The sequence below is a fragment of the Esox lucius genome, chromosome 9 (genome assembly GCF_011004845.1).
Source record: "Esox lucius isolate fEsoLuc1 chromosome 9, fEsoLuc1.pri, whole genome shotgun sequence".
In the NCBI taxonomy this organism is placed as follows: domain Eukaryota; kingdom Metazoa; phylum Chordata; class Actinopteri; order Esociformes; family Esocidae; genus Esox; species Esox lucius.
Window position 1 is genome coordinate 5,745,204 of NC_047577.1, and position 71,035 is coordinate 5,816,238.

General features: G+C 42.3%; 5 protein-coding genes and 2 long non-coding RNA genes across 15 annotated transcripts in view; 2 read left to right on the forward strand and 5 right to left on the reverse strand.

Annotated features, from left to right (window-relative positions):
- Positions 1-11,987: 11,987 nt before the first annotated feature.
- LOC117594917 (golgin subfamily A member 6-like protein 7) lies at positions 11,988-12,368 on the reverse strand (the record flags this gene model as incomplete). Its single annotated transcript, XM_034294466.1, has 2 exons — positions 12,120-12,368; positions 11,988-12,038 (listed from the first exon to the last, which is right to left on the reverse strand). Coding segments are annotated over exons 1-2 (300 nt in total), but the record flags the coding sequence as incomplete, so codon positions are not given.
- Positions 12,369-15,762: 3,394 nt separating this feature from the next.
- LOC117594865 lies at positions 15,763-16,238 on the reverse strand. The gene is made up of 3 exons (XR_004576124.1): positions 16,202-16,238; positions 15,961-16,065; positions 15,763-15,849 (listed from the first exon to the last, which is right to left on the reverse strand). It is a non-coding gene; the product is annotated as an uncharacterized LOC117594865 (long non-coding RNA).
- Positions 16,239-26,020: 9,782 nt separating this feature from the next.
- On the forward strand, positions 26,021-33,280 carry LOC105009426 (GTPase IMAP family member 7). Of its 3 annotated transcripts, XM_029122604.2 has the most exons (5): positions 26,021-26,116; positions 29,994-30,119; positions 30,969-31,007; positions 31,647-31,700; positions 31,868-33,280. In XM_029122604.2, the coding sequence occupies exons 2-5, from the start codon at positions 30,104-30,106 to the stop codon at positions 32,971-32,973; spliced, it is 1,215 nt and encodes a 404-aa protein (XP_028978437.2). In that variant the 5' UTR covers positions 26,021-26,116; positions 29,994-30,103; the 3' UTR covers positions 32,974-33,280. The 3 variants fall into 3 exon arrangements, with proteins under 3 accessions (XP_028978437.2, XP_034150091.1, XP_034150092.1); XM_034294200.1 differs by having other exon boundaries at positions 30,969-31,700; XM_034294201.1 differs by lacking the exon at positions 26,021-26,116 and adding an exon at positions 27,247-27,867 and having other exon boundaries at positions 30,969-31,700.
- A 3,573-nt stretch (positions 33,281-36,853) lies between these two features.
- LOC105010036 (GTPase IMAP family member 7-like) lies at positions 36,854-48,979 on the reverse strand. Of its 2 annotated transcripts, XM_034294202.1 has the most exons (4): positions 47,320-48,977; positions 40,742-41,450; positions 40,280-40,383; positions 36,854-39,499 (listed from the first exon to the last, which is right to left on the reverse strand). In XM_034294202.1, the coding sequence occupies exons 3-4, from the start codon at positions 40,329-40,331 to the stop codon at positions 38,214-38,216; spliced, it is 1,338 nt and encodes a 445-aa protein (XP_034150093.1). In that variant the 5' UTR covers positions 40,332-40,383; positions 40,742-41,450; positions 47,320-48,977; the 3' UTR covers positions 36,854-38,213. The 2 variants fall into 2 exon arrangements, with proteins under 2 accessions (XP_034150093.1, XP_034150094.1); XM_034294203.1 differs by lacking the exons at positions 40,280-40,383; positions 40,742-41,450 and having other exon boundaries at positions 47,320-48,979.
- A 721-nt stretch (positions 48,980-49,700) lies between these two features.
- On the reverse strand, positions 49,701-54,315 carry LOC106023983. Of its 5 annotated transcripts, XM_034294205.1 has the most exons (4): positions 54,015-54,315; positions 53,503-53,662; positions 52,348-53,049; positions 49,701-51,699 (listed from the first exon to the last, which is right to left on the reverse strand). In XM_034294205.1, exons 3-4 carry the CDS (start codon positions 53,027-53,029, stop codon positions 51,569-51,571), a joined length of 813 nt encoding a protein of 270 aa, XP_034150096.1. In that variant the 5' UTR covers positions 53,030-53,049; positions 53,503-53,662; positions 54,015-54,315; the 3' UTR covers positions 49,701-51,568. The 5 variants fall into 5 exon arrangements, 4 of the variants coding, with proteins under 4 accessions (XP_034150096.1, XP_034150097.1, XP_034150095.1 ...); XM_034294206.1 differs by lacking the exon at positions 53,503-53,662 and having other exon boundaries at positions 54,144-54,315; XM_034294204.1 differs by lacking the exon at positions 53,503-53,662.
- A 4,968-nt stretch (positions 54,316-59,283) lies between these two features.
- On the reverse strand, positions 59,284-61,784 carry si:dkey-27j5.5 (GTP-binding protein Rhes). The gene is made up of 2 exons (XM_010868441.4): positions 61,013-61,784; positions 59,284-60,018 (listed from the first exon to the last, which is right to left on the reverse strand). The coding sequence occupies exons 1-2, from the start codon at positions 61,674-61,676 to the stop codon at positions 59,480-59,482; spliced, it is 1,203 nt and encodes a 400-aa protein (XP_010866743.4). The 5' UTR covers positions 61,677-61,784; the 3' UTR covers positions 59,284-59,479.
- A 647-nt stretch (positions 61,785-62,431) lies between these two features.
- The window catches only part of mycbpap, a 19,068-nt gene continuing 10,464 nt past the window's right edge, over positions 62,432-71,035 (forward strand). For both annotated transcript variants that reach the window (XR_003782234.2, XR_003782235.2), the window contains exons 1-10: positions 62,432-62,695; positions 65,207-65,331; positions 65,445-65,607; positions 66,085-66,191; positions 66,312-66,495; positions 66,999-67,114; positions 67,249-67,399; positions 67,649-67,767; positions 70,045-70,169; positions 70,481-70,589. This is a non-coding gene — a long non-coding RNA (mycbp associated protein). The remainder of the gene's footprint in view (positions 62,696-65,206; positions 65,332-65,444; positions 65,608-66,084; positions 66,192-66,311; positions 66,496-66,998; positions 67,115-67,248; positions 67,400-67,648; positions 67,768-70,044; positions 70,170-70,480; positions 70,590-71,035) is intronic.

Here is a 71,035-nt window from a genome sequence, read left to right on the forward strand (position 1 = left end):
TATGCAACCAAGGCCAAATTATGACAAACAAAAGATTAATTCATTACATTAGTAACTTATTCGTCATAGATCTTAGTGAAACTGAATATAGAGATTACTTTCTTACCTTTCCTTGTGGTTCTTAAAATAACGAATGAAATTTGACGTTGTTGCATATTTTGCATCTGGCAAATCTTTTTTTATTCACATGGTCCAGTTCAAAGTCCTTGTATCCAAACGATACTATTTGTGGAGCTCGACTAACGTTACTGTCTGCCATGTTTGGCGCGGTTTGAATTGTGCAGCGTTAAAGGCACATACGCTGATTAGAAGTGCTGATGTCACAACATATACAATAATTTTATTGCTGTTTGTTTATTATAAGTTCAAGTTATTGTCGAGTCTTCCACTTCAAGTCAAGTCAAGTCTCAAGTAACTTGTTCTCAAGTCAAAGTCAAGTCAAGTCATTTTCATACTTTAATCAAGCAAGTCACAAGTCCTGAAAATCATGTGACTTGAGTCCCCCACCTCTGGTATTCGACATATATTCATCATATATTCTACATACATTTTGCATTGCAAAAATATATTTATTTTCCATACGGTAAAGATAATATTAATGAATACCAGCTCAGTCGGTGAAATGATCGTACAATCATTTTGAGATAAATTTTGATCGTCACGTTTCATGAGGGCCACTGTGTAAACCTTATTAACCTTTTTAATAAAACCTGTATGCAAATATACGTGTTTTTACTCACCCCGGTCATTTGGTTATTCTATTTGTATTTTGTCGACCAACGTTTATCCGATTAAAAATGTTAACTCTTAATATCTAATTAAATAGAACATTTAAAAAATGGGTTGCATTCCAATTTTCAATTATTTTTTTGTCGAAACAATTGAAAATTGGGTTTACGTAATTATTTTTAGAAATTTTTGGTTTATGGAATCAAAACTGTAAATTGGATTATTGGTCTCGGAGGCAAAACTGAATTATGTTCGTATTAACAGCTCAGACGGGCCAAGGCATCGGACTTCGCCCACTTGATCTGGAAAGACGATACTGTTTAACTTGCAAGTATCGGGATTTGGCAAACCCCTAAGCGAATGCGGACGAGGTCCGTTTATGCCCCCACAGACGTTGTTGCGGAACCATGTTAAACCCTATAGCAATGACTGTAAATTCAAAAAATGCAATTGCTGTCTTTTTAGCAGGTTTCGTAGATGAGGTATTGAACATTAAAGTCCAATTCTTAAATAGAAAGCTAACTTCGCAGGTCCAATTGTTGCGAGAGTAGGCTGAGAAGGTGCCAGTCGCAGAATTATAAAGAAGAAAAGCGTTTTATTTACTCAATTAAAAACGCGGGTAAACTGGCACTGCTCAAAATGCACTCATTAGAACATAAAGTACTGTCAACCGGCAAAGACTGGGTACAGATCTACAGCTAACTGCGGATCTGAAGTCGAACATCTAAAACAACATGAGACAATAAAGCACAATGGCAAGGGGATCGAGCACAGAGGTAACTGATATACATGATGATGGAATGGGGAACAGGAGGGTCCAGGTATCGTTCGTTTACTTTGGACAACGAAATAATGAGCAAACGACTCATTTTTTCATTTCTTTGTTTATTCAGAAAAACAAACATTTGTAAGTAATTTTTTGGTTTCCTTGTTCCTGCACAACAGTCAGAAAAACCTGATGTAACTGTCGTGTCTGTTACTCCCAAACACAAACCGTATGTTTAAAAGACTGGGCCAATTGCCAAAGCACTTTGATGGCATTATGGTGCACTGCTCCATTACGGACCTGGGATCAAGTGTGGTTTTATACGTCTGTTTTGTAACTGTATTGTGTTTTTGCTGAAATGAATTCCCCTTCTATGTTAGATGTTTTAAGCCTATCATCAAATCAGGTTTTTACCTGCATTTTCTCTTTTACTTTTGAACTTGTTTGTCATCATTCCATTTGATAAGGAAGACATGTTCATGGCTTCAAAACGAAGCTAAATTCAACAATAAGATTACGATCTAACGTCTGAAAGAATCGAAAAATGTCAATTCTGTCTTAATTTACATATTCTATAATTCTTCAGAATTTAGTATAGCTATTTAGAATTGTGTCCCCATGGTCCTTTACTTGCCTATACTCTGTGTGTCTGGTCACGTTATTTTATCAGAATGTTTATGTTACAAATGTTTATCTCTGGTCTGACTACAGAATCTAGGGTCATGCCTATGCTGAACCCACCAGTAGATCAGTCTGTTTTACAACCTGGTGTCAGGAGGCATAGATTGGAATGTGTCCCTAGATGATAACGGGGTCTATACTGCAGGACTAGTCTTGGTATCTTCATGTAGTAAACCAACCCCCACAACCTTTGTTTGGGGATATAAACCAGAGCAGGGTTTGGGGAAGCTCTCTCGCATTTCCTGAATTCTGCATGCTTCTCTGCTCCTGCAAACACCTCATATCTCTGGAGTACGTTAATCTTTGATACTAGTGCTGTATTTGTAATACTCTCTTTATATATTAAATTCATTTGTTACATTAATTAATTGACAATTTGGAATTAATCAAAAACGGGTCTGAATCCAGTTCCTTGAAGACGGATGACTGAAAGACACCGGCACATGTGGGATTGATCCAAAATGGCGCCCTATTTCTTTCATAGTAACTACTTCTGATCATTGTGATGGAAATTCCAATGAATCGACACTCGGAGTAAGGAACACAGAGACAAAGTTCTCTTTGTACATTCGAACAGTTTTATTAACTATTATGCACATATGAGAGACGCTTCAACAGCTTACACACACATAATCGTCTGAGGAGTCTCTAACTTAATACATGAACAGTTCGTATTTATATTGTAGAAAGGGGTGTGTTAAGATGCTGCCATCTGTTTACCCCAAAGGGCGGGCTGTCCCCCCACCTTATCCTTCTCAACTCCTGAGGAGACACAATATCTGGATAATCAACAGAGACACTAAAGGGTTATACAGATTTACGAGTACCCCTCTAATCCACCCGTGCCGGTCAAGGATGTCTCCTATTCAAACACCAGACCCCTCTCTGCATCTTCAACTAGTAACTCATTCATACATGTATAGGATGACAAAGAATACATCTTTCTTCCAGGCAGGAGGACATGGCCCAAATACCTGTTAATCCTCTGATATTATACAGACATGTGTGTCACAATCAAAGTACAGATTTACATATCAGCCAATGGAAAGACAGACATTTCTCAAATGCACCTTAGTTCAAAATTTCCATAACACTCCATCCTCTTGATACCATGTCAAACCTTGGTATCAATCCTTAAACAGTTCACTCATTAGGATGTAGAATGCAACAAAACAGTACTCTTTAACAACATGACCCAGTCAATATTATTACCCTTAATGATTAGAGAACGGAACAAATCTGAAATGTCTGGATCCTCATTTACATTCTTCTAGATCTTTACCTTCGTATTAACTCCAAGATCACACGTTTTCATTATACAGAATCATAATATAGTACAACAAAACCTTTTATGTTAAAATCATAGGTCAAGGGAAATGATTTCAGGTGACATATTGACAGTATGGGATATGCAGCATCGACACGTGAGAGTGTAAACACATATTACTGAATGCATCCTTCAATTTATCACTCTTACAAAGTCCTCTCATGCCAATTAGAAGTACTTTCTAAGTCATCACAGATGTTCTGCTCCTGGACCATTACCTGTTCTGATTCTATTCTCCTTAGTGTGACAGTCTGTCTGCACCAGAGTCATTTGTATCTTTACCATTAAGCCACCTTTTCCTATTTGCTCAGTGTAGGTTAACCTGAATAATGTGGATATGTTTATCCCCATAGGACGACGGTGGTTATTAAATTCTATTATCACCATATAGACCAAATCCATGTTAGCCCCGCTCTGCCTGTCAGGAATGGCTGACGGGGAATAACAGTCCTTATCTGGCGGCATCATTTGTGCTGCCACATCCGCCCAACAATATACCTGCCAGTCTGCTACTGAAAATGGGATAGGGGTTAACATAGGAGAACGTGAAGATGTTGTTATGTGTTGGCAGATCCAACAATTAGTCATGTTCTTGTGTTTTGCATAGTCAACCATTATCCTAAGGGCTATGTTGTCTGGCTCTAACAGTGCTCTCCTTACTCTACCTGGTTCAGAACGACGTGGTGCAGGAGTAGGAGCTACAGTAGTACGTGCAACTGTTAAGGGACATATCATAGCGGGTCTACCTTTAGGGAAGTCGGGTGATCTGCAAGTGGTGGTACCCCCATTGGTACCGAAACATCAGTAATCCTGGATTACTCCTAGTGGTTTGGAAATGTTAACAGTACAATAAACATCATCATAACATCTCCATTTATTCACATGGTTGGGAAAATGGTGTGAGGGGAACATAGAGTTCCCTCCTGTATTCAGGTGAGTCCAATACCACTCATTATCCTTCAATACTGGGCTTGTCAGTACATAGCAATCCCCATCCGGGGGGCAGTTCATCATGTCACAAGAGATTAACAAAGTCTGTTCGAAATCAGACCCTGTCTGTATCTGTGTTTCGGACCTCTTCTCATGGTGTACAAATGTCTCTTTCCTTGCTTCATCAGATGTCATATTTACAATCTGTCCATGATCATCACAGTGCGGTTTAGAAATCCACACTATCAGTATGACGATGATAATACTTAAAAATCAGCAGGCACCCAATGGTGCATCTCATTCCTCCAGACCTCCTGAAGGAGTTCCATGGTTCTTGTCTCTCTGGCTCCATGGTCGCAGGCTGTGTTGGAGTTGATAGTTACTAGCACCACAACCCACGCCACCCTTAGGTAACTTCAATTTACCTATTCTTTCGCCGTATCTTCTAATCATGGAGCCTTCTTACAGTGTGTGGTGTTCAGCAACTTTGACCGCAGACTGAGTGACCAGTTGAACTTGGTATGGACCCAACCAGCGTGGCTTGCTCCAGTGCTTTCTCTTGCAGTCCTTGATGACTACCCAGTCTCCAGGCTTGATGTCGTACAGCGGGCCTTCAATGGGAGTCGGTAGAGCAGCTTTCACACAATTTTGATAATGTCACCAATAAGTCTGTTTCTCTTCTAAAAGAGTTAAAACAAGTTAAAAACCTATCTCAAACAGCCCCCCCCCACCCAACACACTGGTTTTTTCATCAGTGAGTTGAGCGCTCCAGGGGGTCTGTGCCTCTATATACAATTTAGACTATGTAAGACTTCTCCACTTGGTTTTCTAGAACCTAACCTGATGCAGAATTACTTCCTCAGTATCAATTAAAAAATGGCAAAATTTAGTAAACATGTAAGGAATAACAAAATGTGCTTACCCACTTATTCCATAATGCATGAGATTAATATGATTTCTTCTAATCAAATATTAAACAAACTAAACAGTAACACTCCCATCAAATTAGTTATTTCTAAGCTAAACCATTTCAAAATGGTAAGATGTATTCCACTCAATCATAACCATGTTAGATTTTGTATAAAACAAACTTCTCAAAAAACCTAATTAGACAAACACTGTAAAGGGATGTTGATTTTAACAGATGCCAATTTTCTGCTATAACTTTTGGAAACAGAAAAACAAAAATTCTTCATGTAACTCTCTAAATACCTATTTAATTCACTTTGAACTCTATGTTCAACTCTTTATCATCATAGATAATCATTTCATACAATCCCCCCTTGCTTTCACGACAGAGTCAATGGAAAATTACTCCAAGTGAAAGCAAAACCATTACAGGACTGACATGAAAAACATAGATAGATGGGAGGAATCTAACATTCATCCAGTAAAACATCACAAACTGAATATGCAACCAAAACAAACGTTAAAAGGATAAAAACTCCCACAAATAAAGATAAAAAGAAACATCCATAAAGGAAATAAAAACAACGGTACCACACAGTCGCCCGTGTGAAGTAAGCATATTGAAACTCCCAAATTAGCATATCAAAATTAGCATTTCCACAGGCAATGGCCAAACTAAGTTGAGACCAAACAAACAGCATGACTCAACTTTAGATGTATGTCTATGGTACTCAAAATAGTGGCTGACAGCCAAAATCGCTACTTCCATGTATAAGTCATGCAAAGACGTCAAATTTGTTCTAGCAAATAACAATGTTGGATGACTTAAGGTATCCACCCTTACTACAATCCGTCTCAAAACCATACATGTCAACATTAAGGCTATGGAGAGGAAAATGCATGTAGCTTCCACGTAATGTTTGATTATCCCCAAAACTAAACATACTCATGTAGGGGAAATTACCACGGGTGAGGACAGGCAGAAAACTCGAACGGAAAACTTAGAGCAAAGGCCAACCCAGGGGGTGTGCCCCCCTTCCTGGAGCCAAAAACGTGACATGGTCTTCAGACTGCCTGGAGTAAAAGACGTCATGCCTACAATTTAGCTGATAACCTACATTAACTAAAAGTGCAGAGTCATAGCTCCACCCATCTAATATCGTTGCTGTTTGCCCAAAAAATCGCTTATCTCATCAACACAGCAACAGTAGGGGGGAAAAACTCTCAAAATGAAAACAAGTCAACAGAAAACAGACGCATGAAGTTTCCATGGAAAACAGCAAGCTATCTTAAAATTAAAATTTTTTCGCTATGGTCTGCATCCCACTCCATACAAGGAGAGAAAACACTATTTTAACCCCTCATTAAGAATCCACAAGACCATAGTTTACCAAATCAGAGAAGCATCATTATACCAATTTCCAATCTATCCCTCTAATTAAATTTAGGACATTATTTCCATATACAAAACGAAGTTATCAGTCTAACACTCCCACGTGTGCCAGCCATCAGCACAACACTAGAAGGCAAATTCTATTTCGCAATTTCAGCACAAAGGCAAAAGCCGAAAGAGTAGGCCTCGCATAATAACCATATTAACAACGCAGTGTAAGCGTTCACCCAAACGCACACCAAACTATGCAAAACCTTGCGATTTCAAAACTTCCAAGTTATCACCAACCTTGAACACATACACATTATCCCACCAAGGAACACACAATGCAGCCAATCGGAACCCCCGTGCACAGGGATTACCAAAATGGACAAATGCATTTACTAGATGATGACCACAAACAGATAATGACAAATGCCCGGGACTCTGGCCATAACCACACACAGAAGTGGCACACGCATTCACAACTTCTGTAGCATAACCACTGATCCAAACCATAAGCTGACCAACAATTGCGGCAATTTACAGGAGCAATCCCTACTCCCTTCTACTTCTACTGAAAGTATGAGATCCAATCTCAAATGCATATTTAAGTCCAACCTAAATTGCTTATAATTCAGCACTAATCGCAACGCAAAAAGGTTAGCTGCATAGGAATGGGTGTCAGGACACAGAACAAAAACGACATGTTTCTAACTACATTCGCTATTAAACAAAACACCTCAAAAAAAACGCGTAGACATGCTCAACACTTCCAAAGCGGAGCAGAAACGGCCTCCAGACGGCCCACAGCATTTCTTCGCTCACAACGAGAAGGTCCACAGAGCTTGGCCACATCGACTGTAAGACTCCAACGATGCAGTCGCCGGGCAGGATGGGACCATGTATCGGTCCGGCTGAGTGGGGTGACGGGCGATCAGAGGAGAACGAGCCATCTAACCTGAGCAAAAAAACTACAACACAGATCAATATACTCCACACAAACTTTCCCAAAGCTTCCATCACTCTACACCGTCTACACACCGTAGCCTACGCCTTCCAAACAACTTCACATCATGCCTCCTGCAACTTCCATACGTTACCACTTCCATCTCCCTCCAATCAGCGTAGCAGGCCGCGCATCCATCACCGAACGAAAACCCCAGTCGCCGGAAAACCTAATAATACTCCAAGAAACATCCATTCACATGTACATGTACCATAAACATAAACACCGTCGCCAAAAACTTACCACAAAGCTTACCCAACATCAAACGCAGCAAAAAACAAACGCAGCGAAACAAACCCTATTTTATTAACAAATCTCATAACCACCCAAACCCAATGTGCCCCAAAACATATACCAGCGCCCTAACGCTTTCATCTCAATCAACGTGCCCTTAACATCGTCGATAGACCCGTCGGCCCGTAAGTGAGATGTTCAAGGCCCTAACCCTGTCTGCAGAATTCAAATGTGCCCTAACACGTCCTAACGCAAAAAGGAGTCCTAACCCCCGTATAAATGCGCCCAAAACGCAAACTAAAGTGCCCTTAACTCCCGAGTTCGAAATTTAAGCCCAGGTATACCTGTACTGATCAGGCACGAGTCCCAGCTCCAGTCAGGCACTCTTTCTCAGCCCGTCAAAGGATAAGCCTCTTCTGGACGATACTAGAATTCCAGAGCTATCTCTGGCCGTGCACGGTTAAACAGATTTACGAGTACCCCTCTAATCCGCTGGTGCCGGTCAAGGATTCCTCCTATTCAAACACCAGACCCCTCTCGGCATCTTTAACTAGTAACTCATTCATACATGTATATGACGACAAAGAATACATCCTTCTTCTAGGCAGGAGGACATGGCCCAAATACCTAATAATCCTCTGATATTATACAGACGTGTGTCACAATCAAAGTAATGATTTACATATCAGCCAATGGAAAGACAGACATTTCTCAAATGCACCTTAGTTCAAAATTTCCATAACATCATGTGTCTGGTGCCATGAAGTGAGCAGGGAGCCATTTGGAGCCCTCCACATGCATCTCCCACAGTAGGAACTTTCCTCTTGAGGAGCGATCAGATGTTAACTTCACCTGATGCCCTGATCCAGGTCTGGGAGGAGATCCCCCAAGACACCATCCACTGTCTCATCAGGAGCATGGTTGGTGATTTTGGTTTCCATTGACCATTGTTACGTCAGTTTGTTCTCAATGCAATGTAGAGAATAAGATTTAGATTTTGAGGTTTAATATATTTCGTTCATCAAGACCTGATGTGTGATTTAGGTGTTCCCTTAATTTTTGAGCAGTGTATATATCGATTTTCTAAGCCTTAACTATATTCAGTTAAGCCCAAAAGTATTCATTCCCATGCCATGTTTAGATCTATAGTGAATTTCTATTTGACCAATAGGTTTCTTCTGGCTGGAAATGACATAAACAAGTAACAAAACGCGGTAAGACATTGTGCTGGAGATACAAATGAATAACGTTTGTATCAGCAGCAGGAAAAGAGAGGTAAGGTCTGATTTTGGCAATGTTGCAGAGATGGAAGAATGAAGATTTTACAGTCTGTTTAATGTGCTGATCAAAGGAGAGTGTAGAGTCCAGAATGACGCCAAATGTATGTGTGTGGGAGGATGCAGAAACAACGGTTTGGTTCCAATTAATTCTGTTTTGTCACTGTTCAGTTTGAGGACGTTTTCCTTCATCCATGCTTTTATTGCAGTCAGGCAGAATTCAATATGGGTCAGAGGTGGGTCAGTGAGAGATTTGGTGGCTAGATATATTTGTGTATCATCAGCATAGCAGTGGAAATTAAGGCAGAAGTGATGGAGCATTTGACCAAGGGGAAAGATGTAGATGATGAAGAGTAGGGGACCAAGTACTGAGCCCTGGGGGACACCTTGAGTGACTGTGGCTGAGTTTGAGTTTAGGCCTTTGAGTGAAATGTAATGGGTTTGTTTAGTGAGATAGGAGTTCAGCCAGGAGAGTGCAGTTCCCTCAGCACCCAGCACCTCAAGCCTGGTGAGCAGAATCTGGTGGTTAACGGTGTCAAAGGTAGCACTCAGGTCGAGGAGAATCAGGATGTTGAGGGAACCGGCATCAGCAGAGAGGAGAAGGTCATTGACAACTTTGAGGAGTGCAGTTTCTGTAGTGTGGTTTGGCTGGAAACCGGACTGAAGAGGCTCATACAGATTGTTTTTGAAGAGGTAGGTTTGGATCTGTGAGGCAACAATTCTTTCAGGAGTTTTTGCCAGGGAGGGGGGGTTGGAGATTGGGTGGAAATTGTAAAGGATGGTGTTGTCTAGTCCAGGTTTCTTTAGGATGGGCTGACAGCAGCAGCTTTGTAGCAGGAGGGGACAGTACCGTTTGGGAGGGAGAGGTTGACTATCCTTGTGATGTGTGGACAGGGAGAAGATAAGGAGGCTTTAAGCAGGACTGTGGGAAGAGGATAGAGAGTGCAGGTAGTATTTATGGATGTCATTATGAGTTTTGTGATGTAAGGGGAATCAACCGGACTGAATGAGGAGAGGTGAAAGTCCTGGGCAGGAGGTGGACAAATAGGGAGGTAAACAATAGGGGGGCTGTGGTAGATTTATTAGATAGTGAGGAGTTTATTGTTGTTATTTTATCTTTAGAAACGGCAAAAAAGAGTTGGCAAGTTTAGTGGAGGGGCTAGAGAGTCATTGCAGGGGTGAAGTAGTTTGCTGACAGTAGAGAACAGGGTCTGGGTGTTCATACAGGAGCTGTTGATTTTGTTTGAGATGTAGGATGACCTAGCAGCACTGAGGACATTTCTGCAAACTGAAAGGTGGAGTTTGTAGGCTTCAGTGTAAACAGTCCCACTTTACAGCATCTTTGGGTCCCTGAAAAGTGCTATATAAATATAATGTATTATTATTATCACAGTGAGCCACAATTTCTCGCCCGGCGTTCAAGTCGAAGACCAACTTGCTTCAAGGTACGAAGCTCCGATGTAAACCAGGGGGATGAGGAAAGAAACATGTCTAGTTTTTAGTGGTGCCAGAGAGTTGAGGGAGACATGGCAGTGTTGAGATGGTTAGCTTGTTCTTCAGGTGATTTGAGGGTGGAATCAATCGGAAGAGCAGAGTAGATGGCGTCTAATAGTTGGAGAGGGTCGACAGCTTTGATGTTACGAAAGGAAAATATATTAAGTTGTCACTTTTTGATTTGAATTAGGGAAGAAAATGAACATTTCCACAATATTCAAATTTCTTTAAATGCACCTCTATATCTACCCATTCTCCTCTTCCAACATCCTCCTCTTTTCTTTCATCTTTCTCCTCACTTCTCTCATCTTCTTCCTCTCCTCTCTCATTTTGCATCTTTCCTCTTTTATCTTCCACATCTCCTCTTTCAGCCACCACATATCATCTTTCATCTTCATGCTCACATCAATCATCTTCCTCATCTCCTCATTTTTCTCATTTCCCTCCTCTTCCATCTTTCTCATATATTCTTCAGTCTTCCTGATCTCTATTTCTCTCTTTTTTCCATCCTCTTCCATCTTCATTACTTCCTGTTCCATATTTTTTACCTCGTATTCTATTTTTTTCCATTCATAATATCTCTCCCTTTCTTTCAATTCCATCATCCTCGTCTCCATTTCCATCTTTTTTATATTCTCTTTCATCTTCTTCAACTCTTTTTCCATCTTTCTTACACCTAGTTCAATTTCTCTCATCTCCTCCTGTCTTTTATTTTCCTCCACTTCCATTTTATTAATTTCCTCTTCCATCTTTCTCCTCTCATCTTTCATTTTTCTTACCTCTTGTTCCATCTTCCTTATTTCCTCCTGTCTTTCATTTTCCTTCTCTTCCATCTTCCTCATCTTTTTTTCATTTTTCCTGAATTGCTCTTCTCTCTTCTTTCCTACGTCTTCCATCTTCTTCATCTCCTCCTTCATATTTTTTACCTGGTCTTTAATTTCTTTCATCTCTTCATTTCTCTCCATTTCCATAGATTCCATCTTACTCGTCTCCACTTCCATCTTCTTTATATTCTCTTTCATTTTCTTCAACTCTTCTTCCATCTTTCTTACAGGTAGTTCCATCTCTCTAATCTCCTTTTGCCTTTTATTTTCCTCCACTTTCATTTTATTAATCTCCTCTTCCATCTCCTGTCTCTCCACTTCCATCTCCTGTCTCTCCTCTTCCATCTTTCTCCTCTCCTCTTCCATCTTTCTCCTCTCCTCTTCCATCTTTCTCCTCTCCTCTTCCATCTTTCTCCTCTCCTCCTGTCTCTCCTCTTCCATCTCCTGTCTCTCCTCTTCCATCTCCTGTCTCTCCTCTTCCATCTTTCTCCTCTCCTCTTCCATCTTCGTCCACTCCTCCTGTCTCTCCTCTTCCATCTCCTGTCTCTCCTCTTCCATCTTTCTCCTCTCCTCTTCCATCATTTCATCCGGTCTTGTATTTTCCTCCATTTCCATCTTCATCATCTCTTCTTCCATAATTTTAATTTGTTTTTCCATCTTTCTCATCTCCTTCTGGCTCTCATTTTCCTTCTCTTCTATCTTCCTTATCTGATCTTTCATCGCCCTCATATTCTTTTGTGTCATCTTATCCTTCTCCTCCAATTTTTTCCATTCTTCCTGTCGTTTCTTATCATCCTCTTTACTGTTCTCTTCCATCTTCCTCCACTCCTCCTGTCTCTCCTTTTCCATCTTTCTCCACTCCTCCTGTCTCTCCTTTTCCATCTTCCTCCACTCCTCCTGTCTCTCCTCTTCCATCTTCCTCCAACCCTCTTGTATCTTTTTCTCCTCATCCATATTCCTTTCCTCCATCCTTGGCTTCAACTCTGGTCCCCGTATTGTCCCGGCTCCACCTAAAGCTCCTCCTGCAAATCCTCCTATCGCTGCTCCTCCTGCTGCTAAAGCTCCTATCCCTAATGATTTCCATACACCTTTATGTCCCTTCTTTCCCTCTTCCATCTTTCTACTCTCTTCTTCCATCTTTCTACTCTCCTCTTCCATCTTTCTCCTCTCCTCTTCCATCTTTCTCCTCTCCACTTCCATCTTTCTCCTCTCCTCCTGTCTCTCCTCTTCCATCTTCATCCTCTCCTCCTGTCTCTCCTCTTCCATCTTCCTTCTCTCCTCCTGTCTCTCCTTTTCCATATTCCTTCTCTCCTCCTGTTTCTCCTCTTCCATCTTCCTTCTCTCCTCTTCCATCTTTCTCCTCTCCTCTTCCATCTTTCTACTCTCCTCTTCCATCTTTCTACTCTCCTCTTCCATCTTTCTACTCTCCTCTTCCATCTTTCTCCTCTCCTCCTGTCTCTCCTCTTCCATCTTCCTGTTCTCCTCCTGTCTCTCATTTTCCATCTTCCTTCTCTCCTCCTGTTTCTCCTCTTCCATCTTCCTTCTCTCCTCCTGTCTCTCCTTTTCCATATTCCTTCTCTCCTCTTCCATCTTTCTCCTCTCCTCTTCCATCTTTCTACTCTCCTCTTCCATCTTTCTACTCTCCTCTTCCATCTTTCTACTCTCCTCTTTCATCTTTCTCCTCTCCTCTTCCATCTTCCTTCTCTCCTCTTCCATCTTCCTTCTCTCCTGTCTTTCCTCATCCATCTTCCTCCTCTCCTCTCTTTTGTCCTTTTCCATCTTCTTCACCTTGTCTGTTTTCACCTCTTTTTGCCTCTTCTTTTCCTTCTCTTGTTTATGGCTCATATCTGTAATGCATAATAAAAATCTGTTTTGACAAATGTTTTTACAAATAAACCTAATTCTGTATGCAGATAAGCTTAAAGCCCTGTTATATTTAAATAACACATGAGGGGTGTAGTATATGGTGAATACACCATGGCAAAGGGCTGTATTTAGCCATGACACAGTCTGTCCTTGTGGTATATTGGCCATGCTGTATAGAACAACCCCTCATTTTGTTTGCATTAAACTGAGGCCCTGGCACAACAGAATGTGAAAAGGTTTAATGGAGTGTGGAAATTCCACAGGCACTGTAGGTCCTGAAACTAAATTATCTTAAAAAAAAATACCACTTACATTGAGGAAAAAAGTTATTTGATCCCCTTGCTGATTTTGTACGTTTGCCCACTGAAAAAGAAATGATCAGTCTACAATTTTAATGGTAGGTTTATTTGAACAGTGAGAGACAGAATAACAAAAAAAATAAAAATAAATAAAAATAAAAAGATCCTCCCGTGTAGTTCTGGACTGATTCCTCACCGTTCTCATGATCATTGCACTCCAGGAGGTGAGCTCTTGCATGGAGCCCCAGAGAGAGTGTTGTGGAAATGTCTTTATACAATGTATTCTCACTGATTAAAGGACTGAGTCCCACTGTTTAGATAGGTAGAGGAATGTGGGGGATCTGGCATTTGCATAGGGGGCATCATTGACTGGTATCAGCTGATGAAAGGGTTACTCTTTATCTCCTTATCTGTCTTAACTCACCAGGGCATCTATTGTCTGTTCGGGTTCGAATGGAATCCTTAGAGTTGAAGAAGGTATTTATGGGGGGAAGGAGAGCTGTCCTTGGTGTGAACCTTTGGGTAAACACTACAGTAAACATTATGGCAGGAAGGATAAGGTGGGGGAAGATAGCATTTGACTTGTGTGATGGAACAAAGGGAATGTGTCCTGATTGAGCTGGAATGTCCAGGATTTGTCACACCCCTCTCCTGTCTTTAAATACTGTTGATTGCCTGTTTTTATTCAGTAACTATTCACTGTTACCTTGTAACCTGCCTATTCTCTCCTTGCAAGTTTCATTAAAACTGTTTATTGCGCAATTGATTTTTCCTGTCTTACCTACCATTTTCATAGAACTATTTGGACTTTAGAAATTGCCATCACAAGAGTGACAGTTATTTTGTGTTTCTTCCATTTGCGATAAATCACACCAGCTGTTGTCACCTTCTCACCAAGCTGCTTGGCGATGGTCGTGTAGCCCATTCCAGCCTTGTGTAGGTCTACAATCTTGTCCCTGACATCCTTGGACAGCTCTTTGGTCTTGGCCATGGTGGAGAGTTTGGAATTGATTGATTGCTTCTGTGGACAGGTGTCTTTTATATAGGTAACAAGCTGAGATTAGGAGCACTCCCTTTAAGAGAGGGAGCCAGAAGCCTGGGAGCCAGAAATCTTTGATTGAGAGGGGATCAAATACTTATTTCACTCATTAAAATCACTTTATAGCATATTTGACATGCGTTTTTATGGATTTTTTTGTTGTTATTCTGCCTCTCACTGTTCAAATAAACCTACCATTAAAATAATAGACTGATCATTTCTTTGTCAGTGGGCAAACTAACAAAATCAGCAGAGGATTAAATATTTTTTCCCTCACTGTAACTTAATAGACATTTACAAGTAAGTTTGAAAAAGGGCAACGTTTAGGTCTTTCTTTCCAGGATTGTGTTACCTGTAGCTCTTTTCAATTGATCTTCCAGCATCATCTGCATTTTTCTTAGGTCAACAAGGAGATGGACTAGTAATGCTGTGGAAACAGAAAATACAGTATGAATCTAAATCATAGTTAACCACAATAAAACAATTAAATTCAGCATCACCTGACCACATTAAGAGGATATTCATAGTATGGTTACAGAATAATTTCACCACTTTCAACCATACTTCTTTAGTACAATGAAAACTGTGTGGGTGATTCTAACGTAAAAAAAAAAAAACATTACAAATTGCAGTGATACAGTTATGACTGTAAAAGGGAAAACAGCTGTAAAGGGTGTTGAGACTTCATCCTCAGTGTGATTCTCCCAGCTGAAATTAAGCAAATTTTGTATAACTTAAGAAGGTTGACATTTCTCAGCAGAATAGGATTTCCCTGTAGTTTATGGACCCAGCATGAGTAGTATATTCTGTAATAAGGGTATTCAAATATACACCATGACCTGGTGCCATGAGATCTTGACTTTTCTGGTTCCATGGGATCTTGACATTTCTGGTGCCATGAGATCTTGACATTTCTGGTTCCATGGGATCTTGACATTTCTGGTGCCATGGGATCTTGACATTTCTGGTGCCATGGGATCTTGACATTTCTGGTGCCATGGGATCTTGACATTTCTGGTGCCATGGGATCTTGACATTTCTGGTGCCATGGGATCTTGACATTTCTGGTGCCATGGGATCTTGGAAGGGACATCTAATTTTCCAACAAATAATGTCAGTGAAATAGACAGCATAGACACACACTTGGCAGTTGCACGAATGCATCAGCAGACGGAACATACAACTTTAGCAATAAGAACATTACCCAGAACCATGGGTGTGGCAGAAACCATGGGAACAGCAGGAACAATGAGTAAACAAGGATCCGCAGGTAAAGCAGAGCCAATAGGTGGTGCGTGGCCAGAAGAGTCTGTGGTGAAAGCAGATTAGAAATTATATTAATGATTTATTTAGAGCCCATGTCTGTGATGCATTATAATATGCAACCATTATTATTTGAACATAAAGGTATTACTAGAAACATATATCATTGAAACTATACTCACTGTTAGCTCTTTCTTCTTGCTCAGGTAAACGTTCTGTAAAAAATAAATAAATCATTTTACTTTTATTAACCAGGTTGTTTAAACCCTGAAAGCAGGTTGGCTGAAAGCTGTGGTGTATCAGACTGCACACCAACTTACTGTAGAGTGCATCGATAACAAGTTTATAATAACATTAAGACACCTTAGAAGTTTGTAGTAAATGGCTTGATCCAGGCACTTTGTGTTTATCATGCGTAAAAAGCTTGATAACCAGACCTCCGCTTTCGTGACTTTTTAAAAACCTCTATTCAGTAAATGTATCAGATTTCCAAGTAGTATTTTTCATGCCAACAACAAAATCTCAGCAAACAACATTTCCAGGGGACTTTGACTCGACCTCCTGACATTTCAGGGACATCCCAATTAAGTGTGTTTGGAGGTATAAATCCCTGGAATGTCAAAGGCTTCAATCTTGTTGTGGCTTGACGTAAATCTCTTTCTTAATAGAATTGTGTCACCTGTTGAACTCTTCCCTGCTCCCATCTTCCAGAACAATCCTCCGATCAGCAGATTTTAGTAATGCTGTTGAAAAACAAAAAAAATGTATGTTGCTGAATCATTCACAGAAGTGTCACTATCACTGACCATAAGAATCATAACAATGAATGTTATTACTTGACACTCAAGCACATCTTCCAAAATAATTGTTATAATATCTGTGTTGTTATGAAAATAATTTTGGCCTACATAAAGATCTAATGCAACACAATGTCATACAATCATGGTCTTAGTATCAATAAATAAGTAAACCATGTTAAATAGTCAGTCATAGTAACGTATGTAACAGTGTGTTCTAACACTTTTCAGTATCGTATTTGTTATTCTCAAGGACTATAATTATTTCTTTACCCTGCAGTTGAAAAGATAAGAAAAAAAAAATACAATTGAAAAAATATTATTAAAAAGCTGGTTCTTTCAGTCTACTTCAGCACAAAAACAAGTAAATAACCCAAGTATGAAAACAATCTGTGCACTTGGATGCACAAGAGGGCTCTGCCCCACACAATTCAAGTCAAAGCATGTTCTCTGTCTCCTCAACGAAATTATTGTTTTGATGCAGGTGAATGTTTCACTGCCTGGTGTGTCATATCCTTAGAGACGGTTCTAGGCATAAGCGGTCAATTAGGGCCCGACCGCTAGGCGTCCTCCAACTGCTAGGGATCCCCCCACCAATAGGGGAGAGGGGGCCCCAAATAAAATTGTATTCAGGGCCCAAAAAGGCTGGAGCCGGCACTGCCTATGCTGAAGTGTTGTGCGTCCATGCAAACGTAAATAATCTTATAGGGTGATATCTATTTTGATTATTGACTGTGTAAATACATGCCCTGTGCTGGACACAGAATTACATTTAAAACATAAGGTGTCTCAGTATGGTGTTGAGTCAGGAGCCACCAGAACAGCTTCAGTGTGTCTTGGAACTCTGATGGATTAATGGAACACCATTCTAACAAAATATATTCCATAATTTGGTGGAAAACACAATGGTCCAAAAATCTCTCACAGGTGTTCTATTGGGTTGAGATCTAGTGACTGCTAAGGCCATAGTAAATAATAGCATGTTCATATTTATCAAACAGTAAGCATTTGGGCTGAAATCTGTCATTCATTCAATTAAAGTTTTGTGAGGCTGATAACTATAATGAACCGATCTTCTGCAGTAGAGATAACTTTGGGTCTTTCTTTCCTGTGGCAGTCTTCAAGAGCCAGTTTCCTGATAGTGCTTTATGGTTTTTGCAATTGCTCTTGAAGAAACTTTCAAAGTTCATAAAATGTTCCAGACTGACTGACTTAAAGTAATGATGGACTGTCATTTCTCTTCGTCTATTTGAGCTGTTCTAGACATAACATGGACTAGATGTAATAACGGTGTTATACCAAACTTACCTTGTCACAACACAAATGATTGGCCCAAACCCATTAAGAAGGAAATAAATTCCACAAATTCACCTTTTAACAAGGCACACCTGTTAACTGAAATATGTTCCTGCTAAATACCTCATGAATCTGGTTGATGGAATGCAAAGAGTGTGCAAAGCTGTTATCAAGGCAAACAATGGCTACTTATAAGAATCTACAGTATGAAATGTATTTTGATTTGTTAACTTTTTTTGGTTGCTACTGTACATGATACAATGTGTTACTTCATTGTTTAAAAAAAAAAAATCTTCTAAATTTTTCTACAATGTGGAAATTTTTTACAAATATATATATTATAATATAAGGTTTTGAATGAGGAACAGAAAGGTTAAAATTACGAGACCACTGCAAATTGAACGCTTAGTTTTCTTACTCAAAACTTTCCTTAAAAAACTTTTTTGGAAAGGAAAGAAAAAGTTGCAGTGGTCTCTTAATTTATATATACTATTTATATGTACTATATACATTTCGTCAAGGTTGTTGCATTTTCTTACCTGTACAGCAGTTGCAGAGGACTATTTTTGTTGGCCAATTTTGTGCACCTTTCTTTCAATTTCACTTGTAACTAATATATCCAATAAGAAAGGGTTGCTAGGCAAAAATAATTCCCAAAGGTTCACTACAATGAACATTCTACTGACAACTAAATGCACAGTACAATTAAATGTGACACAGGCACCCCTTCATGGGAAAACATTAATAATAAAGTGTGTAAATATAATTTATAAAACAATGTAACAATATTCCATTATAATGGAACATGCGTCTGCATTCATTTGTACATTTTTATGGTCTCGGAACTAATCCCTAATATTTTACAACATAACAATCACGTTTCTGTTCGAAAGCCAAGGGTGGCCATGCTAGTGACAAGAGCATTACAAAGAACTCTGGGTTGCTTGACCTTCTGGAACAAGGCAACAATGGCTTCAACATCACAGATTAAGTGAGAAAGTAGCAAATTTTTTCTCCAGTGCTTTCTTTCAGTGTTCCTTTGGATGTTGAAATAGAGTTAAGACAGAAATGTTCTGGTATTTGTGGTGTGGTGGGTTTTTCTGTGCTTGCAGTTAATCCCGTGACAGTTTATTTGTGTGGCACTTTCGCATTTCTGTTTGCATTTTCAGTTCATGTGCTTGAGGCGGGGACAATGCCATGCACTTTTGTCAAGAGATAATGTTAAACTGTCTTTCAAAGAAAGACAATTTAACATTATCTCTTGACAATTAATGTTACAGACAACAATCAAACCTTGTTTGACATGTTTTCCCGACTTAACATATTTAACATTGATCTACCATGACCCTAATATTTAGTGCCATTTGCATGATCAGCGTTAAATAATCCTAATACATTAAACTGTCTGCATATGAAACAGGACACCCTCTTCCTCCAATCACTTCTTGAAGGCAACCTTTTTCAGATAAGCTGAAGTAACGTACTTGCTATCATGGTAAGAAATATTATGACATTATTATGATGTCCCACACTTGGACTTCCTGGTGAGGAACCCATCCAAGTCTGGGGAGCTCATGCCGAGCTGGTAACCTACATCTAGACACACACACACACACAGATCTTGAGAAGTACACAATGGGATAAACCATGACAATAGAATAGATAATGGGATGGACAATGAAAATGGGATGAGCAATGACAATGGGATGAGCAATGACAATGGGATGAGCAATGACAATGGGATGGATAATGACAATGGGATGGATAATGTCAATGGGATAAGCAATGGAATAGATAACGACAATGGGATGGATAATGTCAGTGCGATAGGCACTGGGATGGACAAGGGGATATCTGTATCATATTGCCTATCATTTGTCATAACCCACTATTTATCCTTTTTTCCATCCTGTGTTCAGTATTTTTTTCAAGGTCTTTATAATAACTTGTTTTTTTGTTATGAAAAACACCTTTTTTTTCACTTTTGGACCTCTGATTCAGCCTGACCCCTTTGGTACCTTATCCCTCCAATAAAGCTAATGCGCTCTGCGCTTGAACCATTTTCTCTCCTTGAGTGTGTTCCCCCTCCAAGAACTGCCACCTTAACGTGGTGGAGGGGTTTGAGTACCCGAGTGATCCTAGGAGCTATGTTGTCTGGGGCTATATGCCCCTGGTAGGGTCTCCCAAGGCAAACAGGTCTTAGGCGACGGGTCAGACTAAGAGCGGTTCAAAACCCCCTTAATGAAGAAAAACATTTTGAGTACCGTGACGTCGCCTGGTATGGCGCAGCCGGGGCCCCACCCTGGAGCCAGGCCCGAGGTTGGGGCTCGTATGTGAGCGCCTGGTGGCCGGGCCTTCCCCCATGGGGCCCGGCCGGGCTCAGTCCGAACGGGCGACGTGGGGCCACCCTCCCGTGGGGAGTTTACCCCGGTGAACGAGAGGGTCGTTTCCCTGCGCCTACGGGTCGGGGATAGGTCTCTCACTGTTGTTTGTGCCTACGGGCCGAACGGCAGTGCAGAGAACCCGACCTTCTTGGAGTCTCTGGGAGGGGTGCTGGAAAGTGCTCCGACTGGGGACTCTATTGTTCTACTGGGGGACTTCAACGCCCACGTGGGCAACGACAGTGACACAGTCACAGTTTGTCCATAACGAACACCATGTTCAAGCATAAGGGTGTCCATCAGTGCACGTGGCACCAGGACACCCTAGGCCGCAGGTCGATGATCGACTTTGTTGTCGTCTCATCTGACCTGCGGCCGTATGTCTTGGACACTCGGGTGAAGAGAGGGGCGGAGCTGTCAACTGATCACCACCTGGTGGTGAGTTGGATCCGATGGCGGGGGAGGAAGCTGGACAGAATCGGCAGGCCCAAGCGTACTGTAAGGGTCTGCTGGGAACGTCAGGCCGAGTTTCCTGTCAGAGAGATCTTTAACTCCCACCTCCGGCAGAGTTTCGACAGGATCCCGAGGGAGGTTGGAGATATTGAGTCCGAGTGGACCGTGTTCGCGGCCGCTTGTCGAAGCGGCCGCTCGGAGCTGTGGCCGTAAGGTCTCCGGTGCCTGTCGAGGCGGCAATCCCCGAACCCGGTGGTGGACACCGGAAGTAAGGGATGCCGTCAAGCTGAAGAAGGAGTCCTATCAGGCCTGGTTGGCTTGTGGGACTCCTGAGGCAGCTGACGGGTACCGACAGGCCAAGCGGGCTGCAGCCCGGGTGGTTGTGGAGGCAAAAACTCGGGCCTGGGAGGAGTTCGGTGAGGCCATGGAGAAGGACTGTCGGCTGGCCTCGAAGAGATTCTGGCGCCTCAGGAGAGGGAAACAGTGCCCTACCAACGCTGTTTACAGTAGAGGTGGGCAGCTGTTGACCTCAACTGAGGATGTCGTCGGGCGGTGGAAGGAGTACTTCGAGGATCTCCTCAATCCCGCTGACACGTCTTCCATTGAGAAAGCAGAGGATGAGGGCTCAGAGGTGGACTCGTCCATCACCCGGGCTGAAGTCACAGAGGTGGTCAAGAAACTCCTCGGTGGCAAGGCACCGGGGGTGGATGAGATCCGCCCTGAGTACCTCAAGTCTCTGGATGTTGTGGGGCTGTCTTGGTTGACACGCCTGTGCAACATCGCGTGGCGGTCGGGGACAGTGCCTCTGGGATGGCAGACCGGGGTGGTGGTCCCTCTTTTTAAGAAGGGGGACCGGAGGGTGTGTTCCAACTATAGGGGGATCACACTTCTCAGCCTCCCCGGGAAAGTCTATGCCAGGGTTCTGGAGAGGAGAATACGGCCGATAGTAGAACCTCGGATTCAGGAGGAACAGTGTGGTTTTCGTCCGGGCCGTGGAACACTGGACCAGCTCTATACCCTCTACGGGGTGTTGGAGGGTTCATGGGAGTTTGCCCAACCAATCCACATGTGTTTTGTGGATTTGGAGAAGGCATTCGACTGTGTCCCTCGCGGCATCTTGTGGAGGGTGCTTGGGGAATATGGGGTCCTGGGTCCTTTGCTAAGGGCTGTCAGGTCCCTGTACAACCGAAGCAGGAGCTTGGTCCGCATTGCCGGCAGTAAGTCAGACTTGTTCCCAGTGCATGTTGGACTACGGCAGGGCTGCCCTTTGTCACCGGTTCTGTTCGTAATTTTTATGGACAGAATTTCTAGGCGCAGAACCGTGTGTGGTACTCATGTGTGGTACTCTTACTGCTAACCCAGCACTGGCATCCAGTGTCTACCTTCCACTCCCAGCTCCACATGGCCAGTTAAGACTGAGTGTAGCTGTCAACCCAGTTCCCATGGACTGTGTCCTTAACCCACACCCTCCTTCTGCAAAGCTAGAATCCACCATAAACACCTCCGTGCCATCAGAACCAACCATAAACTTTATGTCGGGTCATTCCGCTTTCCACGGAAGAAGCAGGTCAGTGGTCAAGACACAGGCTCCATCCAAGTACTTCGAACACAAATTTATCCTGTAACTCTGAAATGTGAAGTAATCACATTTCAATTAATGTGTAAATAATACACAGGAGTTTAAAGTAGGCAGAGCGAACGTGTTGGTTAATTAACAGTTTGTTTCTTGTTAGGTGATGCAAAGGCTTATGCCAGTCCCTGAATGGACAAACGTTATATTCTACCATTCTCTTATTTAGGTGACTATTCTGCTGGTTTAGAGAACAGTATTATAAACAGTTGGTCAAATTAAATTTGTTTTCTGTGACTCAAAATGTATTCCATATTAATAAATATGGTTGTGTGCCAATACAAAACTGCTTAATACATCTGTGATTCATTGTAAAATATTTGTTGTTTATTTTATAGTGTAAAAAAAATCAATAAACTGGTACCTGTCCATTTTATAATCATTCACCCATTAAGCCCATTAGTAAAGACAGGAAGTTACAAACAGTGCTTGCTGTTTAAATGTCAAATGGAAAAAACATTGTTAGACCTAGGTAAATCCTCACTCCGCCTAGCTTCTTTCCACTCTCCATTCTTGATTCCTAGGTTTTTTTCAGGGAGGTGAAACAGTCAAGTGAGTTTCTCTAAAATATGAATTATACATTATACAAGTCCATTGTAGCCAATATTTTCAAATAATCTTTGATTCTTTTGGACAAACCTTCCCTTAACAATGAAATGCTATCATACATTTACACAGTTCAGTAGTTTCTTTTCATACTATTTGCCTACAGCACTAAAGGTATTTGTATTTCTCTTTTTTCATTTGTGCTTGTTTAAGTTAGAAAAATAGAACTTCCGTATGAGTGTTACTATGGCAACGTACGTTTAAAGTGTTCTAAATCCTTTATAAATGTGAATAAATACTCAAACATAAATGCGTTAAATAACGTCGTAGGCCTATACACCTCGAGTGGACGAATTTGCTTCAGGATATATAGGAAAAGGTCCGGCGAACTGAATTAAATGTATTGACTTGGGCACCGGATAACCGAGACATTGCCCATACGCCATTGCGTCACAATACGATAACACTAAGAGATTATTGGACTGGCTGTGTTGACATTGAGATCTTTACCTCTCAGTCCGTGAAATCGACTGATTTCAGGGAAAACGAAAGTGAAACGGTCCCTTATAATCTGGCAAACCAACTGGCTGCAAAGGATCATCGTTTTAGGGACCGTGTACTTTTTGGTCATTGGATTATTTTGTACAATGCTGAATGACAAAAAACGGTTATTTCATATTAGATTTCCATTATTTGATTTTCAGTGAAAAACGAATATCGGCCAATTAGGAAATTGCATTTTCCTCTTTTTTTCGTTGTTGAATTTGAAACAAAATTGACTTGATTCCGTTCTGAAGAAATTGGACATGGATTATTGGTAAAGAAAAAAACGAACTTCTCCATCTTTCTATTTTTGTTTTGTTCATAGCAGGAATTCAAGTGCTTTGTTCCTCATAGACTATTAATATGGTCCTCATATAATATGTATAGTGTTTGGAGGGTATGTTGGCTGAAGTTAGTTTGCACAAGCTTTAAAACTTGCAAAATGGCTACTTACGATATAACATGATGGCTACCTAATCTTACCTGGTTATAGACAACAGTTATGTAAATAGCTAGTGGAAGTCAATACCTCCACCTTCTACAAGATTAAGCTTTCTGTTCAGAACTACCTGCTGTAGAAAGCTGATTTATCCATTACTATTTGTAGCTTACATACCTAGATCTTCAGCTAATGGTGCTTATGACTAATAATGAACATCAGGTACACATGGTAATTTATCTAAGACTTTGCATAGCTCACTTAGATATTTCTTACACATACAAAAATATATAATTACGTAAATTAATAATTGGGATGAAGAACAACAATATGAACCTAGAAATGTTATACACTTTAAAATGAGATGCAGTGATCAACATGGATAATATCTCAACATAAATATATTGACAGCAGATGTTTATTTTCATGCAAGATGTGAACATTGACAAATTATATGTAATAATAAAAATAATAAACAGCTCACTGGTCACTGTGTGAAAGCCACCACACAGCCACCTTGACACAACTCTTCCATAGACCCCCTTCTGTGTAAGTGGCATGTGTTATAGAAGACATTTTGCATTATCCCATATCTTCCATGTGCATTCAACGATTCTAATCCTATTTCTGTGGGGCCCAGTTGGTATGCAATTTTCACATGCACTGTCTAATTCTTTTCAGGGTTTTCAGCATTGAGCATTCAATCTAATTGTTTACTTTTTCACTTCTTATTACGAGTCCAGCATGAAAGACCACAGCGACCAGCATGTGTGTGAAGGTTTGTGGAACAGGCAGGCTAATATATACCACCTGACACCCCTCCGTTTTATGGGGTTCCCCACTCCTGTGAATGTAATGTATACCAATAAAACTGGTCTCACATTCTGGTCATCTTAAGACATTGAACACTTCTGAGGACTGAAGTCATTATGAAATGTCAGAAGGGGAAGAAATTGAACTTCAGCCTGGAATCTCAAAACGAATTCAAGGTCATCTTAATTTCTCTTTCATCCGCTCAAATTGTGAGTTGTTCATTAAATCTATTATATTTGTTATAATACTTCGTGTGTTTTCTTTTGCTATTTATTATAACCTTTTTTGCCTCTGATGTCCACGACAATGACAAATAGGTAACCATGTACAGTATCTGCTGTTCATTATTAGTCAGTCATAAGCACCATTAGCGGACAGAATATCTAGCGATGTAACCTAAGAAAAGTAATGGAGAAATCTCCACTTTCTACAGCAGGTAGCTCTAACCATCTTGTAGAAGGTTGAGGGAGTGACTTCCACCAACTGTTACTATAAGTGTAGTCTGAAACCAGGTAAGTTTAGGTCTCTAGCTTATTAGATAGCAAGTAGCTAGCTATTAGATAGCAAGTAGCTAGCTGTAAAGCTAGTGCAAGCTAACATAGTTCAGTCAAGTTTTCTGTGTAGGCGTACCAACTTCATGATAACTTCTGAATCTTAGCAACATCAAAATGTTTATCTTTACATCAAAATGTTTATCTTTACATCATACAAAATACAAACTTTTCTTAGTGCTGCCAACACACCTTACCAAGCCCTATACATGTTATATGAAGACCCTATGAATATTCTATGAGGAGGTGTGTATTTCCCAGTATGAGCAAAGCAAATAAATAAAAATAGGAAAACAGAAACACGTTTTAGTTTTCCAGTGTCCTATTTCAACAGAAGAAATTTAAATAATGTCCAACAAAAATGCCTGAGATTTCCCCGTTTGGCCATTTTGAATTGGAAATCAAAGACGGGAATCAAATGGTTAAAAAGAAACATTTTCTGTAACTCCGTTTTTCCATTGTACAAAATAATCCAATGTTCAAAAGGTACACAGACCCTTAGACAATAATGCTCCGGAGGAAATTGATTTGCCATAAATTGCCATACCACTTTCACTTTCTGTAAGCCAACCATACAAAGGAGACTTCACTCTTATCTATCCCGATTCAGCAAGCAAATCTCAAGTAAAAAAAACGCCAGCATCAAAAGTAAGTATTCACTAATGTTAGATTTCATCAAAGATGACTGGAATGGAAAAACATAAACTGGCGACTTGCTTTCTGTTTGAGTGGTGAGTTATTGGACCGGTGTTTAGTTAATATATAATAATAAAATGAGTAAAATTCAAGATAAATATATAATAAAAAAAGTATATATGTGTATGTGTGTTATGTGTATTGTTTATACTATGATATATTAATTTAACACTGTCCAATATACTTGTGTCACATCTCCCTCCGCACCAGCTTCCTTCTGGCTCTTTGCGGTTCAAGCGATCGACGTCACCGGTCTACTAGCTGCTACCGCCCCTTTTCCACCATCCAACCCCCCCGACTGTTGTTGTCGTCTCATCATCACACACTCCTGTTCCCTATTCCATCATCAGTTTGTGTTTATCAGTTTCCTCTGCTGCCCTTGTGCTTTATTGTTTCATGTTGTGTGTTTGATGGTCGAGTTCACACTAGCGGTTAGCTGTAGATCTGTACCCAGTCTTTTCCTGTTTACCATACTATATGTTCTGACTGCATTTTGAGCAATGTCTGTTTACTCACAGTATACTCGTTTTTTACCTGAGCAAATAAAACGCTCATCTTTACAATCCTGCGACTGACTCCTCAACCCAGGCACGCAACAATTGGACCGGAGAAGTTAGCTTTATATTTATGATTTGCAGTACCACATCAATGAAACCTTCCAAAAAAAAAAGACAGCAATAGTTTTTTTTCTGAATTCACAGTAATGGTTATAGGGCACAGTAATGGTTGTTCCCGCAATGTCTGTGCGGGCATGAGCGATCTCGTCCGCAGACATTCGTATAGGTGTTTGTCTACACACTTGCACTAAAAGACAGTGTCGTATATATTAAACCAGGATCTACACAAATCAAAGAACAAACGTAGTGCTGCACATTCCATTGTCGCGTGCAGAAAACTGTATTGGAGGAAGGAGTTAGTTAATGTGTTTAGAAAAACAGAGCTCTGCATGCTTTGGTTGGGGATCTATGGCCGTTGTGCGCTTTGTACGTCCTGGCTATGGGAAGAAAGCGAATGTGGATCAGCAGATGGTATGTGAAACATTTGCGTTTGTCTCGGCAAAATGGGGGGGGGGGGGGGGGGGAGAGAAGAGTTTTTATTATCGACACATTATCGCTTTGTTTGCCCGGAAGACGCCTGTAATATGCAGTTTTCTGTTACGCTATTTTTTCAAGTGTGCTACTTGTCGCTAAACACGTACGTTTTCCAGAAGTATACATCAACATTGCCAAAATCTCTATCGTCCTTTTGACTCATTTGGAAGCGGTTATAGTTTAAAATCTGGTCATAGCTTTTCTGACCAAACAAAAGCCAATTATGAGCCAATTATAGCCAAGACCCAGCAAAACGTGTTTTGGAATTTAGATTTTTATCCCACTGTAGTGTTTGGTGTATAACCTACTTATTACCCAAAAAACCTATTCCACCCCACCTGCATAGTTCACAGGTACCACTAGAGGACGTCGGGCCCTCATGTCACTATCATGGAGTCGGTCTCTGACAGTTTGGTCAGAAACATGCACACCAGTAGCCTGCTGGAGGTCATTTTGTAGTGCTCTGGCAGGAGTAGGAGTAGATACCGGTACTGCTGCAGCGTGGATGCCTTTCTACGTTCTGTCCAGCTCTCCTTGTGTAATGGCCCTTCTTCTGGTATCTCCTCCATGCTCTTGAGACTACTGGGAGACACCGCTAACCTTCTTGTGGAGGTACGTATGGATGTGTCATCCTGGAGGAGCTGGACTAAGTGTACAACCTAAATGGGCTACAGGCACCGCTTCATGGTACCAGTAGTGACAAGGACACTAGAAAAATGCCAAACTAGAGTATAATCAGTCAGGATGGATAAGGAGAGAGCAATCATCTGTGGCCACCACCTGCAAAATCATTCCCTTTTTGGGAGTTGTCTTGCTGTTGCCTCTTCAGTGCAGCTGTCACTGTCATTTGCACCAAAACAGGTGACATTGATTCACAATCGCTTATGCTTCCTAACTGGACAGATTGATATCCCTGAAGTTTAACTGTCTTGGTTTTAGGCTGTGATGATTACATGTTCCATTTTTTGAGCAGTGTATTTGAAAACAATTTCTAAGACCCAGGCATTTTTCCCCAAACCTTCTCAGTCTGGCACCACTTTTAATTATGTTGGAAGGTCCAAAACAGTCCAGTTTGACCCTGCAGCCTGTCTCTTTAATACACTGTATTATCTACATTTCTGCTTCACAAATAAAATATTTGATGTATGAACTCATATAGCTTCATAAAGTATAAAATAAACTCTCAACTGTTTGTCACACTAATTATCTTGTGTTCTTGTGTTATGCATTGTGTTCCACCCCAACCAGGTGTATTCCATTAACCCATCACCTGTGCCTGTTTTACCTGAGTTCATTGTACTGGTTGTCAGTTCATCTGGTGGATGTCTGTTCTGGTTGTCAGTTCATCTGGTGGATGTCTGTTCTGGTTGTCAGTTCATCTTGTGGATGTCTGTTCTGGTTGTCAGTTAATCTGGTGGATGTCTGTTCTGGTTGTCAGTTCGTCTTGATGATTCCTGTGTCGTTCTTGCCAGGCTGTATTTTCTATGACCCCATACGTGTAAGGTTTGTTGCTTTCCGGTGTGCCTACCTCTGCTTGCCTTTACCTGAACTCTGCCCATTCCTTGTCTGCTTACTGCTATTGTTATTTATGTGTACCAAACCCTGATTTCCCATGACCTGTCTTTACCTATTGAAGTCAATAAACCTTGCCTAGTTTGTACACCTGCCTCCTGAGTCTGCACTTGGATCTCACCATAGTTATTACACTGTTATTACTGCCAAATCTACTTTCACATGGTTGAACTCAAGAGACAATTATATTTCAGTTTTGTCTTCTAATATACAATATATGTGTATGCATTTTCAAAATATACGAATCCTTAAAAGTGTGGAGTATGCATTCTAGATAAATCAATTTATTTAATGCAGGAAATTGAGACACTGGCATGACTAAATATGAAAAACTTAAGGGGCTGTTGGTTTTCTAAATGCGTTGTATCAGTTACCTGTTTACAGCCGTCGCAGTACCTTATTAGGTCAATGAAAACTATCATCGCTGTGACCATTTTATAACTAAGCAATAAGCCATATATTACCATATTTTGGCATTCAAATATTATAACTTTAAATAGATCAGAGTGGATAAATAGAATGACATTGGAGGGGTGAAGCCCTCGGCAGGTCTGTTTTCTCCTAAGGGTAGTGTTGTGAACAGCTAGAAAGTGTGAAAAGAAATGTATGCACTTGCTAGATTTTAACTACTTAGATGTGCAATCAGTGGTTAACGGTCCATGTAACGCTTATCAGTTTATTTATCTAACTAGTATCCATAAATAGAACATTTAAAAAATGGGTTGAAAATTCAAATTCTCAATTATTTTTCTTTCAAAACAGTTGAAAATTGGGTTTATGGACTTGTATCGGACTAAACACATGGCTTCAAGCTTAACGAGCTGTACAAGCAACCTCTTATCTGGGTGAGGTGCAGATGTGGGGTGTGTTGTTGGCTACAATGAAAAACTGATCAATAAAAGAGGCTAACCAACCACCTCTGACTCCCCATCTGTCATATGGTTTAGTCCAATCCCTCAGCCAATAATAATTGTTTTATTTTTCAGTCAATAAACCAAAATTCTGAAAATTGAAAAAACAAGTTATAAACCCAATTTTCTATTGTTTCGACAGGAAAATAATTAAAATTGGAATTTAACAAATTTTATATGATGTTCTATTTAATTATATATTAATTAGATAAATAAACTGATAGATAGGTACTCAGACCCTTGTACCTCCCACAGCAGAAACGTCCCTCTTAAGGAGAGATTTCTACGGTGCACTGGTGACCCAGAGAGCTGACTCTTGTCTTGGGATTAACGTTGGTCCACAAACATCTAATAGGTCAACCAGCATGTCAGATGACCGGGGTGAGTAAAAACACATACGTTTGCATACTAAATACATAGTGCAGATGTGATTTGCACAAAAAAAATAGTTTTTAAAAGTTCTGTTAAATAAGGTTTCTCTGGTATTCATCAACATTATCTTTGTAAAATGAGATGAGCATATAACATATGAGCATATAACACAGCCAACAAATGTACCACAGTATTAAATGTTGTATCACTACCTTATTAATATATCAATTTCTTTCACTTTATTCAGTATTTTCTATATCTCTTACTTCTGTTGGTCATTGTGGAATTGCCTTTGTGTATGTAATGCGCTAGACAAATAAACTTGCTTTTCCTAAGTCACTCAGGCTTATAGTATCGACATGTCGAGATCATTAAATGGTCATTATAATTTCGGTGGCTGGCATCTTGATTAGCTAACAGGTCTTACATTTACTGTTGAGGGTATAAATAAACCAGGTGTTCTGGGTCGAGCAGTTTTCCTAATGATGACAGAGCTTGCTCTTCTTAAGGACATTGGCTCTGCGCTGAGACCCGAAAGAGTGTTCGGTAACTGCTGTGATTTTGTCATGGAGAATAACAAATGGTTAATTGATGCTGGAAGCTTTCAATTCATATGTTGATGATTGCCACGACAGCATAAATTACGGGCGTGTCATATGTAAATAAGGACAGGTGCAGCGCGTTCTCGTCTGCAAAGCTTTGTCAGATTTATCTGCGATGACATCTAGGCTCATTTCGAAGAGGTGCGACAGTTCCCTAAAACACATCTGGAGATTTAATCTGAGATCTTTTCTGAGAAGGTTTCATAAATGAGGGCCAGTGTCTTTCTGAGTAGACATTTTCTTTCTGTTACTGCAGTTCCTTTAATTCATTTGGAGGATGACACATCAGGCTTTGGTGAGTATGGCGCAATTACCTAATCGTCATATAAGATCGGGCAGATTGAAATTTGAATTATGTCTTTAGTCAAAAAGCGAATTGCTGTAATGCAGAAATTTAGATGTCACGTCACACCAGGGTCGTTTCTAGGAATAAGCGACATAAGCGGTCGCTTAGGGCCCCCGACAACAAGGGGACCCTAACCATGGGGGGCCCTCGAACGCTAGGGGAGGAGACTCCAAATCACATTCTGTGAACTCAGTATAGTGGCCAAATTTTGAACGCTGCTTCTTTGAATTCATGTGACCTTTGGTTTACCAAGATACATTTTTTAGCTACCATTTGAGCCTTGCATTTAATTGTACGTCTTGTAAACTTAGTTCTTTGGTGCGAGTGTGCATGGCATTATGTTACAGATCATCTGTTCTCAAAATATTGCGTTTTTGGTACAGTGTGATGGATCCAGGTAAAAAGAGAAATACTAAGCATATTGTTGCCTTTCTCTAATGTTATGCTCGGCTAGTTTTGCATTATAGTACAAGCCTGAGATGAATATCAAATATCCTTACTCCTTAAACTCTGAAATCTTTACTACTATTGATCATGGAATCCATGATCAACAAAATATACGAGGACGCACGTTCATTTCCGTTGCAGGTTCTGATGATGAGGTTGAGTCACATTTTACCACTGAGGATGACAGCCATGCAGGTATCAACAAGTCATATACAGTGTTTATTAATAAAATGGAAATTCTTCACTGTGGAATATGGATATTTGTGGAATATGGATATTTATGAATCTCATAGAAGTCAAATTTAAAAAGTAATAACCTAATGACCTATTACGTCAACCTAACATGCACCCTATTTCATTAGATCCAGAGAACCTGTCTGATTGGAGGATCATTCTAGTGGGGAAGACTGGCGCAGGGAAGAGTGGGACAGGAAACACCATCCTGGGGAGAGAAGCATTTCGAGCAGAGCTTTCCTTTGAGTCAGTTACTGAAAGATGTGAGAAACAGAGTGGCGTGGAGAATGGAAGGAATATTGAAGTCATCGAGACCCCTGGACTCTTTGATACGACCATGTCAGAGGAGGAGGTGAAGGAGGAGATCGTCAGGTGTATAGAAATGTCTGTCCCAGGACCCCACGTGTTCCTGCTGGTTATCAGGATGGGGAGGTTCACACAGGAGGAGAGGAGCACTGTGAAGTGGATCCAGGAGAACTTTGGAGAAGAAGCCTCAAAGTACACCATCGTGTTGTTCACTGGTAAAGATCAGTTGAAGGGGAAAAGAGTTGAGGAGTGTCTGGAACGTTCTGTTGCACTTCAGGAACTGATCCGAATGTGTGGGGGAAGGTACCATTGTCTCAATAATGAAGCGAGGGATGAGCGCTCTCAGGTCACTGAGCTGCTAGAGAAGATACAAGTGATGGTGACAATAAATGGAGGAACGTACTACACCAACGAGATGTACCAGGACGCCCAGAGAAGATTAAGAGAGGAGGAAGAGAGGAGGAGACAGGCAGAGGAGGCGGAGATGAGGAGAAGGGTTGAGGAGCTACTGATACAAGAAAGAAGGAGGCAGGAGGAAGAAAGGAGGCAGGAGGAAGAAAGGAGACAAGAAGAAAGGAGGCAGGAGGCAGAAAGGAGGCAGGAGGCAGAAAGGAGGCAGGAGGCAGAAAGGAGGCAGGAGGCAGAAAGGAGGCAGGAGGAAGAAAGGAGAAAACGTGAAAATATTACAATAGGTGCAACTTCCGCATTATCTGTTGCAGGTGTAGTGGCTGGGACTACAGTTCTCATTGTCGCTGAAGGAGCTGTAGTTGTGGTCGCTGCACCAGTTCTGTTTGGTGTGGCGGTTGTAGCTGGTGTAGCAGCCCTTTCTTACTGGCTTGCAAAAAAATACTGGCAAAGTGGTCGCAATAATGTAAATCACCTACTGCTTTACAAAAGCAACCATAATAATATATACATAAACAATTAGATGTACAAAGAAATGGAAAAATAATTAAATGAATGAATATATGTATAAATAAGCGGACTCGGTACCAGATAAGTGGATGAAGATGAGATGTATAAATACAAATGTGAAAAACAAGCAAATTTATTTCATTAAATATGTCTATTATCCAATAATCTCTCTCTCATGTATGTATGTAATTCTTCATTTATTACTATCTTACTGTCTTACTATCTCCAATATGATCATAAGGGGGTGTCAATAAAACATTTTGGGGTGGGTTACCAGCACAGCATTGGAAAAACAAACAAACCTTTATTGAAAAATAAACAGATGTACCTACAGTTAGCTCCTCTGATGTCTGTGTCCATCCCTGCTTGTTCCTGCAAATAACTGATTATTATCCAGAGGGGCTCTGCTGCCTGGTGTTCAACCATCTGGAGTTCTCCCATGTCACCCCAGTCCTCTGCTCACTCCACTGGCTGTCACTGCACTACCAGACCACAATGCCTAAGGAACAGTAAGGAACACCTCTTCACCTCTGCCTGTTGACACTGTTAAATAAACCATTGATCAACTGTATTGGTTATTATTTTAAGGTACTCAGTGCTGTCAACATTGTTGAATTTTTTTGAATCTTGCAACATTGTTTCATTAGCTGAGTGCTAAATACATCTGAGACACCCCAAGGTAGCAATTACAATTTTAAGGAATTATAGTAAAATTAATTATTAAAGTCTGGAAATCCACACAGAAATGAGAGAAGTGTATATACCAATGAGTGAACCTTTATTCATAAATGCTAGAAGCAACCTTTCACAACCAAATGCTGCTTGTTACTTGGTTACTGACTAACACCCCCCCATCCCAAGACAGTAGTACTGACTAACACCCCCCCATCCCAAGACAGTAGTACTGACTAACACCCCCCCACCCCAAGACAGTAGTACTGACTAACACCCCCCACCCCAAGACAGTAGTACTGACTAACACCCCCCACCCCAAGACAGTAGTACTGACTAACACCCCCCACCCCAAGACAGTAGTACTGACTAACACCCCCCACCCCATGACAGTAGTACTGACTAACACCCCCCCCCCCAAGACAGTAGTACTGACTAACACCCCCCACCCCAAGACAGTAGTACTGACTAACACCCCCCACCCCAAGACAGTAGTACTGACTAACACCCCCACCCCATGACAGTAGTACTGACTAACACCCCCCCACCCCAAGACAGTAGTACTGACTAACACCCCCCACCCCAAGACAGTAGTACTGACTAACACCCCCACCCCATGACAGTAGTACTGACTAACACCCCCCACCCCATGACAGTAGTACTGACTAACACCCCCCCACCCCAAGACAGTAGTACTGACTAACACCCCCCACCCCAAGACAGTAGTACTGACTAACACCCCCACCCCAAGACAGTAGTACTGACTAACACCCCCCACCCCAAGACAGTAGTACTGACTAACACCCCCCCACCCCAAGACAGTAGTACTGACTAACACCCCCCACCCCAAGACAGTAGTACTGACTAACACCCCCCCACCCCATGACAGTAGTACTGACTAACACCCCCCACCCCATGACAGTAGTACTGACTAACACCCCCACCCCAAGACAGTAGTACTGACTAACACCCCCCACCCCAAGACAGTAGTACTGACTAACACCCCCCACCCCAAGACAGTAGTACTGACTAACACCCCCCACCCCAAGACAGTAGTACTGACTAACACCCCCCACCCCAAGACAGTAGTACTGACTAACACCCCCCACCCCAAGACAGTAGTACTGACTAACACCCCCCACCCCAAGACAGTAGTACTGACTAACACCCCCCACCCCAAGACAGTAGTACTGACTAACACCCCCCACCCCAAGACAGTAGTACTGACTAACACCCCCCACCCCAAGACAGTAGTACTGACTAACACCCCCCACCCCAAGACAGTAGTACTGACTAACACCCCCCACCCCAAGACAGTAGTACTGACTAACACCCCCCACCCCAAGACAGTAGTACTGACTAACACCCCCCACCCCAAGACAGTAGTACTGACTAACACCCCCCACCCCAAGACAGTAGTACTGACTAACACCCCCCACCCCAAGACAGTAGTACTGACTAACACCCCCCACCCCAAGACAGTAGTACTGACTAACACCCCCCACCCCAAGACAGTAGTACTGACTAACACCCCCCCACCCCAAGACAGTAGTACTGACTAACACCCCCCCACCCCAAGACAGTAGTACTGACTAACACCCCCCACCCCAAGACAGTAGTACTGACTAACACCCCCCACCCCAAGACAGTAGTACTGACTAACACCCCCCCACCCCAAGACAGTAGTACTGACTAACACCCCCCACCCCAAGACAGTAGTACTGACTAACACCCCCCACCCCAAGACAGTAGTACTGACTAACACCCCCCACCCCAAGACAGTAGTACTGACTAACACCCCCCACCCCAAGACAGTAGTACTGACTAACACCCCCCACCCCAAGACAGTAGTACTGACTAACACCCCCCCACCCCAAGACAGTAGTACTGACTAACACCCCCCCACCCCAAGACAGTAGTACTGACTAACACCCCCCCACCCCAAGACAGTAGTACTGACTAACACCCCCCACCCCAAGACAGTAGTACTGACTAACACCCCCCCACCCCAAGACAGTAGTACTGACTAACACCCCCACCCCATGACAGTAGTACTGACTAACACCCCCCACTCCAAGACAGTAGTACTGACTAACACCCCCCCACCCCAAGACAGTAGTACTGACTAACACCCCCCACCCCAAGACAGTAGTACTGACTAACACCCCCCACCCCAAGACAGTAGTACTGACTAACACCCCCCACCCCAAGACAGTAGTACTGACTAACACCCCCACCCCAAGACAGTAGTACTGACTAACACCCCCCACCCCAAGACAGTAGTACTGACTAACACCCCCCACCCCAAGACAGTAGTACTGACTAACACCCCCCACCCCAAGACAGTAGTACTGACTAACACCCCCCACCCCAAGACAGTAGTACTGACTAACACCCCCCACCCCAAGACAGTAGTACTGACTAACACCATCTCCCCATTACAGTGGATCACTTCATCTCCCTGATTTAGACCTGATAGGGTTCATCCAAACATCATGGGATTCCGGCTGCTTGGTGCCAACATACCTCACGCTCTTGGAATGCCTAAGGCACACCTGTGCAATAATCATGCTGTATAATCAGCATCTTAATATGCCATTCCTGTGAGGTGGATGGATTATCTCGGCAAAGGAGAAGTGCTCACTAACACAGATTTAGACAGATTTGTGAACGATATTTGAGAGAAATAGGCCTTTTGTGTACATAGAAAAAGTCTTAGATCTTTGAGTTTCAGCTAATGATAAATGGGGGCAAAAACAAAAGTGTTTTGTTCAGTGTTGATTGCACTTGGATTTCAGTTGGAGTGAAAATGGTTTAACTGTAGCAAACATCTTCACCGGGAATAACCAGAAGAGGATTCTAGAGAGCCTGGCTCGGGGGCCAAAGCATTCTCGCTGGGGGGAAATGACCCTGTGCCGCTGGGTATGTATAGATGATTAAAGGAATAATACATTAAAGGCAACAATACATCATATAATACATAGAGGGCAAGACTAAAATGGAAAACACTCAAGGCAACTAAAATGATAAATATCAGATCCAAGTAATACAATAAGAAGTTAAATGAAAATGAATAAAACCAACAACAGATAGAAACACAGTAAGAGGATGTTAAACATAAGTAGAGTGGACTTGACCAAAACCAAGGGCCAGCCTCAGACTGAAATAAAAGCAAGAGAAAAAAGGTGGGTCATTAAATTTGATCCAAAAAATATCTGTGGTGTTTTCAACTGGGTTTATTGGTACAATCACATGAGATTTAATCAGATTTATTTGGGATATTGGTTTTGATACACCACAGTTCTGTGTAATTATGTATTGCAGTAAGGTGAGAGGTTATGAAATGGAAGTGAAAGTGATTCTAAGGAAAGAGTAGAAATGAATCATCACACCCACTGGTTTAAATACCGTATACTGTACAGGCAAAAAGTAGACTGGGCATGTTGACATGCTTAACTGTACAGGCTCAGTGCAGACTGGAGAGGTGTGTATGCTTTACTGTACAGGCTCAGTGTAGAATGGGGAGGTCCATGTGTTTTACTGTTCAGGCCCAGAGTAGACTGGGGAGGTCTACATGCTTTACTGTACAGGCCCAGTGTAGACTAGGGAGGTCTACATTGTTCTGTGTAGAGTTCAGTGTCCCCTGCTCCTTGCAGCTATAACAGCCACCACTTTTCTGGGAAGGCTTTCCACAAGAGTTTGGAGTGTCTCTGTGGACATTTGTGTCCATTCAGCCAAAATAGCATTTGTGAGGTCAGACACTGATGTTGGATGAGAAGGCCTGGTTCGCAATCCCCGCCAAGTGTGACTTTCTAGACTTGTAACAGACACTGAACTGTTGTCTGGTGTTGTGTTCAGTGTCACCACTAGAGGGAGCCAGCTGACATAATGGGGACAAAACCAAGAAAAACTATGGTTGTTAGAAGGGATTTATTACACATCAGTTACAATACCTTGTATTGATGGCTTACATAAAAAATTATTTTAGAAAATGAAATGGATCAAAGTATTCATTCTGATTAGAAAGACTCTGTTGACTCATGTATAAGTATTAAAAGACTTGTATACAAATCAATCACATATATTGTTGTAAATCAAAATATTTTGTCAATATTTGTCTTTACAGATACCCAAAGAAAACTCAAAAGATCAAGTAATGTAGATACATAAACAAAGGTGTTCACTATCTAAAAATGTAGGAACAAAGAATCCTAGAGAGGATCCAGGCTACAAATGTTGTCTGGTTTTCTTCTGGTTATTCCCGGTGAAGATGTTTGCTACAGTTAAACCACTTTCAGTCCACCTGAAATCCAAGTGCAATATATTACTGCACAGCCCAGCTGACAGATAGGCTGTATAGAACTGTGTTATAGAAATATGTTTTCTAATTCTAGATATAACAATGTTTTTTTCTTTTTTTCTGTTTCAATGTATAGCATATTAATGTGTACTGTGCTTTTTCATTCAACTCAGTGTCTCCAACAAGGTAGAATAATAATTGTTCTAAGGGAGCACTCTAATCAACTTCAGTAATCTGGATGACTTCTCAGCCTCAGCTCATTACTTCCTGTAACGATAATTTTATCTCATCCTAGACAGACCTGTGTACAGGTACACTGCAAAAATGCACACTAGAACAGCTCCCACTGCCAGGTATACTGATCCATTTGCAAGAGAAGGAATGGAGATGGATATGTTGGTTGAAATTCTGTCTGAGCTAAGGATGGCATTGGTTGGGTTATGAATGGCTGGGCTAGCATTGGCTGGGTTATGGATGGCTGGGCTAGCATTGGTTGGGTTATGAATGGCTGGGCTAGCATTGGCTGGGTTATGGATGGCTGGGCTAGCATTGGCTGGGTTATGGATGGCTGGGCTAGCATTGGTTGGGTTATGAATGGCTGGGCTAGCATTGGCTGGGTTATGGATGGCTGGGCTAGAAGTGGAGGAGATAAAATCTCCTGGGTCTGATTCGGTGCCAGCTGGTGTTGACCCAGATACATTAGAGGCCTCATTGGGTTCTGAATCTGGGTCATTTTCTGGGTCTGATGGGTTTGCAGGTCCTCTGATCTCTTCCCTAACCATATCTGTTCCCCATAATACATCTTGGACCTTTTTATGAATGCTAATTATTTTACCTCTCTGATGTAACAGTATTGCCCCAGCCCAGACCGGTTGGGTCACTATGCGCACAGTTTTAGGTAACGATTTGACAAATTTCACAAATGAACTATTTTCCCATTCCAGAATCTCCTGGGCCTTCAGGAACATCTCGTTGGTGTAGTATTTCTCTTCATTCCCTTCCACCATCTCCTCCATCTTCTGCAGCAACTCTCTGACCTGAGTACGGTCCATTAAATCAGCTTTATTATTAAAAGAATGATATCTACCTCCACAATTCTGCATGATGGCTTTGAGCGGGTCGCTCTTCTCCACAAACTCATTAACAGTTTTTGACCCCAGCTGATCTTTTCCAGTAAACAACACTATTGAGTACTTTGAGGCCTCTTCTCCAAAGTTCTCCTGGATCCACATCACGGTGTTCCTCTCCTCCTCGGTGAACCTCGTCAGTTTCATCACCAGCAGGAACACATGGGGTCCTGGGACGGACATCTTAATACACTTATCTATTTCTATCTTCATCTTTTCTGAATCCACTGAAGTGTCAAAGAGTCCCGGGGTGTCAATCACATGAATCATCTTCCCATCCACCTCTCCACTCTGCTTCTTAGTCTCTGCAGTCACAGACACCGCAGAGGCCTCTGCTTTAAAGGCGTCTTCCCTCCCCAGGATGGTGTTTCCTGTTGCACTCTTCCCAGCTCCAGTCTTCCCCACCAGAACTATCCTCAGGTCACAGGGCTTCCCTGGATCTGTGGTAACACATGTTTGCAAAATTGTCTATAAATGATACACAATGAAACGTAGAGAAATGTATTAACAACAGAATATTTACCCTACTGACAAGTGTCTATAAGCTGGCCAATCCTTTTGGATTGGCCAATCCTTTTTCTCACTTTAAAATAGTGATCATAGTACTTTTAAACTGAATAAACATTTGGTAAAATTTCAGTGTTTTCTATTTTACTCTTATTACCAATTTGAAGGTGCAGCCTGTGTCGAACTATTCATTTGACTGCTCATTTAATGCAGTGGCGTTAACAGTGCTTGTTATGTTTGTTCCGTTGCTGAAGCTGGTTAGGCAAAATATCTCATCCCTTTAGGCATATTTTCTCCCATATTAAGTATGTTTGTAGGCACCGACATTAAAGACAAAAATTGTAATCATGCTGTTGTGTATGTGGGACAATATCTTGGTGCCACTTATTAACTTGAAGCAGACAACTATTAAAGCAGAGCTGTTGGCTCACACCGACGCCACGCAGCCCCAAAGACTGTCCAGGAGCTCACTGATGCCCTGATCCAGGTCTGGGAGGAGATCCCCCAGGACACAATCCACCATCTCATCAAGAGCATGCCCAGATGGTGTCTGGAGTGCATACAGGCACGTGGGGGCCATACACACTACTGAGTCACATTTTGAGTTGATGTGACGAAATTCACGCAATTTGGATGATGCCTCCCATATTTCAATCAACAGGTAGGTATGTGTTATTAACAGGAAGGTATGTGTTATTACACATATGGATTACCATGAGTGTAATAACCAAGGAGTAGATGGGAGAGGTGGGACTTGCTGTTCATCAAGTGTCTCTAGCTTGGCAAATAAAATCCAAATTGTCGTTTCCTTCTAAAACTGAGACACAGAAAAGGTTTTTGTTAATCATTTACTTTATTATCGAGAAATAAATACACTAAACTAAAACACTTTTCATTTAAAGAAAAAATTACATTTGGTATGCATTAGCCTATACAAAGATTGTACAGAAGATAACACAAAACATATCTACAAGCCATGTAGAATATTCAAGAAATATACAAATACAGGCTGACTTGTTAATGACTATTTCGCTAGTTAATTTTGAAGTGGGAGCATCTAGGAGCAACAACAGCCCAGCCACAAAGTGGGAGGTGGATAACTCACAGAACGGGTCGGCCGAGTGCTGAAGCGTGAAGCGTGTAAAAATCACCTATCTGTCTGTTGCATCACTCACCATAGAGGTCGAAACTGCCTCTGGAAGCAGCATCAGCAAAAGAACTGTGTTGGGAGCTTCATGGAATGGGTTTCAATGCCAAGCGTCGGCTGGAGTGGTGTAAAGCATGCCACCACTGGATGCCACTGGAGTAGGGGAACATGTTCTCTGGAGTGATGAATCATGCTTCCCTATGTGATAGTCTTATAGACTCATCTGGGTATGGTGGATGCCACGAGAATGCTACCTACCGGAATGCATAGTGCCTACTGTAAAATTTGGTGGAGGAGGGATAATGGTCTGGGGCTGTGTTGCAGGGTTGGGGCTAGGCCGCTTGGTTCCAGTAAAAGCTACTGCTACAGAATACAAAGACATTTTAGACAATTTGGTGCTTCCAACTTTGTGACAACAGTTTGAGGAAGGCCCATTCCTGTTCCAGCATGACTGTGCCCCTCTGCACAAATAGACTGTGGGGCGTGACTGTGCCCTGCGCCCATAAAGACATGGTCCAACAAGGCTGGTGTGGAGGAACTCAAGTGGCCTGCAAAGAACCCTGACACCAACCCTGTTAAATACCTTTGGAATAAACTGGAACAGCGACTGCAAGCCAGAGGTTGTCGTCCAACATCAGTGCCCGACCTTACAAATTCTCTTGTGGCTGAATTGGCTCAAATTCCCACAGAGACACTCCAAACTCTTGTGGAAAGTCTTCCTAGAAGAGCTGTTATTGCTGCAAAGGGGGAAGGGGGAAGGGGGGTGGTTGGAATGGGATGTCCAACAAGCTATGGGTGTGATGGTTATATGCCCACATCCTTTTGGCCATATAGTGTATCAGATCCCAACACAATGGAATAAAAGCAGTGATATAAAATGTCATGGAATGTAACCAATTTTGTCATAGAATGTAGTCTTCTACTTGATACTTAACTATTCATCTTTTGACAAAAACAATACTAGAATTAGTTCCTCAAAAATGCTAAACTTTGCTTGTAAGGTACATCTTGACCTATCTGTTTGATTGTTTATGCTGATTGAATTACAGTTGTGTGTCTCATTGTTCTTTCCCTGGGTATTCATCATGTTTTAGGTTTTCTCCCTTTTTTATATAAAATAAATAAACTGCATTTAAAGCTCGAACTAAACATAGAAGTCCTAGTATTTTTATTATGTACCAACATGCATCTCCCAAGTATAGTGCTTCTGCTGCCTTCCACATAACCGCTGCTACTACGAACAACATCAGAAGCTTTGCTACCATTAAAGGATCTATGCATTTTTGCTTCTTATCCTCTTTAATTTGTCCCAAATGACCGTCAGGCAATGTGGTGGCTGGTTCTGACTCCACCGTGGCATCTCTGGCCACATCCCCACCAGACACAACTACTTTATCTTCCCCGGCATCCCACCACCAATTCCACACAAGGTATGCCACAAAACCGCCAGCTGCAACCCCAACTACTGGCATACAAATGGAGGCGATCACTGTGTCTATAGCCACAGCTGATGCTGTCATTGCTACCCCGCCCCCCGCAACAGATCCTACAGCCATGTATTTCAGTGGAAATTTCTTTCTTGCCAGTCTTCTCTGGGCTTCCTTGAACATCTCGTTGGTGTAGTAACTCCTTCCGTTTGTCTCCACCATGGTTTCTACTTTTTTCAGTAGCTCTGTGACCTGATGGCGATCATTGATGTTGACATTGTTGAGAGAGTGGTATCGTGATCCACAGGTACGAATGACCTCGGTAAGCTCTTCGCTGTCTTTCAGGAAGTCCTTTAATGTTTTTTTCCCCAACTGATCTTGACCAGTAAACAGCACAATGGTGTACTTTGAGGCTTCTTCCCCAAAGTTCTCCTGGATCCACTTCACAGCGTTCTGCTCCTCCTTAGTGAACCTCCCCAGACTGATCACAAGGAGGAACGCATGGGGTCCTGGGACCGACACTTCTATACACTTAATTATTTCTTTCTTCATAATCTCAGTATCTAATGAAGTGTCAAATAAACCTAAAGTGTCAATTAAAGTAATCTCCCTCCCATCCACAGATTGTTTTTTTTTCAGAGTGTTTCTAGTCACAGACGTTGGAGACAAGTCTGCTTTAAATGCATTTTCAATCCCTAAGATGGTGTTTCCTGTTGCACTCTTTCCTGCTCCAGTCTTCCCCACCAGAACAATCCTCAGCTCAGAAAGCTGCCTTGAATCTGAAATAAAGACATGTATATATATAATCCTAACTCAAATACAAATTCAATTGCAAGGCCTGAAAGTAAAATAAAGAATTTGATTGTGAAAGGACATATACATTTATGGGCTAGTCGAGGTAGGTTCAGGTCAGCTACATTTGTTGTAGAGGGAATACGTCGTGTATAGATGTGACCTGTCCATTGCAGTTAATGTGATCAAATGTCAAAATATTTGGGTAGAAGTTAGGTACTTCTTGGGTTGTCTTCATTCAGGGAGGGGAGAGGGGATAAGGAAAACGCAAAAGCAAAAAATAGAAAAGGGGAGAGAAAAGACAAAATAAAGACAAATAATTAATTTTTTTAGAAAAAGATTTAAAAAAGCACACTGTGTAAATGATTGTCTGCTATCAAGGCTAACTGGTAGAACCAAACAATGATGTTTTGTTGTTATTACCACTGCCTTATAGAAAGTTGATGGTGCTTGTTTTCTGTTAATAGTTTCTATATCGTTACCATTTAGTTAAGTAATTTTGATGTGAATGAAAAGGAGTAAGGGGTGTCTATTGTGAGTGGAGGCATACAGTTGGAGGGGAGTAGTCCATCGGTCACACAAAACCAGCAAGTTGAAATCAAATCCTTTGATTACTCAAAATGTGGTCATACCAGTGTCGCTATATTTCGACAGTCTCATGTCAAAATAAATAGACCCCGATGTAACTTAGGACGCAAGACCATTCATTCCAAATATAATGATATACCCCCAAAAAGAATACAGCAAAGTGGGATATTTTCCAGAAGAACATCACAACACAGCTTTACCTACCCTAGTAACATTTTATTTGATACAGCTCGGTATCATGTGGACTTTTCTAAGACAAAGGCCTATTTCAATACATAACAAACATAACACTGAATATCAAATCCAAGCTTTTCTTATACAGAGAGTGTACTTAGCAAGGTGGTCATATGTGTTACATATTCCCTTCCAACTCCTGCACACTTTAGTCTGTAGCCTCCAAGCTTTGTCCCTTCAAACATTGGAGTGAGTTGGGGAACACTGGCTATCTGATGCCTCCTATGAGTACTGAAGATATGTTTATGCAGTTATAACTTCTGTTTTTGCAGTAAAAAAATTATTTAGTAACGCCAAAGTTAATAGTGCGGTATCCATTACGACTCTCCAGGACTGTTTTGAAACAACAGACTGGCAGATGTTCTGTGATGTAGCCCAATCATGTTGAAGTAGAAAGCAATGGTTTAGAAACCCATTCCAATGGTACTGTATTTAACCCTTATGGTAAAATGCAAATTCCGATTTTTGGCCAACTATGTAAACTCTAACACTGATTGATCACACAAAAGATGTTCAATTGGTTATATGCTATTCTTATATATTTTCTAATGCCTCTTGATATGAAAGTAATTCAAAGTAGGGATCAGATTACATTACCCACTACTAGTTAGCTGCTAAGTATATGTTGAGTCGTAGAGGCTTTTCCTGCTATTCCCCCTTTAAATTCTAGGGGTGCTGGATTCATAAATATCTCCTTGAAATGTTACTGTCACAAACAGCAACCGGTTTGGAACTCTTCCAGTACTGTTATTCTTAGTTGGCCAAACGTGTCACAATGGACAGAAATAAAAGTTGACAGTGTACTTTATACTCATCTTTTAATTGTATTTTCATATGCCTTGAGTGTACAACAAAGTTAGCATTTTTGACTTTGCTGTCCCAATATGTCTGGAGGTGTCACTGACACACTGACACAGGATGGGGATCTAAGTGCAGAGCGCTGCAATAGGGCAACACACACAGTCCACAATCCAAAGACAAATGTCCCAAGGCAGGCTATAAGTCGGTACACAGGCGAGCAGTAGGCAGAAGCAACTGTAAATGAGGGGCTAGGCAGAGTCGAGTTCAAATCGAACAAGGATGGCGAAGGTACTTGTTCAAATACTTGTTCTCCCCGCTGTATATAACTGCATTGGTTAATATTAACAAAGATGTATCTTCCAGATACACTTAGGCAACAACAACACTGGGAGTAGGACCCTGAAGGGCTAGGTAAAGTCGTGAATGAACGGTTCCTCACAAGGAACTAAAGGCACAACTGAATATAAAGGGTAACTAAGGGACATTTGATTATCAAACACAGGTGATCAATATTTGGGTGATGGGGGCATGGTTGGACAGGTCCATATGAAGGAGTGCTGCCTGATGGTAGGGAACCAGTAAACAGCATGACAGGAGGGCCATGTATAAATGAAAAATGTATAGTACAGAACATGTTTATATTGTTTATAAGGCACCTCGTTAAAATGTCTACTGGATTTTTCAAATTGATTGAGTTAGGATTGATTACATTTTAATTCTACAACTGAATTACAAAGAAAAGCTCACTAAAACCTTGTATATTGTATATTTTCTTCATCTCTTTCTCTAGCCTGACCTTGAGCATTCACAATGTTTTAGGTTTTTCTCTATTTCTAGTCCACCACTGATAAACTTCATATAAACATAGAACTAAACATAAAAGTATAAGTCTTGTTATCAAAGTCCACAATGCAGCTTCCAAGGTTTGGGCTTCTGCACTCTTCCACAATACCATAAATATCACAGCTCCTAAGACCAGTTTGAAAGCTTTAAATTCCATTTCTTGAGATAAAGTGAAAAACGATTGCTTTGTATGTTCCATTAGTTGTTTCAAAGTACTGCCATACTTTGCAATTAATGATGATGCCGAAGCTGTGATTTGTGCTGAACCAGTCCAAATCATCCTGAAAATACTGGGGATTTTCAGCCATTTCTGAGCCCTCTGGTACATCTCATTGGTGTAATAACCCCCTCCATTCTCCTTCACCATCTCCACTATCTTGTTCAGCAGTTCCGGGATGTGAGTGTTGGGTTTTCTCTGATTATTCACAGAATGATATCTGCCTCCACAAATGTTGATAACTTGCTGAAGTTCATCGCTTTCTCCCACAAAGTCCTTAACTGATTTTCCATGTAACTGATCTTCACCAGTAAAGAGCACGATGGTGTACTTTGAGGCTTCTTCTCCAAAGTTCTCCTGGATCCACTTCACAGCGTTCTGCTCCTCCTTTGTGAACCTTGTCAACTTGATCACCAGGAGGAACGCATGAGGCCCGGGTACTGCAACATTAATACATGTGGCAATTTCTTTTTCCATTTCCTTTACAGTCATGTTTGTGTCAAAGAGACCAGGTGTGTCAATCACATCGATCTCCCTTCCAACCACAATTCCACTCTGTTTCATACAGTGTGAGGTCACAGACTTAGGGGAATGTTCTGATTTAAAGGCTTCTCTCCCCAGGATGGTGTTTCCTGTTGCACTCTTCCCTGATCCAGTTCTACCCAGTAGAACGATCCTCAGATTGGACTGCTTGTCCGACACTGTTAAACCAAATAAGTGACCTACTATAAATGGTGAAACATTTTAATAAACATTTGCAGTTAATCACCAGAAGTCTACTGTTTTGTCTGCGAGATGGCTTGTTACTGATTCCTCTATAAATAGTCTAAATCTTACAAATCTTCCAGAAAAAGGCAGGTGGCATAAGGCTTGAGGAATGCAGTGTTTGAATAGAGCAAATTGCTCAGTTTAAAAAATCTCTGTTGTGCCCCAACCATTTGATATACAAAGTTTTTATATTCTCAATATGAAGATTGAATGGAACTCACACCTCTCTGCAGTTTTCAGCTGTGACTTTGTAAACCTATTAGCATGTTACAGTTTCTAATCATCTTTTTGTTTTGTCACTCACAGTTGAAGAGTACCTATGATAAAATCTACAGACTTCTACATGCTTTGTAATTGGGAAAACTTGCAAAATCGGCAGTGTATCAAATACTTGTTCTCCCCGCTGTATATAACTGCATTGGTTAAAATTAACAAAGATGTATAAATGTTTATTATGACTTACATTTAATGTAACTTATTTTTAGTTCACAAGACTGGGATTTTACAAATTATTTTGATAAACTTTGTTTCAGAAATTCTGATAAACATCCAGATTTAAAGCCTGTTTACATGTCTTGTGTGAATACTTTCACTGGTATGACCATCACTATGTACAACAAATCTTATGTAAAATGTATGTCAATCAACTCTTAGTGGTTTTAATTCCTTTGTTAGAGGACATTAGAACAGGCATTAGAATGTACTTTGTTGTTAAAACATTTTATTTAATTTAGGTGCATTTTATATTAGTTAGATAAACTCTTCTCAAATATGTTTTATATTATATTCTGATTCTCAGAGACATAGTGAATAATGCGTTGCTGTTTTTGTCATGGGATGATGTTGCAAAAATTCCTACATTGACTTCCTAGGCAGAAACTTGCAAAACAGTAACACGTCTGGAAAGCTTATAGAATAGACTGGTATAATACTTACTTGCCATTTTTCTTAATTGCAGATGCCCTTAAATAAGCTGCAGTCTATAGTTTGCCAGCACCAGCTCAGTGTCTTTGCTTGAGAGGTTAGTACCAGGAATAATAATTTTGTTCCATTTCTGGTTTTTATCTAGTTTCTGTATGCAGGAAATGTTGCACTTCTGCAGGTGTGGCCTAAAATTAACACTGACTTCCTTGAAACTAACAGCCCTTCTTATTTTTTACTTTGGGGAAGTTGTGGTTTCTAGGTGTGGTTTTGCTAACAGACATAAGAGACGCTACTGTGAACAAAAGAAGAGAAAATCTAATTCTATGAAAGAGGAATCTGTTTACTTCTAATCAGACCCTGATCTGCAGATATTTATCCTCTTTGCCTGTTTAACAGACAGAGGTGAGCCTTTGCTATCCTGCATCACAGCATGTGCTTATATTGTGCCTAAGAGAAGCACTTAGCAATAGCATGTTGGCCAAATACTATCCTCTTGGGTCAAACGCTCAAATTTTGCAGACAATACTTGGTTGCTATGGCAGTGTGTTTTGGGGTAATTGACGAAGCAACATCCACTACGTTTGGAGACATTTAGTTGTTTCTGAGCAGACCAGATGTTTCCGTATATTTCTGAATGAATCCTACTGGTGTATTGCTCAATTCTGCATCGGCAGACCAGGGTCTGATGAGATAACGTTTCTTGTAAATGAGTGCCTCTTTCATAGAATTACTGCAGCGTCTCTTGTGTATGACAGGTGAGCAAAATCATGTCTAGAAACCACAATTGAAACCACACATTCTGAAACATTCCTACCAGAGAGATCTGGGTTGTTCCAATGAGATGTGTTAATACTCTCATGATAATAAATGACAAAGTGTATGTTGATTGTTGTTTGAATAAAATATGCAATATACAAATAAACAAAAAACTAGTGCAGTAAAATGTGATGAACCACAGGCACATCTGGTCCAGAGACCCTTCTGCCGCGCCTGGATCCCTTCTGCAGTGCATGGAACCCTTCTGCAGTGCATGGATCCCTTCTGCAGTGCATGGATCCCTTTGGCAGTGCATGGATCCCTTCTGCAGTACATGGCACCCTTCTGCAGTGCATGGATCCCTTCTGCAGTGCATGGAACCCTTCTGCAGTGCATGGATCCCTTCTGCAGTGCATGGAACCTTTCTACAGTGCATGGATCCCTTCTGCAGTGCATGGAACCCTTCTGCAGTGCATGGAACCCTTCTGCAGTGCATGGATCCCTGCCAATGTTCTGGAAGGCATGTACAGCAACCATCTTCTGAATTTGGGGCCTTTTTGCCTTGAGTTTTGTTTTGGGGATGTACACAGTGCATTTTCAATTGGATTCAAATGGAAATTGACTTGGCCAGTCATGAACTTTCCCATTTGTGGCCCTGAAACAATATTTGTCACTGTGTGTTTTGGGGTAACTGCCCTGCTGCATGACAAAGCAACATCCAATAAGTTGAGAGGTATTTATTTGTTTCTGAGCAGACAAGATGTTTCTGTACATTTCAGAATGGATCCAGCTGCTGCTGTCAGCAGTGACATCATCAGTGAAGACAAGTGAGCCAGTTCCAGATGTAGCCATTCATGCCCATGTACACTCACTTGGACATTTTGGGTCCTAGATTCATTTCTGTAACAGATACAACCTATTATGATGTATCCTGGTAATAACAACCCCTCTGGCTACAATAAAAACACATAAAAACAGACTTCTGGGTCACTATTTATAAAACTCATCTGTTTGAAAGGCAAAAAAAAATTCCGGAAAAAATTTCGGAACTGCGGATGTCGACTTTGTATGGTTAATGAAGCTACCAGTTGAGTCAGCAAACACAACGTTCTATTGGAACACAGGAGTGATGTTTGCTGATAATGGGCTTCTGTACATCTATGTACATATTCCATTGAATATCTGGTTCATTTATAAGAGACACAAAACTTTTGAACAGTAGTGTATACTCTTGTAAAACAATTAATCTTTCATGAATATTTTTTTTTCTTATGTTTTATCTGTGGTTCCATAGTAAAATATAATTATGCTAAAGTACTGATTAAGGTTGTTATTTTTACATTTTATATTTTCTGGTAAGACGTTTGACCAGAGAATAGTTCTGGTGGGGAAGATTGGAGCTGGGAAGAGTTCAGGGACAGGAAACACCATCCTGTCGAAAGAGGAGGCCTTTAAAGCAGTGTTTTCTTCCAAATCTGTCATGAAAAACTGAGTTGACAGGTAAATGGGAGGAAGTTCGATGTGATTGACACCCCAGGCCTCTTTGACACAGCAGTGAAAATTAAGATGAAAGAAGAAATATTCAAGTGAATTGAAAAGTCTGTGCCAGGAACACATGCGTTCCTCCTTGTGGTCAGACTGGCCAAACTCTTGAAACGACAGCAGAGGTCACTAAAGTGACAAAAAAAGAGAGCACCACCCTGGCAATCACACTAGAAAGTTGTAGACATACCACAAATTCACATTCCATTTATTTACTAGCAAGATTTAGAATACCACAAATTCCCATTGCATTAATTTACTAGCAGATTTTAGTATAACACACATTCACTGACATTCACTGACATTGTCCCCACTCAAGGATTCCAATCCCAGCTGCTGGCTTTGGATATTGATCTGGAGTAATAGGTAATAGTATTAGTAACCGTAATAGTTCTAAGTATTAGTAATAGTTCTGAATATTAGTAATAGTAATAGTTCTGAGTATTAGTAATAGTAATAAATCAGAGTATTAGTATTAGTAATAGTTCTGAGTATTAGTATTAGTAATATGTCTGAGTATTAGTAATAGTAATGGGTCTGAATATTAGTAGTAGTAATAGGTCTGAGTATTGGTAATAGTAATAGTTCTGAGCTGACTAGTTACGTGCACTTCGATGAGACAGCTAACATTAGGTTGCTTGTGGATACACAATGTAGTTGTTTATCAAAAGAATATAACAATGTAAAAATACAGAACTGTAGTGGAGTTGTGAAAAATGTTGTCCATACCATTCTCTCATTCAAGCAGGATTTTAGTATTGTCATCAAACCAAAATAGTATAGTACTTGGTTTCAAGTAAATGTGTTCAATAATGATGTGTTGTTAATCATTTCAACTGGGTTAAAATTGGGTTCCAAATGAAGTATTTCGATAGTTTATTTAAAAAGCCTTTAACAATAGTTTACTGTATCGTGTCATATTTTAAGAACAGACATTATATAAATGCCCAAAAATATACTGCGAAACATTTAGAATTTCTAAAATTCTGTGAACTAGTTTGTTTCTGCCCAACTTTGGTCCTTAACTTTCGAGGACCCTTATTTACGGAGTTTATTTTAATACAAGCTTGAGGTCAATAGTTTGCACAAACATACAGAAAGTATTCAAATGGAGAAAGGATAAAGAACAGTAAAACATTTGCATCTTAGGTACAGTGATACAAACAGTTAGATCGCAGGACACAGTTAGACACAGTGCCTGGACACAGTTAGACCCCTGGACACAGTTAGACACAGTGCCTGGACACAGTTAGACCCCTGGACACAGTTAGACACAGTGCCTGGACACAGTTAGACACAGTGCCTGGACACAGTTAGACACAGTGCCTGGACACAGTTAGACCCCTCCTACTGTTACGCCCCTCCATTCATCCGCCTTATTCTGGAAGTTTCTACTCGGCCATGACGTTACCCCTTGATCTTGGGTACTTCCTCACTCCTAGTCAACTGCGCCTCTGTTTCTTAGAGACGGGCAAAAGTGAAACCAATTCTCTGTTCCTACCCTCCTGTTCAGTTGTTCTGTGCAGAGCCAGCCTGCAGCCCCTCCTCTTTCTGTTCTAGTAACTTTCCATTCATGCATGAGGGTTATTATTTGACTTGTCTCCTCCTCATGAGTATAGAGTGTGTGACCAGTCTGTCCTGGATTGTCCCATCTGTCATATATTGCATCCTTCACTCTCTAACCGTCCAACCTCAACTCGGCAAAACATTAAGCCCACACCTTTCAGTTTCTCTTTTCTCACAACAGCGCATGTATCCAATGCAGTCTAATGCAGTCTTCAATCATTAAACATTTATACACTAATATTAATACCGTTATATAACATTATTGGTCCACCTCTGTTAGCATGGACATCACCTTTCCACAATATCCTAATTTTACAGCAAAGAAAGATGAATAGATACATTTTTGTCACTTCTACAATTAACGACAGAAGGGTGTAATTTCTTTCTTTTTTACCATTCAGGGTTGATGGGAATAAGACTTCCTGCATGCGCTGTTCCTTATTTTAACATACTTCATTCTCTGGTTGTGATCATCAGGATGTTGGACTAGACTCTGAAGTTTCTCTTCCATCTCCTTTCTCTTATTCTCTGAAGACAACATCAATAAACAACAAAAACAAATCAGCCAGATAACCGACCAGAAGGACTAGTCGGTCCAAGTAATTCATCATCTTCTGTAAATCATAATTAGCTGTCGTTGATGTTTACATGTGACAATGTTTTGGTGAAGCAAATTGAAGTAGTGGATATTTAAGCAATAAGGCATGAGGGGTTGTAAATATATCGGCAATATACCACGACTAATAAACACATTGCAGAGAGCCTGGACACAGCATTTAGCTGTGGTATATTGGCAATTCACTACAAAACCAAGAGACGCATAATGGCTTTTATAAACCAGTTACCAATGCAATAAGAACAGCAAAACATGATGTGATGTCATACCTGTGTTATATGGTCTCACATACCACAGTTTTAGGAATCGAACAAAGTACTTTATAATTCTCTTTTCAGAACAGGTGCGTACAAAGCAGTGGTATTCAACTCTGGACCTCAAAGCCAGTTCCACTCCAACTTTTCTTTACAACCCCTCTAATCTGGGCCTTATTCAGACCCGGGGAACCAGGTGGGTGCAATAAAGAATGAGCTAGAACAAAAAATCATCAGGCTCCGGACCTGGTTGGGTAGGAGTTGAATACCTCTGGGATAAAGGATCATTCTCTGCGTTTGACTTACCAAAGCGCTCATGCAGGTGATAATGCCCAGTTTCTCGGCGTCGACACACAGAGTTCTTCTTGATCTCCCCACAGCACGAGTATCTTCCGTCCTCGTAGCTCTTCTCGTGATTGATAACGGTCTCAAACTCATGCTCCAGGCAGTTGGCGTTGACCTGGGCCACCTCCTCCCGACAGTGCATCTTCCCATCCTGGCCTTCGATGTTACTGGACTTGCCGAGCAGCGTTCCGTGGTTCTCGTAAAGCTCGACCGTGAGGAGCTCGTAGGTGATGTCGTCCGTTCCCAACAGGTGGGACACCTCGTGTATGATCGTGCCCGGTTTGGAATCCAGGCGCAGGTCATCCGGTGCTGACCAGAAAGAGTTGCACAGGTAGACCGCATCGTGGCCTGGCGAGACATAGGCAAAGGTATCGCTGTTCTCGGGGTCCGAGTCCTCTCTGAAGAGGACCTCCCCCGTCTTCCGTAGAAGGTCCCTGAGGATCTTCTCGGTGGGGATGCAGCTGAACTTGTAGGAGTCCACAGGCTCACCACAGCTGTAGTAGAAGCTGACTGGGAAGCCATAGAAGCGCTTCTCCAAAGCATCTTCCAGTATCTCCATGGTGGCTGTCCTGGCCTGCTCCGCGGCCCTCAGCTTCTCTCCGCTGAGCTCTGTTATGTAGGGAGACTCCTGCGAGGCGTCCATTTTGTAGGATATTTCGGGACCTGTAAAAAACACAACTCTTTTTAGTATTTTAATAATTTAAATGGGAGGATGTCCACCCGCTCTGTCCAGGTACGAAACCAATAACTGACTTAGTGAATGTTATTACTTTTTGCACACAATGAGGTCGACCATTCCAAGCAGATCATTATATGTCCAATGGTGACGAAACGTAAATGGTAGAACAGGCATGAAAAAACAAGTTTTACAAACCTAAATCTCAAGGCAAACTAAGGAACGAGACACATCATGGCTGTACAAGCTGGCATATGGGGCGGTGTCAATGACAGTATGAGTGCAAAAACTGGATTGGGCGAGGCGGTATATAGATTGTATAGTAAAAATAGCGTTTGTCTGGGTTTTTTGTGGAGTCCGTGGGATATTGTGCTGTTTACATCTGGCAAGCCTGCAAGCATGGTCTCATCAAGAGGGGATCTAAGCAACGTCTATTGTACCTGGCTTTTGTAACGGTCGACAGACTTTATTTGGGCGTACTTTTTTACAGTATGCGTTTGAGTCGTATCCGAGGATTCACGGATCGACGCAGACACTAAATGTAGGCTTCAACTTCTGGCTACTCCGTTGTACCCAACAACAGAAGTGCTTCCCTGAAAGCTGCAAACATATATTTTCAGAAAAAGAAAAGCTCAAATTAATAGGGAAAGAATATCCCTGTTAATAATATAATATTCTCGAATATTATAGGTTACTGCTCAGCTTCAGAATATCATGGACATGAATCAATATACAGTGTACCCATGCGAATCGGAGTCAAGTCTGACAATGGTTTAACTAGGACACGGCATTAAGAGGAAACTCCTAATCCGGATATTGTTATCAACCCGGCATCACCACTTCAACGAAAGGGCGTGGTTTTGCTTGCTCCAGCTTTACATTTTTCGTGAACCAACAAAGAAATACTTACTGCGACAAAAACATCATATTCAAACTGAGGTAGAAGTTATACCTTGCTTTAATTTGAGGAGCCGCTGCGCCAGTAAGGTGTCAGTAAGACCATTTGTTCTTTTTTACTGTTAAGAATCCTTGCTAAAATCTAATCTGAATAATTTGTTAAACGTAAAACTGTAGTTCTTACTCGTTTGTGTTGGCAATATTTATTTCTTCTTTTTGTTTGCAGATTCTCTTTGTAAAGTTGCTGCCACCAAATCAGTTAAAGTTACCGTGACTAAACGCACTGTATTATTCTGACAGCAGCAGTGAAGAGGAAGTCATAATACTATTGTAATGAGGAAATCTTCAAAATAAAAGCGCCAATCTCAACATATTGCATTGTGTATAATTCGTTTAACCATATGCAATTTTATGTTGTTTTCTAACGATTGCAAAGGGCAATAAATGGGAAAAAGTATATAGGTTTAAAAAAAAAAAGTATGTTAATATTAAAGCACGAAATGTACAGACCGTTTTGTTAAATATGTTGCATTATAACAAAAAACTGACACTGTGAAGTGGAACATGGCATTCGAGAATTACTCCCTTGGGTGTATAGAATCCATATGAAGTGCCAGTTAAAGGGGGGAAATAGAGGATCATGCTAGCAGCGCTTTCTTACCCACCCACTCCACTGGCTCCAGTGCAATGCATTGTAAGCCAAATATGACTATGCATAACAACAACAAAAAACTATGCAATTTTCCACTTCACATAATCTAGTTTTTTTGTTATAAAGCAATTTGCATAATCGTATTTGGCATACAAAGTATTGCACTGGAGCCAGTGGACATACGACTCACAAAACAAATCTGAATCAATGCTCACTAGGGTTGAAAACAATATTGGATTTCATGCTGCCAGCATAATATTCTGCTGCTAGCAGAACGGCAATAATCATGTTAACGTCAACTCTTCATAAAGAGTGTTCAACTGTAGTTAAACACACTTTCCCCGTTATTGAATTTGAATGTTGAATATTGAAAACAATTTCTTCGCCGATTGCTGTGACGGCTCGTTTAAATAATTGGGATGTATGAATAATATCCCGAGATCAGACGTAACAAGAAGATAGGAAAGTAAATTATCCCTGACTTTTATGTGTTCCAGCTTGTGTAAAACATGATCCATTCAAAAAGCTACGCACCGGACATTCGAACATCCACAGGTGTAGTGAAAAAAAGTCAAACAGACAGAGAAATCAAGGAGAATATTTGTTTGTATGTATAATATAATGACTAATGGGAGTTTCAGTGGTCTTATCTCTGTTCTCTGATCTTGTCAGTGCCCTTGTGAACCACTGGCTGATTACAGCCATGACTAACGCAGTCCTTTTTCACTGGAACAACACGTGGTCTAGCGTGCCAGTCAAAGCGTCAGCTCACACACAGACACACACACGCATTTTAACATATCCCCATTCATAATCCTATTGTACCTAACCCTTGACTTAACACCAAAAATATGCTCTCAGTCAACTATTGTTGACTGAGAGCATAAAACCTCCTCTTACAGTACCGGAAAGGTACAAATCATGACCGACTTTAAAGCATCAGTTTCAAGTCACCATCAGAAAACGAGGTTTGGACAGAGACTTCCTACATCCCCATTTCCCAAAAAGTTGTGACGCTGCGTAAAAAGCTAATAATGACAGAATGCAGTGATGTGCGAATCGTGTATCCATATATTTAATTAGTAGTACAAAGACAACATATCAAATGTTGAAACTGAGAAATGTTATAGTTTTTGGAAAAATACATGCCCATTTTGAATTTGATGCCAGCAACACATTTAAAAAAAGATGGGACAGGGGCATGTTTACTACTGTGTTGCATTGCCACTTCTTTTAACAATACTCTGTAAGCGTTTGGGAATTGAGGAGACCAATTCCTGTAGTTTTGAAAGTGAAATGTTTTCCCATTCTTGGTTGATACAGGATTTCAGCTCCTGAACAGTTCGTGGTCTCCTTTGTCGTATTTTTAATTTCATAATGCGCCAAATGTTTTCAGTGGGTGACAGGTCTAGACTGCAGGCAGGCCAGTTTAGCACCCGGACTCCTTTACCACGGAGCCATGCTGTTGTGATACGTGCAGAATTTGGTTTGGCATTGTCTTGCTGAAATAAGTAAGGCCTTCCCTGAAAAAGACGTTGTCTGGATGGCTGCATTTGTTGCTCCAAAATCTGTGTAGTATTTATTCTTCAGCATAAATGGTGCCTTCACTTACATGCAAGTCATCCATGCCCTGTGCACTAATGCACCCCAATACTCTCATGGATGCTGGCTTCTGAACTGTGCCCTGCTAACAAGCTGGATGGGCCGTGATTCCCAAAAATAATTTCAGATTTTGATTTGTCAGACCACAGGACAGTTATCCACTTCGCCTCAGTCCATCTTAAATGAGCTCAGTCCATCTTAAATGATGCTTGTTTTTGTTTTTGTGCAGCAACGTACTGTGTTCACAGACAATGGTTTTCAGAAGAGTTCCTGAGCCCATGCAGTGACGTTTGCAAACAGAGATTTCTCCGGATTCTCTGAATCTTTTAATGATAGTATGCCTCGGAGATGATGAGATCCCCAAAATCTTTGCAATTTTACGTTGAGAAACGTTACACCTTCCCATCTTTACTTCTGAAAGACTCATCCTCTCTGGGAATTTTTTTCTGTACCCAATCATGTTACTGACTTGTTGCCAAATAATCTAATTAGTTGGGAGATTTTCTAAAAGGTTTTCTTTATTTTAGCATTGCACAACTTTTCCAGTCTTTTAAACATGTTGCTGGCATCAAATTCTAAGTGGGCATATATTTTTCACGAAACAGTAACATTTCTCAGTTTCAACATTTGATATGTTGTCTTTGTACTATTTGCTATTGAGTATAGGTTTTAAATGATTTACACATCATTGCATTCTGTTTTTCTTTTCATTTTACACTGTGTCCTAAATTTTTTGGAAACATGGTTGTATATTTAAGCAAAACATTTCCTTCTTTGAAGCGGTAGGTCTGTCTTTTGTCTTCCATTTGAGATGAGGATGTGACAGAGCACATGAAAAGCCAAGGCCAGGCCTGTGTCTGTGTGTGTGTGTCTGTGTCTGTGTGTGTGTGTGTCTGTGTGTGTGTGTGTCTGTGTGTGTGTGTGTGTCTGTGTGTGTGTGTGTGTGTGTGTGTGTGTGTCTGTGTGTGTGTGTGTGTGTGTGTGTGTGTGTGTGTGTGTGTGTGTGATGGATGACGAAAGACAGAGAGAGAACCCTGTTGATCCAGGGTGAAAACCTTTGCAGGCAGATATACAGACACAAGGATGTGTTGATTGTGTGTGTGTGTGAGCTTTGCACGCGAGCATGTTAGAAAGAGGTAGTTCCTGTGATGTGAATCCAGCACGTGACTGGCAGTACAGTGGTGGGGGCCATAATGGAGGGTGGTTTCCTGCCACATTAATTCTAAAGTGTGTGACTGTAAAGCATGGGAGCCATAATGGAGGGTGGTTTCCTGCCATGTGAAGTCTTAAGTGTGTGACTGTAAAGCATGGGAGCCATAATGGAGGGTGGTTTCTTGCCATGTGAAGTCTGAAGTGTGTGACTATAGAGCATGGGGGCCAAATGCAGGGTTGTGTCCTGCCATGTAAAGTCCACAGCGGGTGGCTGCAAAGTGGTAGAAGTTGGGTTGTTGAGGAGAGATGTTTTTTAAATTAGATTTTTATGTATTTAATACATTAATAAAACGAACAATTGTTAAATAAAATCACGCTTAGTAAAACTGTTGTAGACCATAAGAATCCAAAATGTTTAATAAATAATTTAAAATTGTATATAAACGCTGTGTTGCTGCACAAACGTTTTAGTAACAAATTACCATCTACTCCTCGTCACCTGTGGTCGCTCATTAATATATCCATGAATTGGTTACTTGGCTCCAGTCAAGTAGCTGTTGACAAACAAAGGAGCCTCTTCGAGCATTCTGGTACCACCTGGTGGCCAGTATTTTTAAATACCACACCATATTACTCCTCAAGGTAAACTTAGGCACTGGATCAGTAGCTAGCTAGCTATTACTAGTACTAAGCGCCCCTCATTCAATTCTTACTTTATTCCTCCTTGTATTCTTCTATCCTATTTGGTGTTTTTTTTCCGTACACTTCAGTAACAAAACAAAGTAAAAGTACAATTAAAAATAAAGTTAAATAAAGTTAAGTAAATGATCTCTGACTCCAGCTTGTTCTTGTGCCCTGGTAGACAAGATGTGAGGAGGGGTAGAAAAGTAGCTTTCCCCTACATGCCGATTTAACTTTACCATCCAGGGAGGCCGCTCTCAACTCTGGGTAATATTTGTGTGTATGGAATGTATCCTTGAAAAGAGTGAGAACGAAAAAAATAATCAATAGTTTAGTTCTTGAGCCACGCACTACTGCACATGTACACACACACACACACACACACACACACACACACACACACAACTACACACCCAGGAACAAACACAGGAAAGCGCACATGCAACTACACATTCATACACACATAAAACTATGGTGTATATGGAAACTCCCATATAGCAGCAACATCTGTCACGATGAAAGGCTTTCACTGACCATGCAACAATTCAAAGGGCACAGAAAAGATGCACACACACACACGAATACACTCAGAAAGGACACAGTCTCGCTTAACTAAAGAACAACGGAGCACTGATTGCAAGTGGAGAAAGATGTTAGTCAGGGTAATTACCCCTATTCTTCAACAACTTCTTCATTGTTGTCATTATCATCACGTTAGATGTAGATTGAATTGGGCTTTGAGAGTGTAGGAATATGAATTGATCTATGTGTGCGAAACGTGTGTAAATAAAATGTCAAATATTAGTTTATAAACATAATGCATTTCGCTTTAAAACTGAAACGTGGAATATGAAAAGTCTAAAGCAGTTAGTAAATTGGCTAGTATAATCTGGTCGATCACGAATCCACTTGAGTCAATACTTTCCTGTTTGACACACACACGTACACACGCACACACGTACACACACACACACACACACACACACACACACACACACACACACACACACATACATACACACACATACACAAACACGCACACGCGCGTGCGCTCTCGCTCTCAGCCTCCCTCTTTCTCCGTGGGATTCCTGAAAGGTTTTATGTAACAGCCTCTGCATTCAAGTCCTTGACTCTGTGTGCTCCTGTTCCCACTCCTTCTTCAGCTGCTGCAGCGACACGCACACAATAATGCAGGATACTAGATGGATCGAAGATGTATTATAACCTTTTATTTGTTTCAAAAACCATAGTTCACATTAGATTGAACCACACGATATATTATTACATTATCGTAATTATTAGGTCTATGTACAATTCCATGGTTTAAATATTCGGTTCACGCACAAAGTTCAATCAAATAACAAGTTCTGCATACACGCTGCACTTCCTCGCTCCACCGGCAATTATAAACAGACTGGCTGTCTTTGGCTAACTCACTGGATCTGGCACTTCTCCAACGGCTTGCCGGGCTTCCGCGCCAAATTGGGGCCGAGGACCTGCCGGAGATCAGTACTGAAACTCGGTCTTCGAGCAAGCGGATACAACACCCCACACGGAGTCTCTGAGCCGGCTGCCGGGCTCCCTCTACCGGCCACGCAGCACGTCTTGATTGCCTGGTACGACCGAATCGAGACTTTGCGGTGCTGCGAGGGACCGGTCTCAGCTGGCAGCCCGCCCCGTTCAGCCAGAGCCTCGAACACATCCTCTAGGTTCGTGCTGTCTTTGGCAGAGGTCTCGAAGTAGGCGAAGTCCTCGCCGAGAGCTTGGTGCACCTCTTCTCGGGAGACGGCTCTCTCCTCAGGTGACAGGTCCACCTTGTTGGCGCAGACCACCGTAGGGACCCGTGCAGTCTGCCCCGGACCGGTGGGCTTGAGGAGCTTAGTCTTCGCGGTCAGGATCTCTGCGCGCAGGGCGCACACCTCCTCAAAAGAGCTCCGGTCATCCAGACTAAAGACCAGAAGAAAAATGTCACCTGTAGAACAACAGAAGGAAATGTTTACACATTAGACTTTCTTACAATAAGCCAAAGGCAGCAATTCGAACTGATGTTCCTCATTTGGAATAAATAAATGTAGTATATTATTATCATCACTGGTCTCAAGTTATTCTATAACTTTCTATTGTATTGTAGCATATTGACTATATTTTACCTAATGCTATATTAGGTCTATTAAGCTGCATTTATTCATGTTCTCTCATTAACGACATATCCTCTTTTACAGTACGCCTAAAACTTTTCATATGCATGTTTCATATGAATAATAGTTAGACACAAGGTGATACACCTTGGATACACCACGGCTGTATCCAGACCTCTCCTCTGTTGTCGTATTGGTTAAGTATATTGCTACTGTATAGCTCAGGGGGGGTCAGGGAATCCCAGGGTTTTCACTCTTTTCCAGGGTGGTCACATTGACCTGTCAGTAATATTGGGGAGGTCATGAGCCCCGTCCCATTAATTCTTCACCCGTAGTTTCTCCCTGGTATAATTACACTCACGTCGGTTCCCAGGTCTCAACCAGTCCCAAATGAGATTAACCCGGAATGTTTTAGCCCTGCAGATCTAGACTTCAATAGCAATCGTGTGCACTAAAGAAAGACACTAAGGGGTGTGGTACTGGATGTCAAATATACCATATTAAGGACTGTTCTTACGCACCAACGCCGAGTGACTGTAACAGCCAATTATCCTGGATAAGGCCACAAATATGTTTTTACTATTATTTATTGTTGTCAACGTAATAACAACACTATAACGTGTATTGCTGGGATACCTATGTGCTGATTAACATTGTCTTTCAGTCAATCAATCATCTAGGGCTCGAACCATCCGGTTTGTAAAGTGATCAAACAAAATACAACAAAAACAACAACAACAAAGGGGATTCAGCCGTAGCAAACTACAACCAACAGTTCACCATAATAAGGATTTCCATTAGCTTTTAATGTATGTTCCCGTTACGCACCGGTGAGTATAGACAGTCTCCGTTTTGCCGGGAAGCTCCTCTCTCCGGAGGCGTCAAGGATGTCAATCTGGTATGTCTCCCCGCGAATGTGAAACATTTTCCGGAGGAAATCCTCATAGGTCGGTTGGTACTCCTCCGCGAAGCCATCTCGGAGGTACCGCCGAAGGATGGAAGTCTTGCCCACACGCGGCGCACCCAGCACCACGATGCGCTTGCAGTTTTGCGGCTTTGTGGACTTCAGCGGGTCCGGTCTAGAGTCCTGGCCGACCCGCAGGTCGTTGACGCCAAGCTGACGGAGCCGGTTCTGCCCTTGGAGAACCAGCGTGGCAAGTTGGTCCAGTGGGGACCTTTTGCCGGGGTGGTCGCTGGAGAAAGGTGGAAGACGGCTTGCCGTGCTTGGGGACCGCACTCTCCCCTTCTCCTGGTGCTTCCACTGTGACGTGGCCATTTTCAGGATGCCCATGCTTGCTTTGAATCCCGGTGCGTTTTTGTACGCCAGCAGGACCTTGGAGGAGACAGGGCACACCGATCTGGCCCCGGCGGGGAACTCAGAAGGTCCTATGTCGGGGTTATGTGCTACGGGAGCGGTGATGGTGGTGGTAGCCGGTGGGCTGTTGGAGCGTTTCCCTTTTACCTCCATAATGTAGTCTCTCTTGAGTGTCATGTGAAATGTAAAATAGCCTGGATGGATCCTATAAGATCCCAGCCAATAGTGAGTTGTGGGTTCTATGCTTCATGCGCGCTTCGTGACACTGGTAGGTTAAAGCGCGTCTGGTCTGGGTGGTCTGGAAACCGAAGGCGTGTTGGTCTTTTTATACCCGTGCATGTACCGGGCTCGTCCACGTCACACAGCAGTGATCATCTGCTTACCTTTTCAAAGAGCTCGTCGCCAGCACTACTGGCTGACAGGCGTGGAGATCTTGTTTTGTTCTACAGGAGAACACTGAGTTTTTGCTGATCTGGTAACAATGGTAGCTGTAGCTGGCTACTACTGGGCACTCGACCATTAGGCCTTTGTACGTTGGTGTTGTTTAGAAACTTTGTGTTTTATCATTATCACGAGCATACAAATAAGTCACAAGGGACATATTCAAATCTTCAGTACAGGGTGATTAATCGTTATATGCCAAATGGACCAGTTAAAAAAAAAAATGCCTATGGCTATATATTATGAATGTCAATTTCATTTCATTTCTCTTTACAATATGTGCATACAATAATTGTTATGTGTTAGGCCTAATTTCTCTTCCCTAATTGCATAGAATTTGGATGCTTTTATTTTGTCAGATGATTACATCTTCCTGAGGGACAAGATATTTCCGTTGGGCGGCTGCGAAAGCGTCCGTTGCCATGGGTACAGCTCTGTTGCAGCAAGAAGGAAGAGGTCGGCATGTCAAGGCTAGCTGAGCTGGTGCTAACGTTAGCTCTGTTTTCAAGGGTGATTTAACGTTGTATTATTTAAAAAAAATTTATTTCAATTTTATGCATTTGTGACACCAATGTAGCACAAACAACTTCATAAATTGCCACGCTCATTTATGTGACTAGCAAACGTTGACTAACTTTAGCTACAGTCCACATTACTGATAGCATCGTTCTGTATCCTAAACATTGACATGGCAAGTATAAGCAAATCCACTGGAAAAACTCCTAAAAAGGACACGAGATCCCGGACTCCTCCAGGTATGTAGAATATAGAATATGTCTTGCTAAAATAGCAGCTCACTAAACATACACATGCATAGAAACACACTTGTACTTTATCTCTGTTCCTAACTGAAAGTACTTTCCTTGTTTTTTAACATTAGTGGGTCACAATGCCATCTTTGTAGACATGGACAGAAAGTGGGAGGAATTTTGGTCATGAATAAGAGAATAAAAGAGAAAGTGAGTGAGTGAAAGAGCGAGAGCATGGCAAGAACAATACTTCCAAGGACACAGTGACATCTAATTTCCTGTCTTTACACTAAAGCAGAGTTTTGTCTTTCTTGTGTGAATACCTGTGTGTGTGTGTGTGTGTTTGTGTGAACACTGGCTGGTCTTGGTGCTCCTCAAAGATGACAAATAACCTAGTACTTTTCCATTTAAAATCAGGCCATGGGCCCATTCCCGAATGGGTGCTGGACCCTGAGCCCCTCAAACTCAACTACGGACCTCGCGGCATAAGAATTGAGTACACTGGTGTAGCGTGGTGAAACCGGGCCCGGGTGCAAGATGTCCTTACAAGCCCCCCCACACACGGTACAAAACATATGGAGCGATATAAAGGCATGTCAAGCCGATCCTGCCGTAGAATATGCTGCCATCCGTCGTCTGATTGGGATAACGCAATAGAAACGCACAAGGTCAAATAGAAATACAACATCATGTGATGAGAGAGGCCAAGCACGCCCCCCACCCCCACCGCTGGCCCTGCCCCCCCCCCCAGTGGTCGAGTACCCCCCGACCTATGCACCCGGGAAGATCTGTGAGGATACGCCTGGTTTACGTTGATGGGTGAATCTACTGACACCCGTCAAACTTGTCTGTCACTGGCACCTGGAGTTAACGGCTTAGCAGCTTTGGCCGCTGCGCACACCTGACACGACACAGACTGTACTGTGCCTCAGAATAGACTTGGGGGGGGGAGACAGGAGGGAGCCAGAGAACAGGGGGAGGAGGGAGGTATATGGAGGAGGGGAGGTATACAGAGATGGGATGAGGGAGGTAGAGGAGGGAGGGAGACGGAGAGGGGGAGGAGGGAGGCACGTTGTGATGGGGGGGAGGGTAGATAGTGAGGGGAGGAGGGAGAAAGACTGAGAGGAAGGGAGAGGAGGGAAACAGAGAGGGGGAGGATGGAGGGTGATACAGAGGAGGGGGGAGGTTGAGAGGGAAGGAAGCGGTGGATGAAGTGCGACTGTTTTATAAAACATATTATAACAATATTTTGGACATCTTTGACAGGGAATGGAGGGGGGAGGTAGAGAAGTGAGAGTGAGATTCGCAGTGACCCAGGAAATCCCTGCTGACGATGTCTGCCCCCTCCCCGGGCGATGCTAGCCAATTTCCATCGCCCATGGGGCTTCCTGTCAGATGGGTGCGCAGTCAATTATCAACCCTCTAATTGTGTGGCGGACAGCTTTGGTGCCTGGAAAGGGAAGGAGGGAGGAGAGGTGAGGGAGAACACCAGGGAGTGAATACGATAGGGAAGGATGGAGCAAAGCAGGAGAATGGGAGGAGGGGTTAGGAGCGAAAGATGAGTGGTGGGTTCTGTGGTGGTCATGGTAACCAGGGACAGAGTTGGAGAACACCACCACGTCGTATCTGTGTTGTACGTCACTGTGTGCACGTGTGTGTGCACGTATGTGTGCACGTGTGTGTGCACGTGTGTGTGCACGTGTGTGTGCACGTGTGTGTGCACGTGTGTGTGTGTGGGGGGGGTGTGTGGGGGGGGTGTGTGTGTGGGGGTGTGTGTGTGTGCATGTGTGTGGGGGGGGGTGTGTGTGTGTGTGGGGGGGTTCTTCTTCCATACCCTTTCTCTCATAGTCAGGGGGTCAGCGGGTGTATCATAAACCATTAGCTGAGTGCCTGCATCATTTCTCGGTCTGAATGTGTTTTTTTTTCCATTTATAATTATGTATATTTTTAGCCTCCCTTTTGCATCCTTTTCTTCAACTTCTTAAAATACATTTGTATCTATGGCCCTGTATCATCGCAAAACCTCCTACCCAGCTCTGGATCTGTGCTGAGCCATTCTGCTCCAGTAGTAGCTAGAGCGCAGTGAGACCAGGTAATCCCTGCTGACAAAGTCTCCCCCCTGGCATTGCAATGCTGGGCAGTGTCATCGCTAGCGCAGCTTCCTGTCCGCTTGGCTCAGAGTCGAGGCTCAGACCTAGACTGTGATGGTCAGCTTTGGCGCATAGAAAGCGCATCTAAGACGGCCTCGCGACCTAGGACGCGTGTCTTTGTGCATCTTTTTCATGACGGTGTGTCCGAGGTGGTCGTCTAATTCGCCAAGGACCAGTCAAACGAGTCGGGTGTCTTCGTTCAGATATTCAGATCGGTCTGTCTGTCTGTTCCGCTGTTATTGTTGGTGTGGTGGTCAGCAACGCTCCTCGTTGTAATACCTGGTTTATGATAGGGAATTTGACGCAGAATGGTCGCAATGGGATTTGGACAGTCGGTGACGACATGGCTCATCTTTTCCTCTCCCAGAGAAGAACCGTCTCAGGGGGTCAGAGGAGTCTTCGTCGTTCGCGTGTGAAGAGCAGCCTCAGAGCCCCACTCTGAAAGGAGAAGATATCCAGGCCCTGGCCATCCGACCAGAGGACCTGGAGAAGGTGTGTGTGTGTGCTGCTACCTACAACACACAGTGTATGTGTGCGTGTGTGTTTGTGGATGTATACACATAGTGTGTACATTATATGTGTGTATTTCTTGCTTATGTACGTAGTTCCGGGTACCCCAGCCCCCTAAAGAACCCCAGAAACCTTCAGCAGTGACCCGGGTGCTGGTGCGTAAGACACGCCCACCTGATGACATCAGGAAGGGGAGGACGGTGGCGGTGGCTCGCCCCCTGACCACGGACAGCACAACACACCCTCTGGACTACACGGGTGAGCCGTGCTCTACCGCCCCCTGTGGTCGGAGGGGTGAAATACAGGCAGGGGTTGAATGAGCCGGCCTCAGAGCTACGGAATGGTCAGCATTCTCAAACCGACCAATCTGATTCTTATTATTTCAGTCAGTTTAGAGCTGGGCTTGTGTAAATACCTCCAACACGTGGACAGATGTTTTTCCTCTCCGTTTAGGGTAGCTCCAGTGAGACATGGTAGCTATTACAGGATATAATTAAATTAGGGAAAATGGATATATAATATAATTATTGCTGTAACACTACCCACCTAATACTACAATTTATAATCAACGCATGGAGCAATCAAGGTGTGCTGGGGTGGAAGCTAAGAATACATCTCAATTTGTGTTACGGGAATAGATTGAGAAGCTCTGTTGTAGTTTATTTGATCCCAATGTTGGATATGTATTTAGGTTCATTAGACAAATATATGGCTCTGATGGATTGGTTTTGTCAGGACCAGGAGGACCTCGCTTCGACGCCCACGGGATGGTCCTCCCCCACAGCATTCTGGGTAGTCTGGAGGACTTCAGGATGGAGATGCAGGCCAGGGGAGAGACTGAGGTGAGAGAAGACGTCATGATAGGAAATTCCTTCTGACGACATTTGGTTGTAAAGCAATTCAATGGAACCATGACATTGTTCCCTTCTCTCTTCATCTTCTGCTCCCACTCTTCTCTCCAGCTGGTGAGGCGGGTGCCAGCCCCCCAGGGAGGTCGCCCCCCTGTCTTGGTTGGGGGGCTGGGTCAGAGGGGTGCGGAGACGCCCCCTCCTCACCCAATGGGCCAGAGAGATGTCCAGAGCCACGCCCTGGAGCACTGGCGCTCACACATGGCAGCCAGACGACACCAGCAGGACCTCATCTCCAGTAAGACCTCCGGGACTACAACTACCATCTACAAACTGATTTACAACTACAACTGCTATCACTACACTAATGTAGAACTACAGCTACCATCACTACACTGATGAAGAACTACAGCTACCATCACTACACTAATGTAGAACTACAGCTACCATCACTACACTGATGAAGAACTACAGCTACCATCACTACACTGATGAGAACTACAGCTACCATCACTACACTGATGAAGAACAACAGCTACCATCACAACACTGATGAAGAACTACAGCTACCATCACTACACTGATGAAGAACTACAGCTACCATCACTACACTGACATAGAATGACAACTAGCATCACCACACACAGGACCTTATCTACAGGACCTCCAGAAGGACTACAACTAATTTCACTAAACTACAACTACCATCAATAGAATGCTACGGTCACGATGTGATACAGAAAAGATATCATGAATATCATCAAAACATCGCTCCCTCTCTGTCTCTGTCTCTCAATGTAGACCTGCTGCAGAAACCAGTAGAGTGTCTGTTGATGACCCAGACCAGCCGTTTCAGGGAGATCCAGGAGCAGAGAGAAGTCGTCTCCCGGGCCCTGCCATCCAGACACCCTGGACAGGTCGGAAACACCTGCCTGTCTGTACTGTGTGTGTCTCTGTCGCATTTCCAGCCATGTAAAACTAACCTGACTGTGTGTGTGTGTGTGTTGTTTTGATGTGTATGTGCTTACACATGCATGTGTGTGTGTGTCAGGGCTACCGTGTGGGCAGTGAGTTCTGGAGCCTCCCCCAGAGGTTTGGTGATGAGCTGAGTGGCATATCAGCCACCCTGACCAGGACACAGAGAGGACAATGGGAACCTGTCACACACATCGCTCAGCCCCAGAGCGTCCGCAAGGAGACAGGTGCCCACACACACACACACACACACACACGCACACACACACATGGTCATCCTTTGAGGAATAAATTAGCATATATCAGGAACCAGGGCCTCGCAACCAATTGTCTGTCAAGTCAAAATGTTCAGGTAGATTTCTCTCTCTCTCTCTATCTCTCTCCCTCCACCCCCCCACCTCTCCTCTCTCCCTCCCACCCCCGTCTCCCTCCCTCCCCCTCCCACCCCCCCTCTGTGTAATGTGTGTATCATGTAGGCCTCGTGACCCCAGAGAAGGTCTGTTCGGCCAGCAGGACCTGGAATCAGAGTCAGTACCTGCAGGAGCAACGACATGAGCTCAGAGACGTCCTCAAAGACCTGGACTTCAACCAGCCTGTAAGACACACACAGAGACACACGGGCGCACGCACACACACACACACACACACACTCTCACACAACTCTCCAAACACCATCGTCCCTCTACAAAGCAGCTGACTGTAGATACCAGCTTCATTAATCCCCTCTTCAGAAACCACTGGACACCCACATGTCGCTTAACAGCCAACCAGGATCACTTTACCTCCCACTCTGCACCCCTCCACACAGACCCCCTTTACCTCCCAATCCACACCCCTCCACACAGACCCCCTTTACCTCCCACTCCACACCCCTCCACACAGACCCCCTTTACCTCCCACTCCACACCCCTCCACACAGACCCCCTTTACCTCCCACTCCACACCCCTCCACACAGACCCCCTTTACCTCCCACTCCACACCCCTCCTTGGGGTTAGGGTTTTATGGGTGTTTCAACTGTAATGGTTAAGGTTAGGGTTATATGGCTGTTTCAACTGTAATGGTTAAGGTTAGGGTTATATGGGTGTTTCAACTGTAATGGTTAAGGTTAGGGTTATATGGGTGTTTCAACTGTAATGGATAAGGTTAGGGTTATATGGCTGTTTCAACTGTAATGGTTAAGGTTAGGGTTATATGGCTGTTTCAACTGTAATGGTTAAGGTTAGGGTTATATGGGTGTTTCCACGGTAATGGTTAAGATTAGGGTTATATGGGTGTTTCAGCGGTAATGGTTAAGATTAGGGTTATATGGGTGTTTCAGCGGTAATGGTTAAGGTTAGGGTTATGTGGGTATTTCAGCGGTAATGTTTAAGGTTAGGGTTATATGGGTGTTTCAGCGGTAATGGTTAAGGTTAGGGTTATGTGGGTATTTCAGCGGTAATGGTTAAGGTTAGGGTTATATGGGTGTTTCAGCGGTAATGGTTAAGGTTAGGGTTAGGAGTTGAAATCAGTTGTGATTCCAAACCAGTTTTCACGAGTATAGTAAATAAAGCCAGTGTGTCAAGTCAGTGTGTGTGTGTCGGTGTGTATGTGTGTGTGTCGGTGTGTGTGCCAGTGTGTGTCTGTGTGTCCGGTGTTACAGTAACCCAGGCTACCATTAGGCCCATTACTGAAACAGCTCTCTGTCCTCCTGAACATGACGTTCTATAGACCCGCTGGGGTTAGTTTGTGCTGCCTGTCACTGTTACCTAGGGATTAAGCAGCCCTATTTCACTTGCCTGACAACCCCTCTCCATGCACTCTAGCGTTCGCTCCATATTTCAGTATGAGACGCCTTCCATGACAATTGTTTAGTAGGTGCCAGGTTGAGGGGTGTTTTAAGAACAAAATAATTTCCAACCGATCAGAGAATTTAAGCCAGTCACAAATGTTCTAAATGTTGCTTTGCCCGTGCATGTGTTCTGGCTTTGGACCGACCTAATAATTTTTAGCACCAATCAGACGGAACCCATCTGTTTCTGGGACCAATCAGACAGAAGCCAACTGTGTCTGGGACCAATCCCAACATTTGGGTCATACTTTACGATCTACAAATCATCCTGGCGCTCCTCAGACACCTTGCAGTAAAGAATCTAACACCCCTAGGCTTCTGGACAATTCACTGGATGTTCCCGGAACGGTTGTTCTCGGGTCTCGATATGCGGGTATACAGTGAGATTGACAAGCACCCCATTTTCTCTATAGTGCACTGTAGTTTCCTTAGTAATGGAATGGTTCCCACGGGCACCCAGGTCCAGGTCAGTGCAGTTGTCAAAGCAACAGCAGCCAGAGGACGGAGGAGTGCTGAAGTGCACCTGGTTAAGAGAGTGTTTATTTAGCCCGTGTTCTCACTGTCAGTCTGCAACACACAGCTCTTACTCTGTCTTCCCCATTGTCTCTCTCTCTCTGTCTTCCCATTGTCTTATCTCTTTCTTTATTTCATTCTTTCTTTCTTTCTCTCTCAGTTAATGAACAGGATGATTTGGTGTTGAATTTTTAAAAACATTTCTGTTTATGTTTCTGTAATGTAAGTGTTTGTTGTATTTTGGGTTCATGGAACCAATAAACTTATTCTAAAACTCAACTCTCTCTCTCTCTCTCTCTCACACTCTCTCTCTTCGTCTCCCCCATTCACTCTCTCACTCTGCCTCCCCCATTCTCTCTCTCCCTCACTGTCTTTCACTCTGTCTAAACCTTTTTCTCTCTATGTCTCTCTCTCTCAATGTCTCTGTCTGTGTCTGTCTATCTCTCACTTTGTCTCTCTCATTGTCTCGGTCTCTGTCTGTCTGTCTATCTCTCTCTTTGTCTCTGTCTCTGTCTGTCTGTCTCTCTAGGAGATAGATGGACTGGAGGTGATTGGCTCAGCACAGCCCTTCACGTCTGTCATGGTGAAACGGAGCCCCCTATTGGAGGAGGAGGAGGAAAGGGAAGAGCTTAAGAGAGCAGAGCAGGAGAACAAGTAAAGAATACACACACACTCTTATTCCCTCTATAACTGACTGAAATAGTGCAGAATACAGGGAGCAGGGCGCCATTAGAGACACACCCAACCAGAATACATGGAGCAGGGCACCATTAGAGACACACCCACCCAGAATACAGGGAGCAGGGCGCCATTAGAGACACACCAACCCAGAATACATGGAGCAGGGCGCCATTAGTGACACACCCAACCAGAATACAGGGAGCAGGGCGCCATTAGAGACACACCCACCCAGAATACATGGAGCAGGGTGCCATTAGAGACACACCCACTCTGTCTCCTGCCAGTGACCCGCTGTCGCAGTTTGATGATGTCATGCTGGACATGCTGCTGGTGCCTGCGTTAAGGTTCTGCGGTGAACCTGCCCGCTGGACCGGCAACTCTACCTCTCACAAGGTACACACCCGCACGCACACACACGCACACACACGCACACACACGCACACACACGCACACACACGCACACACACGCACACGATGATGTAATGACTTTGTGTAATTAATCAATATTATATTAGTAATTAGTAATATACTATTTATTAATAAGTGGTCTCTTAATTTTTTATATATTTTTTTAATAATATATACATGCATACAGCTCTGGAAAAAATTACGAGACCACTGCGGAATTATCAGTTTCTCTGGTTTTACGATTTGTAGGTATGTGTTTGAGTAAAATTTACATTTTTGTTTTATTCTATAAACTACTGACAACATTTCTTCCAAATTCCAAATAAAAATATTGTCATTTAGAGTATTTATTTGAAGAAAATAACAACTGGTCAAAATAACAAAAAAAAGATGCATTGTTTTCAGACCTAAAATAATGCAAAGAAAACAAA

Bases quoted from the DNA above. Each gene is read 5' to 3' on its own strand.
- LOC105009426 (XM_034294200.1), top strand. From the start codon at position 31,538: ATGAATATCAAATATCCTTACTCCTTAAACTCTGAAATCTTTACTACT. The intron at 31,701-31,867 runs GTATCAACAAGT...CTATTTCATTAG, and splicing joins TGAGGATGACAGCCATGCAG to ATCCAGAGAACCTGTCTGAT.
- LOC105010036 (XM_034294202.1), bottom strand. From the start codon at position 40,331: ATGAACAGCAAGTCCCACCTCTCCCATCTACTCCTTGGTTATTACACT. The intron at 39,500-40,279 runs GTAATCCATATG...GTGTTACCACAG, and splicing joins CCTTGGTTATTACACTCATG to ATCCAGGGAAGCCCTGTGAC.
- LOC106023983 (XM_034294206.1), bottom strand. From the start codon at position 53,029: ATGGACGCCTCGCAGGAGTCTCCCTACATAACAGAGCTCAGCGGAGAG. The intron at 51,700-52,347 runs GTAAGTCAAACG...TGTTGTCTTCAG, and splicing joins TCACCTGCATGAGCGCTTTG to AGAATAAGAGAAAGGAGATG.
- si:dkey-27j5.5 (XM_010868441.4), bottom strand. From the start codon at position 61,676: ATGACACTCAAGAGAGACTACATTATGGAGGTAAAAGGGAAACGCTCC. The intron at 60,019-61,012 runs GTGCGTAACGGG...GTTGTTCTACAG, and splicing joins GAGACTGTCTATACTCACCG to GTGACATTTTTCTTCTGGTC.